Raw genomic sequence first — 72089 nt, 5'->3', positions numbered from 1 at the left:
TTGTGAGCTTCATTTGTTCTAGCCTTCATCACCTTGTTGAGCGGCTATTTAGGATCCTTGACTATGCATGTCTTAATCCTTGTTTTGACCTCTAGCTCCCAAGATCGTGACCGGGCCTCTCTAGGGGAGGAAAAGGGCACCTTTTCTCATTTTTCTTTATCTTCTTTTTATTTTGTTACAAATTTGATTTTCTATTTTGCATCAACCTACTTATTAACCAATTTGAGCCTAATGTTTCCCGCTCTTGTTTAAACCGCATTACAAACCCAATGGCCTATGTTTACCAACCCTTTTAGTTAGTGAAGCATATGCATGTGAGGTTTGAGTTTTGAGAGTGTTGATCATGAGCAAGAAAACTTTGTGAATTGGTTTAAGTACGGTATTTGAAAGTTGAGCTTGAAAAGAATATGCAAAAAGTTCGAGAAGAAAGATGCAATTCAAGAAAATCAAATGAAGTTTCAAGAAAAAGCCGTCCATGGTTAGAAAAAGGCAAGGACACATATATAAAAAAAAAAAAAAAAAAGAAACAAAAAACACAAATATATTTTAGTTTGGTTTCGTTTTCTTCCCTTGTTTAAGCATTGAGGACAATGCTTCGTTCAAGCTTGGGGTGGGGGGGGGGAGCGTTCCTTCATTCTTTTTGTATATATTGTGTGTTAGTGTTGAGTAAGCTTGTGGGAGATGGCATTATTGGTATATTTGTTTGATATTTTGTGACTTCTTGAGTTTGTTTTTGAGAGTAGGCCACTCTTTTGCTTCACTTAGGAAATATCACCAAAATTTTCAAATTTGTACCCCGCCTTAACCCTTAGCCTTATGTTACAACCAAATAAAAGACCCTTAGACTTTAGTGGGGTTAGGTCAAAGAACGGTGGAGGGAGATAGACTTCAAACCTATGGAGAGAGTATGCATAATTATGATTTTTAACTTTTTATTTTATTTTTGTTTCTTCTCAGTAGTTCCTTTCATTTTGGCTTACTTTTGAAGCTTGGAAATAGAGATAAGGCAAGTCAAAGGGCAATTTGAGCCCCCTCGGTGAGATTGCATAATTTATCTTGTCTTCATTTCAAGCGGCATTTGGTGAGACCTTTCCTCTCTTTTATTTTCTTTTTCCTTGGGTGTTTAGCTTAGGATTAGCTTAGGAAGAAGTTGAATGGTTCGAGGATGTTTGCTTTTGGTTCTATGGAACCTGGGATCGTTGATGTTGTTATCGAACGATCGCTTGTATGACGATTGGGATTTAATTGATTTATATGCCTCGTATGTGAACCTTTTTTTTTATTTCTTCCTCTTTCTTTTGTTTTGTTTTTCCCTTTTTGTGTTACAAGCATAATTATGACAATTTGAAATGGTTTTTGATGTGTAATTTGCTCACTCTTTTGGACTGGTTTGCTTCGATGTGTCTTTGAATGCTTATCTTCCTAATTGATGAGGGTTTGCACGGTTTGAGAATGCTTTGGGTTGAGTTAGACACATTGTAAGCTAAGGTAGCCCGGTTTTGAACTTTTGAGGACGTTTGAACCCTTAGCTCACGGGAAGGTGGTAAGATGGTGTTGCTCTCTATGGTGGACAGGATTCCCTTGGGTAGTATTTGCTATATTTCTTACCCCGTGTGAGCGTCATTTGTTCTAGCCTTCATCATTCTTGTGAGCGGCACTTAGGATCCTTAACTATGCATGTCTTTATCTTTGTGTTGGCGTCTAGCCCCCAAGATCGTGACCGTATAACTCTAGAGGAAGAAGAGGGGATTTCTTCTCATTTTTCTTTGTTTTTCTTGTGTTTTGTTACAAATTTGATTTTTCATTTTTACATTCACCCTCTTGCTAACCAATTTGAGCCTTATTTACCTTTTTTTTACTTAGCCATATTACAAACCTATTGGCCTATGTCCTACCAACCCTTGTAGTTAGTGAAGCATTGGCTTGCGAGGTTTGAGGTTGATAATGTTGAAATTGAGCAAGAAAGTTGTGTAATTTGACTCAATTAAGGTTTTGAAAGGCTATTCATGAAAAGAGTACAAAAAAAGGCTTGGCAAGAAAGTTGAAAGGACTTGAAAAAAAAAAAAAAAAAAAAAAAAAAAAAAATGAAAAAGATTGATGTAATGTGGTGGGTTTGTTTTGAAAGGTTGTGAGTTTGAAGAATGAGTTCAATTCTTATAATGTTCTTGAGAGATGGCCACTCTTACGCTTCACTTAGGAATTGCCACCAAGGTTTTCAAATTGTTTCCCAACCGTAAGCCCTAGCCATGACATTACAACCCTACTTAAGACCCTTGGATTCTAGAGGGGCATGGTCAAAGAACGGTGGAGGGAGATAGATTTCAACCCTATAGAGAGTATCCATAGTTGAGATGTCGGGATGACCTTATGACTCCACATAAAATTTTCTTTTTCCGGTTCCCTCGAGGAACCATGAGGAGCTAGCTAGGGGATGAATTGAAGCTAGTGGAGAGAACGCGGACCGTCTTGGTTGGGGCTAGGGCGGAGAATGAAATCATTAGTTCTCTACGCTTAGCTTAGGTTTGTCTTTTTCAACCTTGAGCATCTTGGAACGTGTTTTCCCTCCTTGAATTGAGAAAGATAAGTATTCTTTGGTGCATTTATTTGCAAATGAGTCCAAATTGAGCATCTCATTACCTTGAAGTTTGATTGGTTTTGCGAAAACTTTGTCATGTTATGTTTGTTGTGTTTGTCTTTTCGTTCCGGTTTCCCTTGCTTGAGGACAAGCAAGAGGCAAGTGTGGGGGATTTTGATGAGTGGCATTTATGCCACTCTTTTATCCTTTTTCTCTAAGGATTTTCTCCTCATTTGCGCTTGTTTGGCCCTTTTTCTAAGCATTTTTACTTAGTTTTGCTTCCTCTTTCCTTTTCTCCCTTATCTTCCCTTTTCTTAGTCTTCTCGCTTTGTTTTTATTTTGATCTCCATGCTTTGGTTCTGTAGGTATTATGCGCCGAAAGAATGAGGATATCAAGAAGCCAAGTTATCTGTTGCGCGCGGGGTGCTGTGCGGCTTATGCGCGAGCGCACATGTGAGGCTGTGCGGGCGCGCAGCCCTGTCAGAACCCGCACAGCCAGACTGAAGAAACAGAGCAAAACCAGAGAGTTTGCGCGACCCTATGCGCGACCACTGCGCGGGCGCGCATACCTTTGCGCGGGCGCGCATGACTCATGTGCGGGCGCGCTCGTTTTCCCCGTACCCACAAAGTTGCGGCTGCACACTACGATGAGAGGGCGCACACACATTGTGTGCGGGCGCACAGGACTCATGTGCGGGCGCGCACGACTGGGTTTACGATTTATTTGCGCCTTGTTGTCCAAGTCTCTTTCTTTTGTGTGGAGCCACATATATATAGACGGGACTCTTTGTAAAAAAGGATACTGAGTACTAATTCCAAAGAACACTAGACTAATCTAGAGAGAGAAAAGAGATTGTTATTCAAGCTTCCTTTGTATTCAACTTTGCTCAAGTTTTAATCTTCCATCAATCAAGCAAGCACCAAAGTTTTCATCTTTCTTCAATCCTTTCTTTAGTAATATCTTCTCCTTTCCTTTGGCATTATTTATGTTTTTTTTTGTTACTTATTTTTGTCTATCTTATTAGTTCATCTTGTTGTTATTGATTTCATATATTTCAATCATGCCTTGCTTTGAGTTTTTTGTGTTTATTTCTAGTTTTGATATTATGTTTAATCTCCCTTCTCTAGGCTAAACTCTTAGCTAGGGGAAGGGGGTGGAAGATATGTATTGAATGATGGATGAATGATGATGGTTGGATCGAACTTATGCCATATATTGATGAAAGACATGATTTTTATTAGCTTGGGATTATTGTTGCACTCTATTTGATATTTTCTAGTTCAAATGCATGAAAGTGATTTGAATTAGATTAGGATCACCTCTATTTTAACGATTGCATGAGAATGAGTTATTAAAGTGGAGTTTTTATGGATTGTGCTTGTTTATTCCCTTGATTTGGTTATAACTAATAGGATGCATGAGAATGATCCTTATTAGGGGAGACCTCTTTCATTGATTTGCCTAGACTATTGCATGAGAATGAATTGTTTAGGTAGAACCTTGAGTTATGTGGCATATGTTTCATGACAATCACCGTTATTCTCCTCTTTCTAATCATATTGGACACCCCCGAATCCCTAGCGTAATTTTCTATTGATTTTATTCATCTTTATCTTTGCTTATTCGTAGTTTTAGTGCTTTTTATCCAATATATCAACAAAAACATTTCCCCTCTTGACTCTTGCATTAGTGATAATGATGTTGGACGAGTGAGCTTCCTTAGTGGTTCGACCCTTTACTTGCCACTAACTAGTTTAGTGTAAGTTTAGGCATTATAAATTGTTAATTTGATTAGGGTCAGTAGAACCAACGACCTATTGAACCTCGATCAACATGTTCAAAGAAACAAGAGCGCTGACGTATAGGCATAGCGGAAGCAAAGTTCAGGCGAACTTTTAAAGATCGACAGGCGTGGATCTTCGGTAATTTCCTTTGGAAAATTATCGCATCAAAAGAGGATGACTTCAAGAGAAGATATCTTCGACAGCGTTCCCTAGCTTGCGGAGAGTTGTCAAAAAGCAACTGAGGATTGTTTCAAGAGAAGAAATCTTCGATAGTATTCCCTGGGATGTGGAATATTATCAATGCGAATGAGGATTATTTCAAGAGAAATAATCTTCGATAATGTTCCCTAGGATGTGGAATATTATCATTGCAGAGAGGATAGTTTCAGGCGAAGCAATCTTCTAATTTGGAAGCAGTTACAGGCGTAGCGGTTTTCAAGCGGGATGGCATTCTCTAGCTTGTAGGAGGTCATCAAAACAATCGGTTACTTTCGGAGACGTGTGCTCGACGGTGCAGGATACGCGTTTCTTTACTCTTTTATCTGTTTAACTAACGCTAGTTTTGCAGGTATCGGCGTTACAAGAGTGATTTAGGATCGCAGAACGTTCTGAATCATTCTCCGTCCCTATCGATACTTTGACTTTTGTTTTCGAAACTTGCGTTTCTCCAAACTCAGTCAAAGTGGGGGCTTCTGTAGCCACCCATTTGTGTCTCCCCAAAACCAAACCCAGTGATGAGTACCTTTCACGTCGAATCATAATCGAATGAAACGAAAGTGTGGAAAAGTCTGGTGTTGCGGAAAGTTTTTATTTTCTTTTCTCTTCTCTCTGTTTTTGAAAACTTTATTTTAAGAAAGCATCCAATCCAGTTTGGTTGGTCCATGATATGGGTCCGATAATGGTGTAGTTGGATGGGGCTTGCAAAGACCTTTCTAATGATATATTATAAGCCCAATTCCGATGAATATTGAGGAAGTTATGGCCAATTTACTAAACTGGGCCCGGTTTGAGCTTTATGTGCGGCCCAATGATCTAGGGGAGGGCCTAATATGATTTATCATTCCTAATGCAATTAGGAATGGTTTTAGTCTTCTAGAATCTTCTAGAAGGTTCTTTTCATTCCTAATTCAATTAGCATTGATAAGTTGACTTTGTTGACTTTTCAGAGTTTTAATCAAAATCAAATAGCATTTTCGAAGAAATCATATTATTTTATCCTCCAGTACGGTAAATTTATCAGATTTTCAAAAACGCGTCGAAATCAAGCTTGGCGTCCAACCCCAGGCCTTGGCGCCTGGAACCGGGCTTGGCGCCAGGCGCTAGCCATTGGTGCCTGGCGCCAGCTAGCCAGGGTTGGCGCCAGCTCTGTTTCCTGAGTGTCAGGCTCTGTTTTGTTAAATTATCTTTTTTGGCTGATTTTCTCTATAAATATCGTATCAAAAACTCTATTTTCATTCACCAATTCTCTTCATTCACAAGTTAAGCATCAAGAATCAGTTTTCATTCGCAAGTTAAATCGTTCATGCATTAGCATTCTTTAAATCTCTTAATCATTCATCTCTTTCATTCATCTTTTCCAAAACTTGGTTTTTCTCATACAAAATTCCGCATTCACAAGATCAAGAAACACCTAGCCATAATCGAAGTTGCCTTCGCCCTAGACGTGAAAGGTTTAATTTCTGAGGGTTTGGTCCCAAATCTCTCTTTCAATTATTTAGTTTAATTGTTTGTTTATTATTTTCCTTGAAGTTACTAACGTGTGTATTTTGTTATTAGAAAGAGGTACGAGACATCAAAGTAAGTGCTTTAATGGTTTTAATTGATGTCATGATGTAGAAATTATGCTTATATTGTTGTATGATATTCCTAGTATCATGTCTAGGTTATTTTTAATATTAAATATGATTGCTATGATGTCTTTTATTTTCATCCTAATTTTTATGATTGGTAGTATCATGTTAGGGTTAAAGACTTGATTTTTATTGCTTAGTGACATGCTAGGGTTTGTTATTAATCTTGTTAGTATCATGCCTAGGATCTTGCTATTTTTATTATGCTTTAATATTAATATGAACATGATTATGATTATAATTGTTATAATTTATTTTGATGATGATTATTTTATTGTGATGATTATAATTATTATTCATGATATTGATTATTATTTATGTTGCTTGATATTTATTTGTTGCTTGATCACGCCTTTTATGCATGTTAAAGGGAATTGGTACTTGTAATCACGCTTAATAAGATAATTAATAATCTTGTTAGGGTTAATTGTGATTATAATTCAAGTGATCGCCAATAATAGTTTATTTGTGCATTAAATTCAACCAACATAGATAAATAGGTTTAGGGTTAATCCTATTGATTGTATGTTAGTCAGAAAGCGCACATGAATACGAGCAGAATAAAGTAGAGGCCTATTATTAGGGCAGATTCAATCTCTTTTAGGTTGGATTTGTACCATCATCCCCGAACCCTTATTTGGTTCATGACCTTATGGAGTTGACGATCTCTTGGATCGTTAAGGGGTGTAACCTTCACCGTGAACGGTTTACAAGTTCCTTAAAAACTTGTTGGCGACTCTTTTGCTCTATCTTCTTCCCTTTTGGACGCCACCGTACTTTAGTGTATGATCACAGTGGGGTTCAAGATAGTGGGATTTAAAGGCTTGAAATTATTCCCTACAGGTAGGTTTATTGGTCTCATAAAATTTGTCTTGGCAAGAAGCATTATCATTTTCCCATTTTGTTGCAACACACACCTCCACTCATTTTTTGGAAAAATCAGTATAAACTTCAAGTGCAATAAATGTTCTTTAAGAGTTAAAAGGCTTGTTTACATTTCTTATCTCATTCAAACTAACTCTCTTTCATCAAGATATATACAACAATCCTCAAAAATCCTGCACAAACCTCCTTAAACATCTAATCCCAATAAACTCCTTATATCGGTCACATTGTTAGGTGTAAGCCACTTACTCACCACTTGAATTTTTGTCCCAAAAATGAAACTTTCTCTCATTAGTAAAACTCATACTCCAAAAACTTAGCATATTACAGGTCGTCCCTAAAAGTTGTTAACAGAATCCTCAAATGTCCATTATGATCCTCCTCGTTCCTCAAGTATAGCAAGATATCATTAATAAACCATTAACTTATCGAATTACTGTAGTCATGATATGGAACACTCGATTCACTAAATCCATATGATTGTTAATACATTAATTAACCCAAAAGGCCTGATTTATATTTCCACGTTTATAAATCTATGGGCTCCTCAAAATTTTCTTTCACAAAATTGATTGATACGACTTCTCTACAACTCGGTTTCAAATTATGCCAACGAAAATCAACTGTCTCACGAATCGTATCTTTATTCTCTTTCCACCAAATTTATGCTACTCAAATTCTCATGGCAATTCAAAGCAACAAAAACTCATCTATCACTACCAAATTATACAGAAAAGCATGGTCTCCACTCTCCTTAAAGTATGGCGGCTTGACCAAAGAAAAATACATACACTCCTCTCGCGTAGTTTATCATCACCAAATATTTCATCAACTCTCCAAGTATTCCTAATTTGATCATAAGGTTTCTCAAATAAACACTCATTGGTTGCAAAAATAAAAATTAAAAAAATATTGAAGGAGATGTCAAATAATAAAAATATAGCCCTTATCAATAATCCAAAGCACCAAGTAAATTAGATCATTAAATAAGCATAAACAAATAGTCACATAATTACATGCTTCATATAATGATCATTCATATATGCATATTACATTGCACAAATCATCACAAATTAATCTAAATTGTATTCTTTAATCCTTACACGTAATTCTAGGTGATCACAACACCCAAATTTGCATGATTATATAAAACATATACAATTAAATATAACTTGCATAATCACTACATTCAAAATAAATAGCACCAAGAATTAAATTACAATGCACATAGAAAGAAATCATCTGTCCTATATGCCCTTCTTAAAACTACCCAAACCCCACACATAAAATAAAATAAATAATACTAAGTTTCAAAGAATAAAAAAGTACACAGATTCAACTAATTTCAAAAATAATTAATAACATAGTAATTTATATAAATACATATATTTTATTTAAAATAAAATAATTTTTGAAAATAAAGTTTAACTTTAAATCAAGTAATAAAATCCAAAATCATAAGATTTAAAATGTTAGGCGCCTAAAAACTTTAAAGTGACTTTAGTGGTAATTAAATCGAACCTAAGCTCCCATATACCACTTTATAACACCCCAATAATTCTCTCTTTAAACTTGTGAATAACCTGAACAAAATCCAAGAGAATTACTGGCATGCTACCGCCACGTGTTCAAACGTTAAGGCTATGTCAGAAATTAGCAGCGGAAAAACTAAATCATTTATAAATAAATTTCAAAACCAACAAATAAAACCAAATTAAGTGTTACAAGTTGGAACCATTATGGCCCTTATTCAAAAGCCATCAAAAGTAGTAAGTAAATAAAACTAGAGTTCAAATAAATTCAAATAAGAAGAAGTAGTGTAGAAATAAACCGAGTTAGAATAAATTCAAACTTGCAAAAGAAAATAAACTGCGAACATTAATCAACTCTCCACTCAAAATCCCACAACCCTGATGCGGATGCTGCAGTTATAAGAACCTGTGGTTAATCTGCTCCCCAATATTACAAGTGTAAAAATTGGCTCGTCACAGGGTCATTGAATGGCAAAGACCATGACCAAAGAAAGACACACACAAAAGCACGCAATCAGCAAAGTTGAGTACATACAAGCTGCGAAGAAGAATAAGAAATCCATGACATGCTACTAATAATCAATCATCATGCATCATTAAGTTATAAACTCAACACACGACTCAATTATCAATTTTATTAAGACTTCACTAGTTAATAATAGCTAACTCATTTCAATTTATTCATTGGATTAAGCAATAGACAAGGTTTTCCAACCCATGCTCCATTTGAAACATCAATAAAGAAAACCCCATGCCTCCTTTCGAAAACATCAATAAACATCCAACGACCACGGGCGCGACTCCGTGACCGTAGTTAGTATGAGATCTCACCTAACTCCTAGTTTTGAAAAATATTTGAAATAAGAGACTGGTAGATCAGACGGCCTCGAGAAAAGTACACGGCTAGCTAATACCCCGTGTACCCCAACCCCTGATTGTCATTACTCTAGAAGTGCACCAATCCAGAGTTTTATTGCTCATCCATCTTGCACTTTACATGATTTACAGGTTTAGACTTGGTGATAACTCATATGCAACAATACAATCAATCCAATATCAATTCAATCAAGTAAAACAAGTTTCCAATTTCATTTCTTGATTTATTAGTGACAAGCAACATTTATTATTTATTCCTTTAATTACCTCGGTGTATAAACACCTTGAGTGCATAGGGCACCCCAAAACCTTAACCTCGTCTTATAAGACTTGAATTTTCCCTTTACTCATCCTATTTTAATAATCATGAATGAGTAATAAATAAATCATTCCACATATTCACATACCTTTGCCTCTAAGCGCATCTTGCAAAGATAATGCATAAATAATATTTGCAAAGTAAAAAATAGTGCACATCATACGGAATTCACAATGTATAACCAAACAATCATTCTCAGTCTTCTTTATACATGATACCAAGTTCTCGTTTCGTTCCTAAACATGCTTCTAAAGGCAAGGTTTTGTAACTCATACGTACCTTGATTAAACGAATTGGATGGCCACTTAACCAACTAGAAATCACCTCCTATAAAGACCTCTCCTAAACCAAACAATAAGGTTTCAATCAATACTCAAACAACCAAATTTACAGCTATACTAACTTACTTTTAAACCTTCAAAATCCAATTAAACAACACTTTAAAACCTTCCCTTTAATTAAAATCAAAAGCTTATATATAGTTCTTTAAGTTTCCTTTATAAAAACCTTAAAATACACCCTCATACGTGAAATTACAGCAAGTTTAGACCTTTATAAAAATCTGAAAATTAACTTTATGCATAAAATCTTGGAATTATAGTAATCTTTGAAACTATCTACATTATAGATTAAGTTAGTAAGCTTCAAACCCAAAAATACACCAATTCAATGTAATTAGAGGCTTCAAAAACGTGAAACAATAATTTGAAAATTTATTCTTGAGATTAGACTTTAAAGTTCAAGGCTTTATAATCATAAAATACCCACAATCATTTTTTTATGAGATTTGGAACATAAAAATATGAAATTAATACAATTTAAACATAAAATTTAACTTTAATAAATCTGAAAATTTATATATAATCAAAATAGTTATGCATAAACATAATTTAGACATAGTATTATTAGGTAACTTAATCAACACGTTTCAAACCCTTAAACCATGAAAAATCAAGGTTTAAACCCTAATTTTCTTAACCAATTAAATATGAAATTTTATTTCATAAATTAAATATAATAAAACTTATAAATTCATAATCTGTTATAGTTCATATACATAATCAAACCATAATAATATCAATTTAATAACAAAACTTGATAAAGATTAAAACTTGAATTAGATTAACAAAACAAAAGAAAAACAACAAGAAGAAAGGAGAGAGGAGGGCAAACTGGCGTCGTGGGGGTTGCGATGGACGCCGGAGCAGCAGGGTGGTGCCGGTGGTGGGTTGGTGAGGCCGGCAGCAAGAGCAGCAACGTTCATTTTTTTTATGTTTGTGAAGCCGTGAAGAGGAGAGAATGAGGAGGAAAAAGGGTACGGTGAATGAATTTTTACGTTAGAAGGAGAAGGGTTTGAGGGTTTTGGGGTTTTTTTTATTTATTTTATTTTATTTGGGCTTTAGTTTCCTAATTTTATTAGAAGTACGAATTGTGTGGTTTGGGCTTGAGTAGAATTAAGCATTGGGCTATTAACTTAAAAGAGAGTTATGATTTAAACCAAAAACTTAATAGTTTTAGCTTACTAATAACGAAAATCTTATTACTTTTACATCAAAATAATTCATACCATAAAATTAAAATAAAAATATTTGTATAAATAATAAATAAATATATTATAATTAAGTTGAAAATATGGGGGATCACAATCTACTCTTCTTAAGAGAAGTTTCGCCCTTGAAACTTAACCCAAAAATCATAATTTCTCCAAAACCATTCAGACTTTTGTGTTTTGTATTGCTGTAAATTGCTTGATACTCAACATGTATACTCAACAAACTGAACTTTACACTCAATGAACTCATACTTGGCTAAAGTTTACATACTTTAGTAGCATGCAAACACAATACTATTATGCAATAACGAGAAAAATCATGCAAAATTAAGCAATACATAGCATAAACCTAATGATTTCATGTTAGTTAGAAAGCGCACATGAATATGAGAAAAATAAAGTAGAGGCATATTTTTAGGGCGGGTTCAATCTTTTTTAGGTTGGATTCGTACCTTCATCCCCGAATATCCAGTCATGATTCTAGACCATTATGGAGTTAGCGATCTCTAGGATCGTGAAAGGGTGTAACCCTCCCCATGTGAACGGTTTACAAGTTCCTAAAACCTGTTGGCGACTCTTTTGCTCTTGTTTCCTTCCCTTTGGACGCCACCATGTTTAAGTGTATGATCACAGTGGGGTTCAAGTTTGGGATGCTTGAAATATTCCATACAATTACATATATCATATTATTTTGAAAAACAAAAAACCACAATGATATCAAACAAGATAAGGTATTACGTCAGTTCGGACTGACGAAATGGAGATATTTGGTATCCTCAATTGGGGAGATGATATCCTCTATTGGCTGGATGATATCCTCTACTGGCTAAATGATATCCTTTATTGGTAAATGATATCCTTTAATTTATTGGCTGGATGATATTTTAAATCATAAATATTCAAACCTGCAATATACAAATAAAGAGGCAGAAAAATATACGGGAACAATTATTTTTATTGATAGTTTGTGGATTACAACTCTTGTAGATCTCTTGATTCCTCTCTCCAAAGGGCTAGGGTTTGATATTTGTTTATAGTACGGGGATTTGTCGGCTTATTCCATACTATGTACCTACAATGTTTGGTAGTAGGGAGGAGATGGGGTCTTTGTGACTTATTCCATCTGAGCCTCCTTAAACCTAGAAACAACGATCTCTTTATATAGAGAGTCGTAGAGTAGCGAACAAGATAGCTATCTAAATATTCTCTGAGATCTTGAAGATAAATATCTTTAATTTTTGATATTATCTCTTAATTTACATATATCTGACACCTAATAATTAACAAAATATCGGTGTCAACAAATGCCCCCTCGAGACCTGTTGTGGAGATTTGACATCGGATGCAACTTGGTCTCAAAACTTTCTTGTAGAATTTGAAACCAATAGATGATATCATCTAGCCAATAAAAGATTTCATAGACACAATCATAAATGATATCGTATAGCCAATAGAGGATATTATCCAGTCAATAAAGGATATCATAGACACAATCATAAACGATATTATATAGTCAATAGAGGATATCATCAAGTCATGATATCATATAGTCAATATAAGATACCCGATGAGTGTTATTTATGGCACTCGTTTGATCTCTTTTAGGATGATTTTCATTCCATTTTATAACTCTTTTTCTCTAGTTTTCTTTAGTTTTATCCTTTATTTCGTTAGTTTGTGCTATTCGTAGTTAGTATCTTTGTTTTGTGCATTTCTTTGTTTATTTGTTCTTTTTCCCTTTTATTTGTTTGTTTTTGTTTGTTTCTAGGTTATGATAGAGTTTCCAAAGATTCCCGAGCCTTCCTCTTACATCTCTCATCAAGTTGGATGCCTTGTGTTAGCTTTTGGAGCTTCAAGTTTGAAGGAACTCAAGGAGCAAGTCAAGAGATCGGTTCACGTATGCGGTGGGGGCGTCATCTTTGCCAAAAACCCACCAAAATACTCATTTCAAGACTGCATACCTTGGTGTTCATCACCATCACCTAGACGAGCGCACGAGGTTGAGCATGGACGAAGAAGGGGAAGGCTACCCTGCAGCTAGGTGCGGGCGCGCCCAGGGTAGGTGCGGGCGCGCACCTAGGTGGTGCGGGTGCGGGTGCGGGCGCACCTACCTGGGTCCCTGCCCCGTACCCTTTTTCCCGCGGCCTCTCTTCTCCCTTGTGCGGCCGCACCTTCATGGGTCTCTTTTTGGACGATCTAACTAACTTCTCTCTAGTTAGTTTTACTATATATAGCTTTTTCTTCTATTTTTAGAGAGAGAAGAATTAGAATAGATTTAAAATTAGTTTAGATTGAATTTTTGGGAAGAGAGAGAAACACTTGTTCTTAGATTTTTAGAGAGAAAAACTTTGGGTTTGATGATTGATGATTGAAGATTGCTACATTTGGTTTGATTTCTATCAAGTTTGTAAGAATTCTTTTCACTTTAATTCAATCTTTTGTTTGATTTCAATTGTTTTGTTGATTGATTAAGTTTGTTAATAGTTTGATTAATTTAGTTTGATTTCAATTGATGAATTTGAATTTGTTGATTAGATTAGCTTTGATTTTGATGTTCTTAATTGGATTGTGAGTAGTTTGATTGCTAGGGTAATGGTGAAGCATGTATTAGTAATGGATTTAAGTTAATTTGGGAAAATTGATTGAGTTGATGATGTGATTAAATTGGTTAGTCAATTTTGTGCATGTGTGTGTTTGATTTAGGCTTGATCACCCTAGTTTTTCGCACTAGATTGCATTGCAAGTTTGCGTTGATACGGACAATTGATTTGTGGCTTGCATTTACACGATTGAGGTGTCTTGTGATGTTTCCTAGCTAGAGTTTATCGTAGTTGACGCTAGTTAGAACTCTAGGAGAATAGCTTGATATGCTTTATTGGTTGCAAATTTGATTTTCCCTCACATTGCTTGACTTAATTGATTGACCTCCCAAATCGATTGAATACATTATGAATGCATGTGGATCCCAAACCCTAGAACCTTATACATTCGATTTCATCTAGTTTAATTGTTGAGTTTGCCGTAGTTAGAATCAACAACCCTACCTATAGACTTCGGAATAGCTTGACTATAGACGATAGACTATGACTCACCATTCCTTTGGGTTCGACCCTTGACTTACCATATACTTGTATAGGGTTGGTTAAGTGTTTATAAATTTTGTTTGACCGTTGGGGAGGGTAGATAACGACCTACTATTCCGCATTCGATCAATACCATCCCGCTAATAGATGATATCATCTAACTTATAAATGATATCAGCCAAGAAATAAATGACATCATCTATTCAATTAACCATGTCATATATCCAATTAATCATACCCCATTTGCATTTTTACCTCCACACATGAAAAGATATCACTTGGCTGCAAATTGAACCTTATCTCCGCCATTAAATCAAACCTGATCTCACTTCAGCCGCAGCTACCACGTGGACAGGAGGAGAATAAGAGAAGTTGACGAAAGAGAATGAACGCAACAGAGGATGTCCTAGCAATTGAAGCAACCAGCAATTGAAGTAACAAACTCATTTATTTGAAGCAGCGAAGGACGTCGACGGAGAAGTTCTCCATTAACAAATGAAGGACGTCGACGGCGATCGCATCAACCAACAAACTCTAGCAATTGAAGCAGCGAACTTCAGCAATTGATGCAGCGAACTCCAGCAATTGAAGTAGCTATTGAACCATCGAACTCCCCTGCGACCTCAATTAAGGTTAACGTTGGTGGATTCAAATGAAAATTTGCCGAATCTCGTAAATTGCAAACTCCACACCTGCAATCGCACCACCAAATCGCAGGAGGTAGACAGAGAAGGGAAAAGAAGGATAGAGAAAGAGAAGGGGAAGAGAAGTAGGAAAGTCGCGCACCACCAAAACGCTGCCGCACTAAACTATGGGTGGACTGATGAAACTATTGGTCAGGCTTGATTGGCCCAATAGTTTGTGATCAAACAAACCCTTAGAGCACTATCAACTATGAGCAAAAATTGGTTCCTCATTCTCTCTCTACCCACTTTTTCTCTCTTCCAACTCATGAGCATTTTTGTGATCATATTTTTATCCCACTAATGATAAAAAAAAAAAACTCTCTCTACTACATCTTCTATCTTACTTTTACTAATACCCTCTTATATTTTTCTATACTATATTATTTTTGATTCTTTTTTTTACTTGCCTTGTGGACCCCACATATATATGGTTACTATTCATCTTTAAAAATGCTCATCTTATGAGCAATTTTCATTTTTCTCATTGATGTAAGTCATTTTTGTTTTAACTTCACCCAAAGTTTTACTCATGGGCATTTTTTTGCTCAATGTTGGGAATGCTGCATTGTTGTGGTTTTCTTTTTTTGGTTTCCAAAATCATATGATAGATGTATTCTAATGAATAAAAAATAAGTCAAATTTATTAAAATCATGATAATTTTGGAAACTAACAACTAAAAAGTGAAAACACCTTTTTTTGTTTCTTGTCAAATAAAAAAAATTTTGTGAAGGGGTGTAACCTTCACCATGTGAACGGTTTACAAGTTCCTTAAACTTGTTGGCGACTCTTTTGCTCTCGTTTCCTTCCCTTTGGACGCCACCATGTTTAAGTGTATGATCAAAGTGGGGTTCAAGTTTGGGATGCTTGAAATTATTCCCTACATTTACCAATCCACCAGCAGTCGTGACTCCACCGCAGAGACCCCCACTGCCGTCGGAGACCCTTCCTTCACCGGTCATCACCCTTACCAACATCAGCCCTCGCAAACCCCTTTCCCCCTTCCTCGAAAAATCACCCCCACCCACCACAACCCTCCCCCCCCCCCCCCCTCTCCAAAAAAAACCACCTAGCCCTTCGCCCCCTCCCCAAAATCCACCATAGACTTATCCCTCACCTTCAAACTGACAGAAATCGAGCTTTGAAGCCCTAGATTTATCGATTTTGCGATGAGGCGAATGACATTTGTTGTTTTCGTCGGTTTTGTGGTGGTGGTTTCCTTTGATGTACGCGGGAGGGAGGGGGCTGGTGTCTGTGGGGGTGATTGCGGTGGGGGTGATGGCTGGTGAAGGAAGGTTTTCGGCGGTAGTGGGGTCTCCGGCGGTGGGCTGGTGGCTGGGATAGGGTTTAGGGGTTTTTTAATTTTTCTTTTTTTTTAAAATTAACCAATGAATGACACGTGTACTTGATGGGTCCCACTAACGGATTACATCCAAAATTCCGTTACAATTTTGGGTTTTTTTAAGTGTTATAGTACAAGTTTGATATTTTTGTGGTGTTATAATCCAATTTTTGTGAAATTTGTGGTGTTATTTTCTATTTTTTTTTCTATTTGTGGTGTTATTTTCTAATTTAGAGTTCTAGTTGTCTTTTTGTTAATTTGCTATTGTCCAAAAAAAAAAAATCTAATTTTTCCTTATTTGCAAAAAAATAAAGAAAAAGAAATGTGCATATTTCAAAATTGCACGTGATTAAAGTAAAACAACAAATGGCTAATCTCAAGGTGACAAGTGTCACTAAACCTTACCCGACCTAAAGTGGTCAATTAAAGTGCAACTTGTAAGTGGGTGGTGGATGTGGCTGTAAAGAATGAGAGAGAATGTGAGTTAGTGTTCTTATTGAGGGTTAATTAAGTTGGGTTAATATGTTTATAACATTTTTTTTGAGGAAATATTTTAATAACATTTAGTTAATGTGTTAATTGGATTAAAGTAAAGATCTTTTAGTAAATTTACCCAAAATATAAGAAACGAAGGTATTACTACGTATTTGGTTTGCTCTTCTTCAAGTCAAAATTAATTAGATCAATAGCATTGGTATCAAAGTAACATGATAAGAATTTAGATTTACTATAAACTAAAAAGTATGGACTCTATAAAACAATAATGAATAATTTTGAGCATCTTATTCTATTATGTATTAGTATTATCCAATACTTTGTATAAACTAGTTGTCCCATCGCTCGCAAGCGCGCGATCGACCAATATTGAAAATATCGGATGTCGATATTGTTTTTCGAATTTCTCGGTTAAAGATTTATTTCGTTATTGTATTTTTGGGAAGAGAATGATTTTAGGTTTTGTAAAGTTGAGTTGATTATGGAAAATATTAGAATGATTTTAGTTCAATATGGAATATATCGGGTGTTGATATTATCAGTTTGTTCTTTATATGCAATAATATAATGAACATGTAGTTCTTTACTTCCTTAACTTGTTGACTTTGCGTTTGATCGGTGAAACCAGAGGATTCCAAAAATTAGCTATCGGTTATTGGAATGTATTCGTCCCATTCCATTGTTAGTCAACAATCAACTAATAGAATAGACTTTGCAGTTTAAAACAACTGAAAAACAATAAATTAATGATTGATCCATCTTCTAAAAGGCTTTGAAAATTCCCAATCCTTTTTGTCCTTATTGCATCCTCTAAAATGCTTTGAAATAATAGTTTGTATTTCATCCCTCTATCTCTTTTCTTCCTACTCCTTTCCCCTAATTTTTCTCGTTCTTTTACTCCTGGCTTTACTCTTTTAACCTGGCGAACCACCTCTCTCTTTAAGATTTCTCTCTATGTCTTCTGACTGCCTTTTGTCTCTTTTGGCCTCCTCCCCCCCTCCTCTCTCTCTCTCTCTCTCTTTCTCTCTCATTCAACCCTTCTATTTAATTTCTTGGTCCCTTTCTCTACTTCTCTCTCCCCCTTTATTTGTATATCTTTCTTTCTCTTTCAATGGTGGTACAAACATAAAAAAAGTACTTAATCTTGAATCTAACACAATTCTACCAGAATGTTGAACTTTTATGCAAAATGTGCTACTAATTAGATTATTTGTCCTTGTTCAATCTTCTAAAATGTTTTGAAAATTATAAAAAGCTTTAAAAATTCTCAAAAAATTTTAATCCTTGTTTCATCCTTTTAAAGACTATGAAAAGTATAGGTTGAAATTTAACCCTCTCTCTAGCTCTTTTCCCCCGACTCCTCTCCCCCAATTTTTCTCGCTCTTTTCCTCCCGTCCTCTTCCTCTTTTCCTGGCCTATCCCCTCTCTCTTTTGAATTGCCCTTTATGTCTTTTGGCTGCACTATCTTTTTCTTGGCCCCTCTCTCTCTATCTCTCTTTCAACCCTTCTATTTACTGGTTCCTTTCGCTCCTTTCCTCTTCCCCCTTTATCTTTATATCACTCCCTATCGTTGTACAAACATTAAAAAAAAAGTATTTACTCATGAATCTAACACGATTCTACCGTAATGTTGTATTTTATGTCAAATGTGCTACTAATTAAATAACTTGTCCTTGATCCATCTTCTAAAAGGCTTTGAATATTTTGTAAAGCTTCGAAAATTTCTAATCCTTCTTATCCTTGTGCCACCCTATAAAAGTCTTTGAAAATTATAGGTTACACTTTATCCCTCTCTCTCTTTTCTCCCTACTCCTCTATCACTCCCTATGGTTGTACAAACATAAAAATAAAAATAAAAAAGTATTATCTCATGAATTTAACACGTTTCTACCATAATGTTGAATTTTTTGTCAAATGTGCTACTAATTAAATGACTTGTACTGTAATTGATCCATCTTCTAAAAGGCTTTGAAAATTTTGTAAAGCTTCGAAAATTTCTAATCCTTCTTATCCTTGTGCCACCCTATAGAAGTCTTTGAATATTATAGGTTACACTTTATCCCTCTCTCTCTTTTCTCTCGACTCCTCTTCCCCAATTTTTCTCGCTCTTTTTCACCAAACCTCTCTCTTTTTTCGTGGCCTATCTTCTCTCTCTCGTGAATTTCCCTCTGTGGCTTTCGACTTCCCTCTCGCTCTCTCTCTCGACTATTTTCTCTCTCTCCCTTTCTTTGTTCCAACCTTTCAATTTTCCGGTTCCTTTCTCTAATTCTTTCTCCCCCTTTTATCTTTATATCTCTCTTACTCTTCCTATGGTTGTACAAACATTAAAAAAATACTTACTTGTGAAAATAACATGATTTTATCATAATGTTGAACTTTTATATTAAATATGCTACTAAATAGATGACTTGTCCTTGATCCATCTTCTAAAAGGCTTTGAAGACTTTAAAAAGCTTTGAGGGTTTAGTTTTTTGATACTTTAGGAGAGGGAAAATTATAAAAAGTGATACTTTAGGAGATAAAGATAAGCCGAGAGATATAAAGGGGCAATGTGTATATGTTTTATGATTAGTTTGGTGAATGTAATATTTTTCTCCCGAACTTCATGCGGATTTTAATTATTAATGTGTCGAATGTAATTAGTAGTGTAGGAAGGATATAATTTTGCATCAATCTAGTAGTGAAATAAACTTATGTAGATAGGTTTAGAGTTAATCGATATGGAAAAAATTTCGGGTTATTTAATTTTGTAACTTAGATTGATGAAGTAAATTACGGTCTTTGTTTAAAAAAAATGAATTTTCAATCGGTGAAAAAAGGGTATTTTTTTCGCTTTCTCTTGTCTCAATAAAGGGAGTACATAATTAGTAACTTTGTATAATAATAAGGGCGTTGTTCCTCAATCCTAGAGATCATTATAATTATCATTGCGAAATATGAGTGATCCACGCTTGCTTTCCTTTCCTGTTTGATAGCCTGTAACTTAGCACTAATATCAAGTTCCTCCTCAAAGCTTATTGCTTTGCCCTTAATTGCACCGAGAGTAGCCTGTTCTGTTTCTTTCAATATCTTTGGGTGTGGATATTAATTTTAGGGAAATTATCAATGGTACACCCGAGCTTTTGACTTTTCTCAATGGTACCATTACTATATTTTTTATTATCAACGGTACACCCGAGGTTCCGACTTCTTAACTAGTGTGATTAGGCTGTTAATGAAACGTTAATAACATTCTAATTATACAGATTTAGGTCATTAAATGCATAAAATGTCTAAAATATCCCTTTTTTTTAAAACACCTCATATATCCTCCTGCCTAAACATGGGCATGGGCCGTGCCCGTGCCGCCGCGGGCCGTGCATGGCCGTGCCGGGGAGGGGGTCGTGTCGTGCCGTGTCGTGCCGGCTTCGTGGCGGGCCGTGCCGTGCCGTGCCTGAAATTGGCACACCCCAGCCCACGGCACGGCACGGCCCACGTGCCTTGCGGGCCGTGCCGTGCCGGGCCGCGGGCCAAACCGTGCCACATTTTTTTTTTAATAAATGAAAAAAACGAATTAAACGATATATATTTTTTTAGTACAACTTAATATATGTGATTAATTTGTGTTTATGTTAATGTTAATATATTTTGTTTTCATTTTTTGAACAACTTTATTTTAATTTAGGTTATATAAATTATTTATCTAATTAATAATTATGTTTAAGTTTATTTAAACAAATAAAAATAATTTTATTAATTTAGCAAAAAACAACAATGCATATAATAAAAAAAAAATACGAGTGCGATAATCCGAAAACACAAAAAATTGAAGAATAACTTATTTTATTATATGACGGTAGCCGGTACGAATGTACGATAATTCAATAATACAAAATAAGTAATGATAATTAAAAATCGTACAATAGTGTATGAATATTGAATAACTTCATTTATTATACGGAATACGAAGTTCGATAATACAAAAAGAATACAATAGTGTATAATGTAAATATGTAATCATGTAATTATTATTGGTCGTCTTCGTCTTCGCCTTCGTCTTCATCTTCGTCTTCGTCTTCGTCTTCGTCTCCTAGAGGTTCAAGTTCATCCGCCAATTGAGTTGATTGAGAAGTATGAGAACTAAAAGAAGTTGACGTTCCTTCATCGTCGTCGTTTTGTGCATAAGTACGATCTTGAGAACGAGTTTCGGCATCCAACCAATCCTTGAAGCAAACACACATTTCAAGTGTTTCGGGTTTTAGTCTTGTTCTTCTATCGTCTAAAACTCGTCCCGACGCACTAAAAGCTCTTTCGGAGGCAACGGAGGAGACTTGGATAGCAAAAATATCACGAGCCATTGCCGACAAAATTGGATGTTTCACGGTTTGTGATTTCCACCAATCGAGGATGTCGAGGCCAAACTTCTCTTCATCGTCCATGCCTTTCATGAAGTCGTAACTTAAGTACATTTGCAACTTCGAAACATCGCTTTGTGTTCTCTTACTTGATGATGATTCCGTACCTGAAAACTTGGACATCATGTTAGCAGCTTGTGCAAATAAACCTTTGGCCCGTTTACTTACATTTTTGGATGTTTGAGAAGGGGCAAATCGAGACACGGTTCCATATTTACTTTCATAAACTCTATATAAAGAAAAAAAATCATTAGTCGCCTTATTTTTAAAAGTTTCAACATCATCTTCAAAATTCATGTTACTATAATAAATATCAATTAATAAAAAGGTGTCATCATATTTTTGCCTAGGATCTAAAATAGAAGCAAAAATATAAATCATAGGAATATCTGTGTAATATTTACGCCATTTTTCCTCCATGGATGGAAGATATCCACGATAAACATGTTGAGATCGGTGTTCCGCAAAAAGTTGTGCAAGTAAACATGCATTGCTAAGAAAAGAATGAGAACAAGGATTATATACAGAAGAAAAACAATGTGTCATACCATATAGTAATTGTAAAAACTGCATATATTTTTCACAATTAACCCAATCATCTTCTAGTAAAGCACATTGTGGAAATTTCATATTATAAAAAAGTGTTAAATGAACCTTGTACTAGATTGCCCGACTCAACATTTCATAGGTGGAGTTCCACCTAGTTGGACAATCCGGTGCTATTTTTATGGTTTTTATCCATTGTTGCCTGCAAAAACCTTTCCATTCTTGATATCTCATGTTAGAGCTATTAATAGACATAATAGCATTCCTTATTTTTGTGATAAAATGGACCAATTGCTTGTGTTCCATCCTTCACACACAAGTTAAGAACATGACAAATGCATCTAACATGAAGTGCATCTCCATCTAATATAACATCAGTCAATTGGGATTTGACCAAATTCGCACTATATGTCATAGAAGTTGCATTATCGAAAGTCATAGACATGATTTTATCCCTAAGACTATATGCATCAATGGCTTCCATTAAATGATGTGAAATGTTAAGACCGGTATGAGGGTATTCAAGCATTTTGAAATGAATGATGCGTTTTTGTAACAACCACTCATTATCTAACCAATGACAAGTAACACATAAATAGTGGAGTCCGTAACCACCATCCCATGCATCGGCGGTTAAAGAAACTCTACTAGGAAGATTAGCTAATTCATTTACTAATTTCAATTTGTACTCTAGATAACTCTTCATGGCAGCAGATCGAACGGTTTTTCGGGAGATTTTTTTGTGTTTTGGTTGTAGTGCTCGGTTAATATAGTTGTTGAAGGCATCATTTTCGGCGAAAAGAAAAGGTTGTTCCGCATGTAAAATCATTCTCCCAAGTTCATCCCTATCTCTCTCGTAATTGTAAATGAAGCCTTGTGGATGGAATTGAGAAATTTTGGGTTGGGTTGGATCACTAGATGGTCCACCACATTTTTTGTATGTCTACTAAGGTGTCCTGTCCCTCCCTTGGTATCGGCCGAGAAAATTTTACCACAAGTCCGACACTTGGCTTTTTGTCCATTTTTACTTAATTGATAACGTGACCAAACTTCACTCTTTCTTTTGGTTTGAGCAAATTCCTCTTCGGTACACCACTCTAATATGTTAGGATTTTGGGTGTTGGGCATTTGGGTGGATGGTTCACTCGACCCGGAGGCTTGTGTTTGGCTACCTTGGGAAGGAGGAGGAAAAGGAAATTCATGTTGTTGAAATTGGCTTTGTTGAAATTGGGTCCAAGGAGCCATATCATCCATTTGTTCTTGCCCTCCCGTGTTTTGGGGATGAAAGAAAGGGGTGGAAGTGTTTGGAAAGGGAATGTTAGGGGAGGGAAAGGGCATGTTAGGGGGGGGGGCATAGGCATTGAAGTGTTTGGATTTGGTGATTCCCTACGTTTTGACTTGGCTTTTCTAGAGGAGGAGGAAGCGTTCGGGTTTGATGCCATGATTAATTAATAATAATAACAATAAAAGTAACAATAACAATAATAATAATAATACAAATAACAATAACAATAACAAAGTAACAATAACAATAATAATAACAATTCACAACAATAATAATAACAATAACAATAAGAATTAGTAAGTAGTTTTTATATAAATTAAATTTTTAAAAATAATTATAATAATAGTAGATTACTTGGATCAATGATATCCCAGGTAGGAGAGGTTAGGAGCGACGTTGTCCAGAGCCCAAGTCCCGCCTTAGACAGATTTCAACAATCCAAATAACCCACAATTAAAATAGAAAGTAGTTTTTATATAATTAAGTAGTTCCAACTTCCAAGAATACAATAATAATAATAATAATAATAATAATAATAATAATAACAAGATTAACAACTAACAATAACAAATTAAAATAAAGTTGAGTTAGATCTTACAATGACGCTTCAATGCTTTCCCAAATTTATAATTTCCCGAACTTATAATTTCCCGAATTTATAATTTCCCGAATGTAAATATAACAATTTTTTTTTTTTTTGGTAGTAGACTAATAAAAGTAATAATAGTAAAAATGTAAAATTTAAGAAAGTAGGAATTTTTTTTTTTCACAAAAGAGAGCAAGATTGTAGGATTTGTAGGAATTTGAGAATTGAGAATTTGGGAGTAAGAAAATTAGAGAATAAGAGAGAAGAGATGAGTTGATGAATTGTGAAAATTTTGGAGGAAAATATGAGGTATTTATAGGGAATTTGGGTGGGAAATGGGGTGGAAAACTAGCCGTTTATCGCTGTTTGAAAACGGACAAAAACGGCTAGTTTTCCAACGGTAATTTGGCACGGGTCGTGCCTTGCGGGCTCGTGTCGTGCCGTGCCGTGCCCGGCCGTGCCACGTGCCGTGCCGGCGGGTCGTGCCTGCGTGCTGGCCCACGTGCCGGCCACCGTGCCGCCCGGCGTGCCACGTGCCGTGCCCGTGCCAAATTCCAGAAATTTGTTCACGGCACGGCCCACGGCCCACAGGTGGGCCGCCGTGCCGTGCCGGAGTCGTGCCCGTGCCCATGTTTACTCCTTCCATAATTAATCCCTTCCTTTGGTATTTATGTTGATTGGACTTCCCATCTTCTGCATTCACCTCTGTTTCAATCATCTCTCTTGCGTTGAATTAAAGAAGAAGATAGTTAGGGTGTTTTGGCAAGAAATCTTTCAATTACAAGCAAAGAAAAGGGGGATAAGTGTGGATCATCAGGTATGTATCACTTCCACAATTAAATAAAAGCAAAAAGGTTGTATGTTTTTCCTGTTTCGAGCGTATATGTTGAGTAATTGTTTTACATATTTGCGAAATTATGTGAATTTCATGATTATGCAAATTATATTCAACTATTTTGATTATCTTGCAATATTTAGTGTAATTATGTGCATGAATTATGCGATTTGGTTGAATTTTAGGTAGGATCGTGCGATTTTTGTTTAATTTTGGTATAATTATGAAAATTGGTTGAATTGTGGTATGGATTATGCAATTTGGTTGAATTTTGGTATAAGTGATTAGTATTTTGTTGGAATTACAATGCTTGACTGCTGCCGGAGGTATTGTGGATGTGTTAGGTGTTTTAGTTAACTGCATGTTGCTACTTTTGTTTGAATTTTGGTGCATGTTGAAAGATTTTAGGTTTTTTTTTTGTGATTTTGCAGAATGAGTGATGATAAAAAAGTGTTGAGATTTCAGTATAAGGGTCATGATGTTGACATTTAAGTAGATGTTGATATGTGTAACATAATGGATTTGTGTATTGAATTTGAAGATCGATTACGTAGTTTGGATCCTCCAGTAGATATTGTGAACCCAACCTTTAATTATGCCTATAAAAAGAAACATTGGCCTATTAGAGATGATGATGGCTTAATTAGGTTGTTTAGAACTTTCCCTAACGACCCCATAATATGCATCTTGGTTGGCACTGCTAAGGAACCAGATTTTATCAATGACTTAGTAATTGAGTTCAGGAACAAACAAGTTGTTGCAGGTGGTCACCCAACTCCTCCTCCTCATCTTCCTCCCCCACCACCACCTCCATCATCACCTGGCAATCAACATCAACTACCACCTTCAATACTAGAATCTGTAGTTTATAAACTAACATCTAGGAGGAATAGCAATCCTAAATCCACTTCACTTGATGACCTACCAACAGAGGAAGATGATCCTTACATTAGCACTGATTATACTTGGCCAGAACTACAAGCAGAATTTGAGGATCAGAGTGCTAAGCAAACTAGTAAGGAGTACACTAAAGGTAGGAAAGCCTTTGAAAAGTCTTTAGAGAAGATATATAGCTCTAAAGGGAAAAGGGGGAAGTCTAGTAAGGGGCAATCAAGTAAGGGGAAGGCACCATGTAACGCAGGGGCCGGAGAGAAATTACCCCCTTCTCCTATCTCACCAAACACAACATTTAAATCCTTACCCTTTAGGAGAAGCCCTAGAATCTCCCTCATTGAAACAATTCAGCAAAACGATTCTGCTTCCCAACCTACTGAGATTGACCCTAATGCTAAAAAACCAACTTCATCCTCTGTATTTAATAGAAGACTTCCTAGAAGCACTGCCTTCAGGAAGGGTATTAAGAAGCAACCTGTTAATACATTGAGTGAGGTTCAGCCTACTAATGTCAGTGTTAGGAGGAAGGTGTGTTTTAATTCTGGTGGGGAGGATGATGATGATTATGATGATGATGATGAGAGTGGTGATGACTATGTTGCATCAGGGGTAAATGAGGGTTCAGATTCTGATGGTGAGGTAATACCTACAGGTCCAGTTCCTGCAGATGAATTGGAGGGAGTAAAGAAAGTTCCTAAGGTGAAGGATAACTGGAAACCTTCTCAATGGTATGGTTTCATAGATGATGATAATGATGATGATTATTTCCAGCATTTGTATAAAAATGGAGAGTTGTATGAAGAAAGGGATTTCGGCAAAATAGAGTTAAGGCCTTGGATGATATTCACTGACAAGATACATTTTAAGGACACTATTAAGGATTATGCTGTTCAGGAGGGGTTTGCTATTAATTTTGAGGCTGCGGACAACAAAAGATACACTATTATTTACTACTCTGAGGCTTGTGGTTGGCGGTTGCATGCTAGCAAGTTGCCTGATGGTAGAACCTGGGCTATTAAGAAGATATGGCCCAATGTTCATACTTGCAGGGGGTTAGAGACATATAACCCTATATGTAATGTGAAATGGGCAGCTAATAAAGTGATGGAGGACATTAGAGCTAATCCTAACATTCCAGGAAAGGCTTTAAATGAATTGTTGTTTCTGAGATTTGGTGTTTATATGAAGCAGACTACTCTATACAGGTTGAAGAATTATGTCATTAATATGTTGTTTGGGGGACATGATGAGTCCTATGCTAAGTTGCCAATGTATGTTGTAGTTGTGAAATATACTAACCCAGAGTCAAAAGCATTTGTTGCCTGGACTCAGACAGAATGCATAGATAGGAGGCTGTTATTCAGTAGCATATTCATCTCATTCACTGGGCAATGGAAGGGCTTTCTTAGGGGTTGCAGACCTTTGATTGGTGTTGATGGAACACATTTGAAAGGAAACTATGGAGGTATCCTTCTGACAACTGTTGGATTAGATGGAAATAATGAGATATTTCCAATAGCTTATGCCATAGTGGGCCAAGAAGATAAAGAGACCTGGTCATTTTTCTTCTGGCATTTGCTAAACATTGTCAAAGAGTCTTCAAGGAAGGATTGGACAATAATTTCAGATAGGCAGAAGGTAAAAATTTAGCCTAACCTTTAATTTCATTTTATTCATTGTTATTACACAAGTGTTTTGATCACTTTTTTTTTTTTTTTTTTTTTTTTTGTCTTAGGGAGTGGACTTGGCTTTGACTCAAGTGTGGCCTGAAGCAGACATGAGATACTGCTGTAGGCATTTGAGTAGGAATTACAAAAAGGCTTTCCCTGGTCCACTTATGTAAATATTGTTCTGGAGGGCTTGCAATGCCACTTCATTTTTCACCTTTAGGAAGGCCATGGAAAGGCTTCAAAAGGAAGGAGGGGATGATGTGATGAAATGGTTTGCAGACTTGGGTCAGCAATCAAAGTGGAGCAAGCACAAGTTTGATCCCAATGTGTGCAATGACTCAAATACTTCAAATTTTGTTGAAAGCTTCAACTCAACACTTAGGATAGACAGGTGCAGACCTGTGTTAACTCTACTTGAAGGTATGTCAAAATACTTCCCTATTCTTGTAGTTACCAATTATTTTGATCTTAACTAAACCAATTTCTTATTTTCCAATGTAGGGATCAGAAGAGTATGCATGGTTAGGCTTGCAACAAGACATGAAAATGCCATGAGTTGGAAAAATGATGACATATGCCTGAAGATTGCAAAATTAGTGAAGGCAATTGGCAAAGCTAGCTCAACTTGCAAGGCTTATAAGTCAAAGCCCGGGGAATATGAAATACATGACGGAAAGTCTCAATTCCCCCTAAGTCTTAACCAGAGAATATGTTCATGTGGGGCTTGGCAACTATTAGGAATCCCATGTCGGCATGCAATTAGAGCACTAGTGGATGAAAGTTAGATCCACATGAGTACGTAAGTTCGTGGTACTCAGTTAAAACATACAAGCAAGCTTACAGTGTTGGAATAAACCCTGTTCCTGATCAAGACCAGTGGCCAGAAAGTGAAGATGGGAGAATTATAGAGCCACCAAAGATGAAGAGGGGGATTGGAAGACCTAGTAGGAACAGAAGAAGAGAAGAAGGTGAAGAACAACCAGGAAAAAGATCAAAGACCGTGAAATGTTCTAACTGTGGGTGCTTTGGACACAACTCAAGAACATGTAAAGGGGGGCTCACTGGGAAGGAGTTAAAGGCAAGTGAGCCTGTTGTGATACAGAATCCAAGGGTAAGAGATCAATCCAATGCATCAAAGTCAGCTAAGGAAGTTACTCAGACAATTCTAACAGCCTCACAATTGCAGAGTCAGCCAGTTAGCTTAGCTTATCTCAGTCAGAATCTCAAGTTTGAATAGCTCTGAAATGTTTGAACTTCTAGCAAGTTTTTTTGTTATTTAAAATACTATTACCACCTTCAACATTTCTGTTAATTTTTTTTTTTTTTTTTTTTTTTTTTTGCTAAAACTATGTTTAGTTTACTGTCAGAATTTTATGTAAGCCTAGTACTTGGATTAATATTGGTATGGAAATGACAATGTTTGGGTTTCAAAGAAATTTTCATTCAATTTTGCCTTATTACAGGTGGAAATATGTTCAAATTAAATGAAATTTATATCATTAATTTTTGTTCTAACAGGCAAAGAAGCTCATGATGATGATGAACCTGCTACTGTCATGTCTTTTTATTTGGTTTCAGGTTTCTCCGCAATGCTTTCTGTTTTCAGCTACACAGAATTTGCTGTAGAAATTCCTGTTGCGGGTGGTTCATTTGCTTATCTAAGAACAGGATTGGGAGATTTTCTTGCATTCATAGCAGCAGCCAGCAGGTAACACTCTGTTAGAAGGCATTGTTGGGAGTGAAGCAACAAGTAGGTAACAATACTTTAACCAAATAAGTAACAATACTTTAACCAAATTTATTCTATTTCAGTACTTTAACCGAAACTCCATTACATATCATAAAATGCCAACACAGATTACTTCACTTTAATGCAACAACTATCAAAATCAAATACATAACAACAATAATTCCTAATCCACATGCCCCTTCCAATCTTGCTGCCAGAAGAAGAAAAGCCAAACCAGAAGAACCCCCCATATAATCAAAACCAAAAAATTAAATAAAAAATAAGGGAGGTGTTGAGAATGAAGATGTACTGTGGCGGATGCTTATATAAAAGATGGAGAATTACCTGTTTTGGTGGGAAATAGTGCTTAGATTTTGAATTTGTGAAGGAAAAGTTGGTGGGAAATATTAAAAAAAAAAGGGGGTATCTAAGACATTTTATGCATTTAATGACCTAAATCTATATAAGTAGAATGTTATTAACGTTTCATTAGCAGCCTAATCACACTAGTTAAGAAGTCGAAACCTCGGGTGTACCGTTGATAATAAAAAATATAGTAATGGTACCATTGAAAAAAGTCAAAAGCTCGGGTGTACCATTGATAATTTCCCTTAATTTTATATTAAAACGCGTGGTGATAATTTTGATGGATAGAATCATGCTTTTACTAATTATAACTGTGTTTTATATTACAAATGTTGCAAAATCTAAAAATGCAAATTTATTTTCTAAAATAATACTTATAACCAATTAGTAATACAAGAATACAAAAGCATAAAGTATCATACACTCATTTTTTTTTTAATACTCTTAATAAACTAATTTTTTGGTACCAAAATGTCTTACAAAAGTGCAGGAGATAGTACCAAAAAAAAGTACATATTTTCTCCAACTCAATATATATATATCGCTTAATATATCGCTTTGTCACAATGCACAAATTACAAAATTCAAAATCAATTTCATCCTTGAACTCCCTAATTATTACAGAGTGCATGCAAAAAACATAGAAAATTCCCCACCCCCCCTAATTTAAAAATATTACTCCCTCCTCCCCCCATTGATAGTCACTTTTGTCATTTTTTGTGACCCAAAATGTTAGTCACATTTGCTTTTTTCAAGTACCATTAATATTATTTTTTTTAACCAAAATTCTCTCCCGTTTGCCAAAATATTAATACAAATTTAACTTTTCCATGTAAATTTTACTTTCCCATGTACTTTAATTACTTTCTCTCTCTATTTTTTGCCATACTCAATGTAAATATACTTTTTCAATGTACTTTTGCTACTTTTTATTTATGTTTATTAATTCCCATGATTTTCTAACAAAAGTGACTATCAATGGGGGACGGAGGGAGTAAAACAGACAATCAAGAAACACTGAACAAAGTACAAAATTCGAAATCAATTTCAACCTCTAAAAAATATTACATTTGAGAGAAACGAACAATATATTCAAATTTAGTTACACAATTCCATGCCAATTTTCCATGAGATATGGATATTTATGCTTTTCAATGTTTGGATTAGATTACTATGGAACCCAAGACTGTCAAATTTTTCAAAAATACCATAACTTAGTTAACATTGGCCTTGGTTCAAATCATAATCATCTTGGAATATTGACGGATTGACGCTGAGCTTCCCAACATATTCCTATCTTTTGTCTTTAGATCCCCAAGGCTTCTCCCTTGCTAATTTAGGTATGTTATTTGATAAAGACTTTGAATTCAATATTAAACCAATTTGCAACATGCTTTCATGAAAAGATTAAGAGTACTAAAATGTTAGTGTAAGTTATAGAACAATAAGAATATATTTATTTACCTCCATTCACTTGTGTTTTAAAAAGTCTCTTATGTTTCTTGCACCCTATCGAGCACTTTTCTTCCGACACATGTCCCCTCAACACGGTGATCATCCTCATACATGACATTGACTTGTGTAAGTTATATAGAAGTATAAGCAATAATATGAAACAAATATTACTCAAGTAATAGCCAATAGAAGACGGAAACATACACTGTAGTTTCAGAAATGGCCATCCACGTTAGTAATGTTCACTTTGAAGTGATTACTAAACAGTTGAATCTAGGGTCTTTATTGACCCTAATTTATTCCTATTCCATTAGTCGTCGACAAAGTAATAAAAAGGAGACCAAAAAATTGCTCACAAGACACTAATTAGATTCTTACACACTAAATTAACTAATGTCATAGTAAAGCATCTGAGAAATGTCATGTTGGAAAGATTGTCAAATCATGTGTGATGCTATTGGTACTGGTGTCAAGTTCGATTATGTATAGGATACAAAAGAACTATTTTCTCCTATATTTATGATCACATGTGGGTGTCTTTGAATATCTACATTAAATACCTGTTAACTCACTCATCAGTTTTGTTGATCACTATTTATATCCTACAAATTGAATTGGTTGACGAACCAACTGAGATTTACAACTTCCTTCATCTGATGAGTAGCGCAAATGAGGCAAAATTGATAGTAGCGACTTAGATAAAGAGTTTGACAACATTGACAAGGATGTATTCATGGACATAATATACTAACTATTAAGTATCTGCTGTTAAATTATATAATCATATGAAATTGTAGTTCCAATACAAATTTTCATTTTGACAAAGAAAAAATTCCCTTAAAATTAAAGAATATATATACAATCAACTAATCAGAATCCCTTGATACATAGAGAAAAAAGAAAGAATAATAATTTTAAAGCATAAAGACAACAAAGGTCCAAGCGAACACAAACCTTTTCTGCTCGGCTACATTAACTTTAGCTTCAACTATCTGACCAAGAGCCAAGTGATGATGACCATGATGGGCTACCCTGCTTCGGCCTTGCTTTGCTTGACAAAAATTCATGGAATTGCTGCCATCACCAAACCCATAAAGATCATAAGTACAATGTGACTTAATGAAGCGATATTGGTATCCATATGTAAAAGCAATTGCACACTGGCACAACGGTTACAATGCAATTATAAATCTTCCTCACAAAAGAATCGGAAAAAAATGTAAAATTTAATAACCCCAAATTCATAAACAGTTATAAAGTCAAAAACCAAAAAAAGAGGAGATACCTATTAGGTCAAAACCAAGAAGGCTGAAGAGCAGAATTTCTGTCATCTGAAACCACCATTCTATCTTCCTGAGTTTTTGGTTGTTTGTCACCAGTAACAGTAACTGCAACAAGTGAAGTCTTGCACTCTATCGAGCACTTTTTTTCCGACACCTTTCCCCTCAACAGAGCAACCATCCTCATACATGAGATTGACCTGTGTAAGTAATACTTTGAAACTAATAGTACTCGTATAATAGCCAATAGAAGATAGAAACATACACTGTAGTGAAAGAAATGGACATTCACGTTAGTAATGTTCACTTTGAAGTGAATACTAAGCAGCCGAGTCTTTTGACCTTTGGTCCCACTGCCGCGTCTTGCCATAGGGACACGTTTCTTCTTTGGCGGATCTGGTGCAGCCTTAATTGGTACTACATCCGGAGGAATTTCAACTGGAAGAGACAATACTAATTTACTACTTTAAAATTTATCTTGCTTGTACATAGAGATCAAAATACATGGCCAGCGTGAAAAAAAAAAAAAATGGTTTTTTCATCAATGCTCAACAAATTAATATGATGTTGGTCAACAGAGAAAGATATATATATGTACATACGGAGATTTATATTAATAAGCCAAATCCATAGCTTATACAACCATCACCCCACATCCATGTACATACCTGAAATATGATGTTGGTCAACAGAGATACATCTTCCAGCTAGCATAACTATCTACATCTATAAACATGGAAAATCTGATGTAGAGCAAAAGAAATGATTAGGGAAACTCACCTCAGATATTTGATCCTAGAATTCGAAAACCTTGGCGTAATAAAACAACTTTAAACAATTTATTTTTGAAGCAAGCTATTCCATTTTTTTATTCATTTTTTAATATTTAGTAGCAATTAGCATTTTTAGTAAGCATTTCAGTAATTATAGTTGCTTTAATTTTGTCTTTGTTTATATTTAATGAAGGCTAAAAATAAACAGCTAGGGGGTTTGATCCCGTGCTGATTGATTTGGACAAGACTCCATAATCTTGACTTAAACCACTGCACCATCTTAGCTCTTATGTTAATTGCACATCATCCTAATTCCAAATTACAACTGAATTTTAAAAGGAACATTAACCAGACCTAGGCACTTCCTAAGCTATACTAAGTTGGACTTCACAACATATTGGTTTCATATAGAACTTGTATCCAAGCATTTTGTCACAATCCTTGACAAAATTATTGGAATTAAAAGTTGTGGTATTTAACACATGAGAATTGGACACACACACACTCTTAGCTTAAGGTGCTGAATACGTTGAGATTTGGAGCTAACTCCAAGTTTGTAATAAGATATTATGCTTCTTTCATTTGTCATTGTAATGGTCTAAACGATAGCACTCATTGACTCATCAAACATCTTAGAGAAGTAACGCTAATGTGCAATAGTCAATGTGGGTCTCTTGTATGTTGTATGTTCCCAAGTGGAAGTGTGGAGCTCCACAAAAAATGCCTATGCACCCAACAACAATAAGAAAAAGGAGCAAACATTGCTACTTAATAGATTCTAAAGGTTTAAGATCATTAGAATACTCTTATTCAAAGCATTTTGGAGGAACAAATACAACATAAACAGAATAAGAATCTAACACAATCCATATAAAAACAAAAGTAGCTAGCTATGTCATAGAAACATGTCCAAAAACAATAGCATCGCTCGAACGATCCAATGCAAGGCCATAATTCCGAACTATCAATCCTATTCACTATATAATACTCCTTATTTATCAGAGCATATCTATCCAATCAAATCTACTATAATTCAGCACACTACACTAACTCGCAGTCTTGCACCACATTACACAATATTGAAACAAAAATTACTGACTTCTTTGTCAATCAACTGCAGTCAGCACAAGATAAACTACACCAACGCATACAAACTCAGAGGAACATATTACAGATAGCACAGATTCGCCAATGCCGATGATAATACATCGAAATTCTCCGAACCAAAGACTAAAAATACATAATTGGAAAAATTTACAGAACAGAAAATACCTCAAATTCTCAAACAGCCCAACAACATACATGCTGTATTTCTTAGCAAATGCCTCAGCTTCAGCAACTGAATTAAATCTACCTTTGGATGTAGAAGATCTGTCATCACGGACATTCCCCAGTTCCAAAAGAAGGGTGCAATCCCTAATCTAGCACTGACAGTACTCCCAGAACTTCATGAGCACTTATATAGATAAACCAAACTAATATTATAAAGAATCAATTTAATGTACTTGTTCGGTGAATGCTTAATAAATTCAATAATTAATAATTAATAAAGATAAAAAAAAGTTATCAACAAAAAAGAACCAACCTTGTAGCTATTCACTCCTCTTTGACTTTAAACTGCACATCCTTCCTAATGGTTCCCACGTTAATTGGACCAAGAAACATCTTTAAGAACCGACCTATATAAAGACCAAACTAATTAGTCACCACAATTAGCAACGAATGCTGATCCCAAGTCAAAAAAACAAATGACACGCACTGTCAACTTTGCCAGCAAGAAAAGATGAAGCATCTCCATCAACAAGAATGCATTTTGCTCTATTCAACTCATCCTCAAGCTGCACTAAGAAAATGAAAATTAAATCACGATTACAGCAACAACCAACAAAAACAACCAAATCAGCTCAGCTATAAAGTAATTGATGAAGACCTTTTCAGCTAGCATGGCATCTATGCGACCATCCATCGTGAGAGAACTGATGGAGGAACGAAGTTTCACAATGGATGCATCGAGTGAAAGAGCACGTTGTTGAAGGATTTTCTCTTCTCTCGATGACAGGGAAATCAAAGAAGTAGCTGCTTCCTGCAATTGTTTTATTTGCTCTACCACTCTCTCAAATTTAGACCCCAGGTGATTTGTTTGATCCCCCATCTGAGTAATCGGTAGCAAAAATTCAGTAACTCAAAATTAGGAATATTCAAATTAGAATCAAAACTGGATGAGAAAGAAGAAACACCAAGAATGAGTTAGTGTTATTAGAATTGTACAGCAGGCTGGGCCTGAGCTGAATATGATTAAGGATCATCTGACCAACCAGCTATATATGATATATGGAACATTAGAATATCTGAACTATTGGAGTCTAATATAATATTTTACAATAGAAGGGTGACTAAATCTGAAACTTCCTACTTCAAACAGACCCAAGAAAGCAGTGAACTCGTTGAAAGCGGAGTATGTATACAGATATGCTCCTCCAACAACAGCAGGGAAACGGGAAGCTAGCTCAGCATAACAGAGTGCATTGAGTATACATGACACCCCAGCAAGTATAAAGCAGAGTGTCACAGATGCGTATCCAAAATAAATTCATGTAAGCTTTTGGTTCTAAAAGAAACATCATGCTGTTTTCAAACAAGTCTCATAATCGAAACATCAGGCCGTATATATATATATGAGACCTAGGTGAGAACATTTGTCAGTGTAGTTTGAAGTATTGTTAATTTGTTATGCCAATCCTTTTGTGCCTTATTCATAAGCACAAATTTATTTGACTAATTCGAAATCCCAAAACTATGTATCAATATGCTCAAAGAGAGGTCATATAAGCCAGGGTTGAACCTTCTTTCAAGAGAGAAGAAAGACCATGAATGCAACAAGGTTAAGTCAGTAAACAGGGATAAGATACTTCCGGAACATAGGACTGTCAAGAAAACTGCTAGGAGATAAAGCAGAGAAATAATCAAGCATCAATCGCAGCAATGCCAATTTTTCAACCTACGTGCAATAATACTGAGATTACTGATTGTTCAGCAAGCTGCCATTAATATTATGATGAGGAGCACTAATTTAGTAAAATCAGGGGAAGAGAAGGAAAAGGAATAAAAGGCATTCATTTTTTTTTCCAATTTAGGTAAGAAATTAAAAGAAGATTACAACTCCCTTCCCCCTAACTATTACCTTTTTTCTTCTAACCAAAAACATTATAACTTTTTCCAACATTATAAGAAGAGAACAATTTTTAGCTCATAGCAAATATGCATCCCTCTTGTTAATCCCTTCTCCAAAATCGACATTAAGCAATAAGCATCCCACTATAAGGCTTTAGTTTGACCTTTTCTCCTGATTTTATAACAAGACTTCATAGGATGAAACCTTTGATGAATGCTAATAATTAAGTAACCAAGTAAAACAAAATAGGGTAACAAAATGGAAGAAAGTAACCTTTGTTGTAGGCAATAACCTCTTCTCCGAGAAGTAAAAAGCTTGTCGACAATACTGTTGGACCAGCACCTCCAGTACCGGCTGTGTAGTAAGAGAATCTGAGAATAACATTCAACAAGCAATAGTCCCAGTGAACTCACATAAGACCGTCTTAATAAAGTCAATAAAAGAGCTGCATAAAACTTGAAATAAAGATTTAGGCCCTGTTTGATTCACCTTAATTTTGCTGAACTGAAATTATTTTTACTGAACTGAACTTAATTTTACTGAAATTAAATTATTTTTACTGAAATTAAATTATTTTTACTAAACTGAAATTATTTTTACTGATTTTCTATTATAATTCTTTTTTAAGAAAACTGAATTTTACTGAATTGAACTTATTTTTACTGAACTGAAATTATTTTTATTGAACTGAAATTAATTTTACTGAACTGAACTTATTTTTACTGAACTAAAATTATTTTTACTTAATATTATTTTTTTAAGGTGAAAAGAACAGGGCCTTACGCATCACAAACTTTGAAGGTTGATCACAGGTTAACAAATCAGGTTCACCCCTGCCTTCATCTCTTGCAGCACGATAAGAGTTCATCAAAAACTCACTTTTCTCTCAGCAATACTGCAAGAATTTGTGGCAGGGGTATTCCTAGTCTTTTTCGATATAATTTCTAGTTATCAAAACCTCATTCCTGTTCTCTACTGCCTTAAAACCGGGCTGGAAAGCGCAAACAAGAGCAGATGTACAAGTGAATTTATGAGAAAAGAAAAGATAAGAAAAACATTTTTCAATTTTTCCAATTGAACCAACATTCAAAATATATTGCGGAAACTAAACATAATCTCAATAAAAAAATTATTAATCTCTATTCATCATATCATAGCACAAATAAGAACATAATATTTTTTGAAAATAAGCAAGACCCATAAAACAAAAGCAAAAGGTTGGCAAACCCAAACGAATAAAAGCTCATTGTTCATGAAAACAGGAAAAATAAGTAAGTAAATATACAAAGCTAAGCAAACCCTTGGTTATACAAAGTTACGCAATTCCAGAGGCCATCATCTCCACTTTCGGCTCTTGCAATAACTGACCAATCTGTATTAGCAAAATTCATGTTAATTGCAAGCAATACAAATATGACAACTGAAACAGCAATGCGAAGGCTAAAACCTTATTAGGATGATGCCTCAGAGCAGCTTTACAATAACTTTCTTCATATTTATTGCTGTAAGAGATGGCTTTCTATCTGCCAAAAGCCCAACAGGATTAAAGCCAAAACTGATGTTATTAAGTACCAAATTCCAGTTCACCAGAATAAAAAAAATGACACTGAAAAAATCACAACACTTACAAGATGAGGTAAACCTTTAAAGGTATTTCTCTTTTAACCTGTTCCTCCAACTGATAAAACCGTTGTCGAGCTTGGGCCCAATGGCAAATATTCTACTGGTTGAGTAGACATAGAAGAGACACAAGTCTCTCAAGATCTTTCACTTCCTATTGATAGTCTCTAAAGCACCTCACATTGATGCATGTAGTAATCGAACACTAATTCGCTAAATAAGAACACTAATACACGTCTCACCCTACAACAACCCGTAATTCCAAATCAATGCATCTCACATTTGAAAGGGCATGAATAATCGAACACTAAATCGCTAAATTCACACATTTAGCCGCCGATTTTTTATTCTTCTCCACAAATTTCTTGATTGCTTGAGCATTCATACACGCCTCACCCTACAACAACCCGTAATTCCAAATCAAAACCCATAAACAGGTATTTGCAAAGCTTGCATGCAGATTAAACAACTAATTAGAATGTTTTTTGAAACGAATAGAGAGAAAATCAGGAGTAAATAAACATAAATCCAAACAAAAAATCACACAAAAAGGTGAAAGATGGAATTTAGACATTGAGAATGGAGACCATGGATCCGGTCCTGGGAAGTTGTTCGACTATCTTCTCGAGTCATTGTCTGAGTCACCCATCAGTCAACTCGTCCGAGGTTGAATTGTTCTTGTTTCGCTAAATTCGCATCCTCTTTACCCAAATTCGAACCTTTTTCCGCCATTATTGTATCATTTTCATCATTCGTTACTTCTTCCTTTACTTCTTCTTCAACCTTTTCATATTCCTTAACCTTCAGAGAAAATCAAAACACACAAAACCGAATACAAAGAGTAGAGTGTACGCATGCAAGGCAAAAATAACCCAATTCTAGACCTAATTAATCTCACATTATTACCCTAATTAACGCACATATTCAAGAAATTATTGAAAAACAAATTACCTCGCAAGCTGCATCAATAATGAAGAGGAAAACATAAAAGTTCCTTCAATGGAGGAGAATGAGATAAAGGAAAGATGGAGTGAGAAGGTTCAGTTCAAAGGAAAAAGGAAGGTAATGGCAAGCAGAAAAGGGGGGGAGGGGGGGAATACAATAAAAAAAAAATATAATAATAATAAAAGCAAGGGCAAAAACGGCAAGTCACTATTCCTTTGGAGAAATACTGTTCACATTTGCTTAACATTTGCAACTTCCGAGTTTTAAAGGTGAAAGATAGATCAGTTGGTTAAAGACTTCCCCAACTTTGGGAGATATTGGAATAGATTGTCATCATATGCTTTGTGGCTCATTAAGCACAGAAAAAAAATAAATGTATAACAACAAATTTTAGTAAATGTTGCACAAAATATTAATCAGAGGTAGTTATAAATTATAGCGTTACAGACTAATGTTAACATCTAGGACTTGTGATTACTTGAATTGAACAAGTGACTGATGCCCTTGGTAAATTCTGTAATGTGCTTTCAAGTGTCGTTTGGTCTCCATTTAAATGTTGAGACGCCGCACGGAATATGACCAATTCTTCCAAAACTAATGCATGCCTCAACAAAAACTGGATCAAATATATCTCTCGTTCTACCCCAAAGAGTCTCTTAACAACAATTTTTTTAAGATTGAATCTGCAACACCAAGGAATAATTGATAGCGTTGTTTTGCAAAACTGGCGTTCCAAGTTCAGTAACTCTCTTGTAATATAAAAAGCATTGTCTTGAATTTCAAAAGATGGTGATTCAATCAATCCCTGGAAAAGAGACAGCAATCAAAGCAATATTGTTACACCATTGCATACATTCATTACATTCATGTAAATAAATACCAAGTACAAAAACACTGACCTGTGGAAAAACCAGTGTTTCTAAGACTGGCGAACGATTCAGAAACGACAACAACAGTTTATCCCAACACGTCAAATAATACTGACTCAACTCTAGATGATTCAAGCTACGAAACGCAGGCAATTGATCCTTTAACTCCACAACGCTCAGACCCTTCAACCATAACAAGCAGCCAATTAAATTTACATTTTATAAGATACAATTGTATTTTAAATGTAGAAGGGAAAGAAAAATTAGAATTTGAAACAAACCTCAACAAGCGAGCCAGACAAAGATAATTTCTGAACATTAGACATGGGTCTAATGAGGTTAATTATTTGCTGAACTGATTCTTCCTTTGATTCATCCAACAAATTATTTCCAAGGTTAATACTTGCTTCCGCAAGAGAGCCCATCTTTGGGATAGAATAAGGGCCTGTTCTGTTCCGTTGAAATTCAGTTCAGTTCAGTTCAGTTCAGTTCAGTCAGTTCAGCTCAGTTCAGTTCTGCTCAGTTCAGTTCAGTTCAGTTCAGTTCAGCTCAGTTCAGCTTAGCTCCTAATTTCCTTCTCTTATAAAATATTCATTTCAGTTCAGTTCAGTTCAGTTCAGTTCAGCTGAGTTCAGTTCAGTTCAGTTCAGTTCAGTTGAGTTCAGTTCAGTTCAGTTCAGTTCAGTTCAGTTCAGTTCAGTTCAGCTGAGTTCAGTCAATCGGAACAGGCCCTAAGATAATGCTAGATTATCAAAGTAATTTAAATACTCTAGGTTAGGAGTATGAATAAGCACAATGTCACTGTTATCATATAAATATGTATCAGTATGGTATATATGTAAATCCAATCTCCGAAGAGAAGGCGAAGAGATATTTGCAATATGGATATGGTCATAAATGGCTACCACGGTGAGATCTTCAAGTACAGGGCAGCTAGCAACTAGCCTAGGCACAAAGTCATCCTCGGAAATGAAAGAAACACAGAGGTGGAGTAACTTTAAGTTAGGAAGACGAAATGATGGCATAATGTAAGCTTGATCAAGACCGAGGTTGACATCGATCTTCAACACCTCTAATGTTTCACACATGAATATTGCTGCTGGTAACTGAGTTTTTTCCCTGTGTAAATATAAAGGTCAAGCTCCCTGAGGCCGATACAGTTTAACGGATAAGTAATCCACGCATTAATTTGTGTGGATTTCAAGTCCGGATAACAGATATAATTTCTTCTCATATATCTTCTCCGACACAAACATGCTAACTTAGAGTCCTTGCTCAGATGAAGTTTAAACCTGGTGAGATATTGAGACCGATGTGCTTGGATAACAGTAGTGACAAATTCAGAATAAATAGGGTAACGATCAATAGTGGGAATAGAGAAACAAAGAGGAGTAGAAAAATCATCAAAGACGAGGCTGGTAATCCAAGGGAAAATACGCAACATCCTCTTACATGAGAAGCAAGCAACAACAGCATCTTTGGCAGGCAGCAAAGAGAGTATATGAATCAATAATTCATCAGGTAAACAACTGATTCGATCAACAAGTAAACCATCACTCGGATTATGCACAATATTAGTATATTGTTTCAACCACATATCCAAACTAGTAGTTGTCTTACTAGTAAATGGTCATTTCACGATCAAATCCATTCAAAACCCCCTCTTAGAATCTGATGGATTAATGAATTATAAATTAATCAACGAGTTCCCTGTTTCAACCAAATCAGAGAAAATTCTGAGATAATAATTTACTAGTAAATAATTTAGCAAAATTATTTAAGCAGATAATAAGTATTAAAATTAATTCCTATTGTTAAACGATAATATGATAAATGAAAATATACTATGTTCAGCACATTTGTAGCAACTTGTAAATTTATATCAATTGGAAAACATAGCTTTAGGTGATCATTGATTTAGAAGATAGGGATTTCAAGAGCAACCAATTACATTAGGATAATTAATTTTTCAAAACTTGTAAATTTATATTAATAAAATTGACTCTTCCGACAATTACATGAACGATAGCATGAATCAAGACTCTGGATTAAAAACTTGAGATTTGATGTACAAAAAAAAAAAAAAAAAAATTAACGCACCTGAGTTAACGCTCTAAACCGCTTCAATGGGTGAAACGGGAACAAAATAGTAGAGAGGGGAGAGAGAAAAGGGGGATTTCGATCGGTTTTGCTTGAGGTTTTCAGGTGTGTCGTGTGTGTCTCCGAAGAGATGTTTTAACTGAGGTTTTGACAGTGTGTTTTTGGAAATTTTCATTTTTGGAAAATTTGTAAAAAAAAATTAACGCAAACTTTGTTCAATATGTTCAAAATAAGCTAATTTTTTGTTTTTTTTTTTTTTGAGAAGAGCTAACTTTTTTTTATTACACTAAGAATTCTTTAAATAGGTTATGACCTATAACCTACTAAAGAAGTCACTTTACTAGTATAGTATGATTAGTATCCGTGCAAATGTGCAATTGCACAGTTTTAAAAAGGCGGAGTATCATAATCTCACAAAATCAACTAAAGTTAGCTTAATGCATAATAGTGAAATATTTTACATTGATTTAGTATTCATTATAATTAATTGTACTCATTTTATCACAATATTGTGTTGTAAATATAATTCAATGTTGAATAAAAATGTTTAGAAATTGATTAAAAAAAAATGTTTATGACATTTACAAATTTGTGAATGTTTTTTTTTTTTTTTTTTTTTTTTTTTTTTTTGCCTTCTTAAAATATACTTCGTATAAAGTAACTTATAAAATAAGATTATAAATATTATAAAAATTTTATTTAAAGAATATATTATACCATATTTAACTAGCCTTACTCGTATCCTCTATTTCCAATCAACCATATAGCATACCCGTTTCGTGTCCGTACTCAATCCCGTACCCCGTTCAAATGCAATCTATTATTTTATTTTCCATTGGTACTTCTAATGATTATAGTACCTATATCGAACACACAATACACACCTGTGTCCTTAGAGCAAGTTTAAGACTTGGGGTGACATCATCAATTTGAATCTTAAAACATATGCTTAAGACTTTTCCCATTTTTCTTCAAAAATCTCAAGCAAGTCTCAAGTTGAGTCTTGAAATTCCAAGACTCAACTTAAGACTTGAGATTGGGACCCACTTCACCCACCTCACTTTTATTTTTATTATCTTTTTTTTTTTTAAAACATTTTTCTACATATAATATGTCAAATATTTTAAGTCTTAAGGCTAAAGTGATAAATTTGTGTAAGTCTTAGTGAGTCTTAACAAGAATTTGATGACATCATTTTCAATGGGGACCATCAAAAATGATGTCACATTCAAATCTTAAGACTTAGGGCTAAACTTGCTCTTAAGGGTACTAAGTACATTGATATATAGTTTTATTATATTTTAAAATTATTTTTTTTAGACTTTACTTAAAATTTAATAAATTTGATGATTTTTTGAATGATTTTTTTGTCTTATTAAAATATACAGTACGTCGTATAAAGTAAAAAAATTCAAATAATACTGTATATATTATAAAAATTTTATTTAAAGAATATATTATACCATACTTAATTAGCCTTACTCATATCCTCTATTTTCCAATCAATGGTATTACATACCTGTTGCGTGTTCATACTCAATCCCGTACCCGTTCTAATGCAATCTAGTATTTCATTACTGTAGACACCTAAAAATGTCTTCCCGAAACCAAACCCGATGATGAACAATCTTTCACCGCCATTATTGGCCGAGTTCAGTATTTAATCCCGAGAGTGCTCAAAAAATCATATTCAGTTTTTTTAAAAATGGTCAAACAATCAGTCTTGATGTTTAGTCAAAGCATAATTTATTTTTATTTTGGTCCAAACATTTTTATTATTTTTATTTATTTATTATTTTAGCCCAGTTAATATATAATAAATCAGAAATGGCCCAAAATTATGAATCGGCACTTAAAAAGGCTGAATTTTATTAGGGCAAAATTGTATTTAGACGAAAAATTGGACATAGAGTCTGACGCGTCACTGCAAACTGTGCCGCGTCACTGGACTCAATGCCGCGCCAAGGCATAGTTACTCGTGACATGGTGCCAATGCTGTGACACGGGACACTCCCGTGTCATTTCCGGGTAAACCCTTCACGCGCTTTACCTCCCGTAAGTCAGATATATCCCGCGTCACTTCAAAACATGCCGCGTCACACAACATTTTTCCATGTCGCGACAGTGTTTTTAGGGTTTTTATCCTTTTTAAGGTTCCGTGTGTTCCCTCTACTCATTTTTCCTATAAATACCCCCTCATTTCTGAAGTACGGGGTAGCAATTAACCCTCTTTTTCTCTCTTCTATGCTCTAGCCTAAACACTAGCTTACCCTTCTTCTTTCAAAATTCCTTCCTTAAGCACTCTAAGGAGTCCGTACTTTACTAAAGGTTCTGTCCTTAAACCAAGGCGTGAGAGGTAGAACTGTTTTAGGGATTGGCCCCAAATTAACTCTATTTAATTTAATTTAATTTTATTGTTGTTTTATTAATTTTCCTTGAAGTTACTAACTCGTTTATTGTTTTATAGTTGTAAGCAAACAAAATCAAAGTAAGAATTATGTTCCTTTTATTTCTATTATTTTTCTAACAATTCTATATTGTTGGATTTATGGTTAAATTGCTTCCAATATTAATGTTTATTCCATTATTATTATAATCACCATGTTGCATGTTAAAGGGAATATGTAATTGAATATCACGCTTAATAAGATAATTTGGATAACCGGTTTAGGTTCCTTTTTAATCTTGTTGTTTAATCAAGTGATCACGATATTTTAGAATTATATGTTGCATTAATATTCAACCAATTTAACTTAATAATAGATTGGAGCAAATTTAATCTTTGTTTGTATGCCTTTGAGATCGCATGAATCACTTTACACCATAAGAATCGAGTAGAGGCCAATACGAGCGAATGTGACTCCATGACTCACTTCGTACCATCATCCCTGATCCTCCTTTCGTGGTTCCGAACCATATGGAGTTAGTAATCTCATGGATTATGAATGGGGTGTAATCTTCACGAGTCAATCATTGTTGCCTTCGTTGTCCCTTAATCGTGGTTGCCTTAAATGATCCGTGTACGGTTTACAAGTTCCGTAAAAACTTGTTGGCGACTCCCTACTTTATTTGTCCCTAATCGTATACGTCAATTCCCACTTCCTATGAGTGCCAAGCATATTCACTCATGCTTTAACGTAGGCGCACTTCAAACGATGCCTACAATTTAATTTGGCGACTCCACTGGGGAGGATTCTTGGTTATTTATCGATTTGAGTGATCGGTACTTAATTAAGATGAGTGGATGAGACTTGAAAGATTCTTGAAAAATATTCCTGTGATTATTTTGGCATTTTTGCATATGCATAGACGTTTTAATGTCGCATTTAGGTCTGTCCCGTAGGAAAAATTGAATAACTTGAATGCAAACGAAGGAAAATAGGGCACCAGTCAGATTTTCTGACTGCCGCGCCACGGCAGATGTTGCCATGTCACGGCGCCGTACATCGTCTGCAGACACCCAAATGTGTCTCCCCAAACCCAGTGATGAATGTCTTTCATGTCATTTGATTATCGAACAAAGCGAAAGTGTGAAAAATCTAGTGATGAGGATGTTTTTATTAAAATATCTCTTCTTTCTGTTTTTGAAAATATTTCTTTTCTTACCTTATTTATGAAAAACGTGCATTCTAGTTTATTTTGGTCCATGATATGGGTCCAATAATGGTGTAGTTGGATGGGGCTTGAAAATACCTTTCCAAAGATATATTATAAGCCCAATTCCGATGAATAATGAGGAAGTTATGGCCAAAATACTAAAATGGGCTTGAACCGGATTATACCTACGACCCAATGATCATGTGGAGGGTCCAAAGGTTTAATCCTAATCCTAAACTAATTAGGATTAATTTGAACATTCTATAAGTTTCTAAAAGATTTTAATTATCCTTTTTGAAAAGATAAGATTAAAGAATTTGAGTTAAATAAAACTTTCCTTTTATAAAAACTTTTCTTTTTTTAATCATAATTCTATTCAAATTTAAAGTTATCAAAGACAGTCAGATACAATTTTTGTGCCTCATAATCTTTATCCAAATCTTATATGGTTGGATATATCTTGAAATTATCTTTCCAATGATATATTATAATATTAAATCCGAGCTATAACGAAAAAGATATGAAACTCTATCCAAAACTGACACCCTTCCACTATTTCGGCCATATCTTTTTATCTACAAAAGATTTTAATATATTCTAATTGGGTTAGAAAGTAGACTTAAAGAGCTTTTCAACGACATATTATATTCCTTATTTGGACTTCTGGATCAAAAGATATGATAAAAACAAAATCCGCAAAAACTGTTGTCCATCGAGTTTTTTTTCGATTCGAATTCGGATTCTTTTCTTATTCTTCGACTCTCTTTTTTCTCTATAAATAGAGGTCATATATCCCCTTTTTCACTCAACAACTCTCATAAAGAAATTATTGATTCTCTCTTTCTTTCTAAGCCTATCTTTTTACAAACACAATTCCTCATACATTAGCACTAGACACACGAGCATAGTTCGAAGAAGTTGCCTTCGCCCTAGACGTGAAAGATTTTAATTTCTGAGGGTTTGGTCCCAAATCTCTCGTTCAATTATTTAATTTAATTTTTTTGATTATTATTTTCCTTGAAGTTACTAACGCGTGTATTTTGTTATTAGAAAGAGATACGAGGCATCCAAGTAAGTGCTTTAATTGATTTTATTGTTATTATGATATAGAAATCATGTCTAGGTTATTATTTTGATTCCTAGTATCATGTTAGGAAGTTTTTCTTAATTTGATGTTTTGAATGACAACAATGATTCCTAGTATTATGTTTAGAGAAAAGGTTATAATATTAAATATGCTTATTATGATTTCTATGACGCTTCCTATTCTCTTCCTAATATTCATGATAGTATCATGTTAGGGCTAAAGCTTTGATTTTTATTGTTTAGTGACATGCTAGGTGTAGACACCCATTTGTGTCTCCCCAAAACCAAACCCGGTGATGAGTGCCTTTCACGTCGAATCGTAATCGAATGAAACGAAGTGTGGAAAGGTCTAGTGTTGCGGAAAGTTTTATTTCTTTTCTCTTCTCCCTGTTTTTGAAAACTTTATTTTAAGAAAACAGCCAATCCAGTTTGGTTGGTCCATGATATGGGTCCAATAGTGGTGTAGTTGGATGGGGTTTGCAAAGACCTTTCCAACGATATATTATAAGCCCAATTCCGATGAATATTGAGGAAGTTATGGCCAATTTACTAAACTGGGTCCGGTTTGAGCTTTATGTACGGCCCAATGATATAGGGGAGGGCCTAATATAATTTATCATTCCTAATGCAATTAGGAATGGTTTTAGTCTTCTAGAACATTCTAGAAGGTTCTTTTCATTCCTAATTCAATTAGGACTCTTCAGAGTTTTAATCAAGATCAAATAGCATTTTCGATGGAATTATATTATTTTATCTTCCAGTACGGGAAATTTATCAGATTTTCGAAAACGCGTTTAAAATCAGTTTGGCGTCCAACCCCAGACCTTGGCGCCTGGAACCAGGATTGGCGCCAGGCGCTAGCCACTGGTCCTGGCGCCAACTAGCCAGGGCTGGCGCCAATGCTGTTTTGAGAGCGTCATACTCTGTTTTGTTAAATTATCTTTCTTGGATGATTTTCTCTATAAATATCGTATTAAAAACTCCGTTTTCAGGGATCTACAATTCATTCACCAACTCTCATCAATTCTCATCAACTCTCTTCATACACCAATTATCAATATTCATCTACAATCAAAGCATTCATCTCTTTCATTCATTCTTTAGAATAAATATTCTTTCTTGCCTTTTCTCAAATACAAAATTCCGCATTCACAAGATCTAGAAACACTTAGCCATATTCGAAGTTGCCTTCGCCCTAGACGTGAAAGGTTTTAATTTCTGAGGGTTTGGTCCCAAATCTCTCTTTCAATTATTTAATTTAATTGTTTGTTTATTATTTTCCTTGAAGTTACTAACGTGTGTATTTTGTTATTAGAAAGAGGTACGAGGCATCCTAGTAAGTACTTTAATGGTTTAATTGATATTATGATATAGAAATCATGCTTAGATTGTTATTTTGATTCCTAGTATCATGTTAGGATGTTTTCCTTAATTTGATGTTTAGGGTGACAACAATAAATTCCTAGTATCATGTCTAGGGTAACTTTAATATCAAGTATGATGCCTTTTATTCTCTTCCTAATATTTATGATTGTTAGTATCATGTTAGGGTTAAAGCTTTGATTTTTATTGTTTAGTGACATGCTAGGGTTTGTTATTAATCTTGTTAGTATCATGCCTAGGATCTTGCTATTTTTATTATGCTTTAATATTAACATGAACATGATTGTGATTATAATTGTTATAATTTATTATTATTTTTATGATGATTATTTTAATTATAATTATTGTTGGTTATTTATTATGTTGCTTGATGCATTATTTTTATTTATTGCTTGATCACCTTTTATGCATGTTTAAAGGGAATTAGTATTTGCAATCACGATTAATAAGACAATTAATAATCTTGTTAGGGTTAATATGATTATAATTCAAGTGATCGCCAATAATAGTTTATTCGTGCATTATATTCAACCAACATAGATTAAACAGGTTTAGGGTTAATTCCTATTGATTGTATGTTAATCAGAAAGCGCACATGAATACGATCAGAATAAAGTAGAGGCCTATTATTAGGGCAGGTTCAATCTCTTTTAGGTTGGATTTGTACCATCATCCCCGAACCCTTATTTGGTTCATGACCTTATGGAGTTGACGATCTCTTGGATCGTTAAGGGGTGCAACCTTCATCCTATGAACGGTTTACAAGTTCCTTAAAAAACTTGTTGGCGACTCTTTTGCTCTATCTTCTTCTCTTTTGGACGCCACCGTACTTTAGTGTATGATCACAGTGGGGTTCAAGCTAGTGGGATTAAAGGCTTGAATTATTCCCTACAGTTTTTGGCAACTCCACTGGGGAGGATTTCTATTTTAATTCCTGAATTTGTTTCGGCAATGATTTAGAATGAGTGGATGAGACTCGAAAAGTTCTAAGTATTTCATGTGCGTAATTTTGATTAACATTGTGTCATGCATAAAAAGGTTCTCACTGGAAAGACCATCCGTAATGAGTCAAAAAACATAGGATTTTACACGTTGGAAATTTGAGAAATGTCTTTCACAACTAGGACTGAAATAACACCGCGCGAAACTGGATGATTTTATTGAGCACAGAAAGCTGCTGAGGCATGTGGGAAGTAGCGTCAGGGGCCAGAGCTTGGCGCCAAACTTTTAGCCGTAGCGCCAGACGCCAGGCGTTACAGTTAAAAGTTGGCGCCAGTCTCTGTTTGCTGGCGCCAATTTCTCCCAATACCGAGCCAGAAATATGCGTTCTAATTTCGACCGGTTTTTCGTATTGTTTGCTCGATCCTACTTCCTGATTGAATTTTTTTCTCATTTTTCTGAAACCCATATGTGTTCTACATATGGACATAAACCTCTGGGAATTCATGCTCTATCTACCCGATTGAACGCTCCTGGCAACAAAGGGTACATCTGAGAGGTTGAATTCACCAAACCATGGAAGTGAGTTTTTTTTTTCTAAAAACTCGCGGTGTCCTATCCACACGCGTTAACCCTTCATGGTTAGGCTTCTACGCGGTGCATCTAGACAATTAACCATGGACCCTATTTGACTAAACCATGTCCCGAACTTTAGAGAACTAGAGCCATGGTTAGGTTGCGAACTCATTGCATCATATTGTGCCTACTTGACTAATTATGCATTATTTGTTGTGCATATATATTCTATGCTCCTCTTAACCGTTTGTTGATTTGTGTTGAGATTATAATTAATGACTTAAATAACTTTGCCTATTTAATTAATTAATTAATTAATTTGAGTCAATAAAGTTTTTTCTTCTTTTAATCGGAATTGACCTAGTACGACTTTAGGCATACCCCAGTTGACTAATAATACTGAAAACAGTCCCAGACCGAGGCTCCAATATTGGTGCCAAAATCTGAGCTGTAGCGCCACTGTATGGTGTGTAGCGCCAGACATTTACTAAAAAGTCTGGCGCCAATCACCATATTGTGACGCCAGTTCTGTCGCTTGGCCAACAGTTCGGATTATTTGTCGAGTCATCACCTAATGTCTATTTAGTCAGTTTTTTGTTTAACTCGATTAACTTTGCTTAATTAAATTAATGTTCGAGTTTAGGCACTAAGTCCCATAGTCTTACATAAGAGTCCAAGCATATCACTTACACTCAATACACACACCAATACACGTGTCTTGACCATGATTAAGAGAGTCTTGTGTGCGCGCGTTATTTTTCGTCATTTTTTTAGGGGGGTAAGTCGGATATTAATCCTCCAATAAATAATAATACTTAAGTTCCCTAAACACATGTACATTATTGCTCCCTAAATATGCTCACCTAAAAATATGCATACTTCAAATTGATTCGAGTCAAGTAATTTAAACGCAAATCGACTTAATTTACAACGCGTGGTCAAGAAAGGAAGGACGATTAATCAAAGATAACCTCTTCGTACAAGTCCAACTTTTCGACAAACCTATAGCCCGCAAGAGGAAAGCAAGAGTCATAATGGAAACTCAGGAAGAAGTTAACGATCTCAAGAACCAACTGGCTACTGTAACTGAGACACTGAAGCTTCTCGCACTTAAGATCGAGGATCCCGTGAAGCAACAACAAATGGACCTCATGCAAGAGAGCCTAAGCAAGTTGTCCAGCGACTACAAGTTTCAAGAACTCACATCCCAAGGGGTCTCGGTGGATAAAGATCTTCTTCCACAGAAGTTCAGTGCCAACGACATCCCAAAATTTAGGGCAATCGACAACCCCTACTTCCATCTAAGAGCATTTGAAACAATAATGAGTATCAAGGGTATCGATAAGAAAGTCTTCCCTTCTCTGTTCTCGCTATCTCTCGAGACCGTTTGTCAACAATGGTTCTTTTCTCTTGAAAAAGAAAAGACCTCTACCTGGGAATCCATAGCAAACGCTTTCGTTGATAGATACAAGTGTAACATTCAAGTCGAAACTGACCATAGAGAACTTGAAATCCTCAAACAAAAGGAGAATGAAGGCTTCACATCTTTCTTTAACAAGTGGAGAGAAACCTCAGCTAAAATGATTGAGGTACCAAGTGAAAAAGAGTCTGTGAGACTGTTCATTAAAAACCTTCAAGAAAAATATTCAAAACATCTTAAATATCAGAATAACCTTCACACCTTTAAGGCTGTTTATGATATTGGGATTAATATTGAAGATGACTTGGCTAAATCTAAAGCTGCCAACAATAACTCCAACAGTGGCTGGAAAGGAAAGAAGAACGACAATCCTTCTTCTTCCAAAACCGCCCATTCAAATAATGTTAGCACCTTTAATCTAGGAGAAGTCCTCGCTATGAACAACCAAGGACAAAAGAAACCATTTAGGAGGAATTTCACTCCTATTGGCATGAGTTATGACACCGCGTTTGATCGATTAAATGCAAAAGGTCTTATAACTCCCATTGGACCATTTGGAGATCCACCAGTTGAGAATAGGTTGCCTAACTGGAACCCCAATGCACATTGAAAATATCATCAAGGTAGGGGCCATTCTACTGAAAGCTGTTGGAAGCTTAAGGAAGCTATCCAAGACCTAATTGACAGTAACAAGTTGTCGTTGCCCCCTGCCAGTAAGAAGCCGAGTATTGACAACGCACCTCTAGCTCATACTTTAGCTATTTCCGATGAAGAAAGCGAAGTTGACCCCTCATCTCTCATTAAGCCTGTCAAAGCAACCAATGTCGAAGAGGAAGAAGAAGAGATCTTTTTCGATGTCAAAGATAAACTTCCAGAACCAGCAAATGAGGTAGACATACGAGTGCTCACACTGTTTATGAGGGAGACATCGCAACTGTTACGTGAAACTCTCAAAATTATGAACGAACTTCACAAGAAATATGATGAAGAACCTAAGAGAGAGTTCACACCAGTAAAAACGACTTATGAGGCAAAATACTTTCCCTTACAAGTCACCGAAAGACCCAAGAAGAGCAATAAAGTTTATACTCCAATTGGGATCCCGTATGCACAAATGTTTGAAATGCTCTCCGAGAGTGGCAAGGTCAAACCTCTCGAACCGAGACCATTTGAATCATTAAAAAGGACAGATAAATATTACTGTCAGTACCATCAGTTAGGAGGGCACACCCTAGAAAACTGCTTCAAGTTCAAGGATTTGGTGCAGAAAATGATTGATAAAAAGGAATTAGTCCAAGTTCAACAAGAAGAGGACATAACTGTTAATGGGGTATGGGACAGCGATGAAGAAGATGTCTATATAAGAGACATAGTAGGACCTTCACCTTCTGTATCATACACCACGGACGACATTTGGGCTGAAGAAGATTCATCAATAGTCGTCCTCACAAGATCCGGGAGAATGCAACCTCCCGTTTCAACACAACCTATGCCTACTGTACAACAAGTTCCCGTACCTATCATCGAAGACAATGACATCGTTAAACAATTCAAGAAGACAAAAGTTGAGATGAATGTATGGAAGCTTTTAGCAACATCTCGAGAACATAGGTTGGTTGTGATGAATGCTTTGGATAAAATCGGGATAGATTCTGACACCACTCCTGAGGGACTAGCTAACTTCCTCACGAGTGACCTCCCTAGTCCGATTAATCTAATTACCTTCTCTGACAAAGATTTACCCCCGGAAGGTGACAAGCACTACAAAGCGTTAAACCTCACGGTAGTCTGCAAAAGGATGAATGTTCCCATGACTCTTGTAGACAATGCATCGGCTATTAATGTCTGTCCACTTAGGACTGCGAGGATGCTCGGCATAAAAGATGAGGATTTAACTCCGTCCACACAAGGAATAAGAGCTTACGATAATACTCGTCGTCAAGCTCTTGGCAAAATAACCCTAAATGTGACAGCAGGAGCAATAGAACATGCTACTACTTTTCAAGTGGTAGACATCAAAGCCTCATTCAATCTGTTGTTAGGACGCCCTTGGCTCCATGATCTAAAGTCCGTCCCTTCATCTCTCCACCAACAAGTGAAAGCCATAGTTGGAGGAATTCCAATCACTATTGACGCTTCGCCGATGAGGATCAAATCAATAGAGAATCCAATCATCAACGTGGAGCACGACGAAGATGATGAAGACCTATGGGGCTTTAACGAAGAAGTCTCCTTAATCCAAGAGGATGAAAGGACATCTCTTTGCCACGACCCCCATTCCAACATGATTATCAACACCATGCTGAAGAAACAAGGACACTTCCCTGGGATGACCTTAGGAAAGAAGAAGGGGATAGCAAAATCGATAGAGTCACCTGGCCTCCCTAAACTAGTTACTTTCGGACTTGGTTTCGAACTGACTCGGAAAGATCTCAAGCGAGCCCAGGACAAATTGAAAGCACGTAGGGACGCTCGCATTCAAAAGAAAGCAATTCCAATGGATCAGTACCCTCTTACGCTTAATGGTCAGTTTATAAAAGAAGGAGAGGACTATCCATGCCATGAATTTCCCGAAACATTTGTTGTAAATGGCATACGACAACCAGGATTCGAGATTTTCTTGGATTGCTACTTCACTGATGAAATCCCAACTCCCGTCCATAAGGAGAAAGCACCCCCATGCTTTGACTTTAACGTCATGGGATTACTGTTCGGGCGAGAAAAGAATGAGCCAGTTTATGAAGAAGATAACTCCTCACTCATTCAAACGGTCCTACAAAGCGAAAACTTCGACCCCTCAAAGCTAATTACTCCAGCTGAAGGATCACTGCAAGGGTGGCGCAAGACTATCAAGGTGACTACTCCGAGTGGAAGGAAGATATCAATCACGACAGGGCAAGGGCCAATGTTTGAAGAATCGTCAGAGTCGGAGTCAGAGTCCGAGTCAGAGTCTGTCCCTTTAGAATCTTCTAAGTCTTTAGCTATAATGCCTCCCCATCTTATTTCTTCTCCTAGGATAGTTAGTGATCCGGTCCCTGAGGACATATCACTCTTTGATGTAATGATCTCAGAGTATAATAATATCGCTCATTCTTCTTACTTCTCGTGTTCTTCCCTAACCCAAGATGACGAACATTGCTTAGCTAACGAGGAAAAAGATAAAGAAATTATTAAAGCAATGGAAACACTTGAAAAGAAAACACCAGTAATTGAAGAGACTGAAACAGTTGACATCTCAAACGATTCAACTCATAAAAAAGAAGTTAAAATCGGACTAACATTGAATAAACAAGAAAGAACCGATTTAATTAACTTACTTAAAGAATTTATCGATGTATTTGCTTGGTCATATGAAGATATGCCAGGCATTAACAGAAAAATAGCTCAACACACTATACCATTAATTCCAGGAATGAAACCTGTAAAACAAAAGTTGCGTCGAATGAAACCCGACGTAGCACTTAAAATAAAAGAAGAGGTTTAAAAACAAATAATTGCAGGTTTCATCAAGGTATCCAAATACCCCGAATGGGTCGCCAACATCGTCCCAATTCCAAAGAAAGACGGAAGGGTAAGGATGTGTGTCGACTATCGAGATCTAAATAAGGCAAGTCCAAAGGACGACTTCCCTTTGCCACACATCGATATTCTGGTAGACAACACGGCAAATCACGCGCTTCTCTCATTCATGGACGGATACGCAGGGTACAATCAGATTCTCATGGCGGAAGAAGACATGGAGAAAACGACCTTTATCACACCGTGGGGCACTTATTGTTACACGGTAATGCCATTTGGGTTGAAAAACGCAGGTGCTACTTACCAACGTGCAGCAACTGCCTTACTCCATGACATGATGCACAAAGAAGTTGAAGTATATGTCGACGACATAATTGTAAAATCAAAGGACCGTCCAGGCCATCAAGTAGCCTTAAGGAAATTTTTCGAAAGGTTAAGAAAATACAATATGAGGTTGAATCCATCAAAATGTGCTTTTGGAGTCACCTCGGGCAAGCTCTTGGGGTACGTCATAAGCTCTAGAGGAATAGAGATAGATCCAACCAAGATTAAAGCAATCATGTCAATGCCATCGCCCAAGACCGAGAAACAGATTCGAGGATTCATTGGCCGGTTGCAATACATAAGTAGGTTCATATCAAAACTGACAACGATATGTGAACCAATCTTCAAAAAGCTCAAGAAGAATGTACCAGTAATATGGGATGACGAATGTCAAAAAGCCTTTGACCGGATCAAATCCTATCTCGCAAATCCTCCCGTATTAGCGCCAACACTTCCCGGAATACCTCTTAGGTTATATATGACGGTTACCAAAGAGACAATGGGAGCTATGCTAGCACAAGAGGTAGAAAATAAAGAGAATGCAATCTATTACTTAAGTAAGAAGATGCTTGAATACGAAACACGCTACACACCACTCGAGAAATTGTGCCTCGCTTTGGTGTGGGCCACAACTAAGTTGAGACATTACATGTTGGTGCATACCGTTTTCGTGGCATCTCGATTGGATCCACTCAAATACTTGTTCGAGAAATCAACACTCAATGGACGTATTTCAAGATGGATAGTCAACTTAGCCCAGTTCGATCTGCGGTTTATGCCACAAAAAGCTATTAAAGGATCTGTGGTGTCAGACTTTCTGGCAGATTTTCCAATAGAAGACTTGACACCTATACAGGACAATGAATTTCCAGATGAAGATTTGATGGTCACCGAAGATGATACTTGGACCTTATATTTCGACGGAGCCTCAAACCAAAAGGGATGTGGTGTCGGAGTGCTACTAGTAACACCTAAAGAAGAACACGTCCCAATCTCAATAAAGCTTGATTTCGACGTTACCAACAATGCTGCTGAATATGAAGCATGCGTGGTAGGCCTTGAAACAGTTCTGACATTGGGAGTAAAGAAGTTAAGTATATTCGGAGACTCTTCTCTGATTATTAATCAAATATCTAAAAGGTGGAAAGTAAGGAGCGAAAGCCTAGCCCCTTACCAAACTTATCTGGTAACTCTTACCGACCAGTTAGAGAAGGTAGAATACACATATCTACCTAGAGAAGAAAACCAATTTGCTGATGCCTTGGCAAGATTAGCCTCAATGGTTAGGATTCCCACGGATATCGAGCAAATGCCTCTAACTATCGAAAAAAGGCACAAACCAGCATACATACAGGCTATAGAAGATGACGACCCAGTCCAAGACGAAGATGAAGAACAAGAAGAAGAACCATGGTACACAGACATTCTCAACTGTGTCACCAATGGAGAATACCCTCCTCATGCTGACAAAAGAGCAAAACGAGCCTTGAGACTTTTGGCTTCTCAATATGTACTCATAGACAACGAGCTACATAAAAGGGTACCTAAAGGTCGAGCTCTCCTATGTGTAGGAAAGGTGGATGCACGAAGAATAATGAGAATGATCCACGAAGGAATCTGTGGAACTCATGTAAATGGCAAAATGTTAGTCCAGAAAATAATGCGAGAAGGGTATTATTGGACTACCATGAATAGGGGCTGTCATCAATACGTGAAAAGATGTCCTAAGTGTCAAATTTATGCCAATTTACAACACGTTCCTCCATCTTTGCTCTACACCTACACATCACCATGGCCATTCTCTACATGGGGAATTGACATAATCGGCAAGATCACTCCCCCAGGGACAGGAGGCCATGAATTTATTCTAGTAGCAATTGATTATTTTACAAAGTGGGTTGAAGCGCAATCATATTCTAAACTCACTGCAAAAATGTAGCACTCTTTATCGAGAGAAATATCATTTGTCGATATGGAGTCCCACATGAAATGGTAAGTGACAATGGAACTCACTTTCAAGCCGAATGTGAAGAATTGCTACATAAATATGGTATCCAACATCATCATTCGTCCCCTTATAGACCTCAAGCAAACGGAGCAGTCGAGGCAGCTAATAAGAATTTAAAGACTATCATCGAGAAAATGACAGAAAATTATAAGGATTGGCCTGACAAGCTTCACTTTGCATTGTGGGGTTATCGCACGTCAATCCGTACGTCAACAGGAAATACACCATTTTCTTTGGTATATGGAATGGATGTCGTATAACCTGTCGAACTAGAAATACCATCTCTACGTATTGCGCTAGAGAGTAAACTCGATGAAGTCGAATGGACTAGGGCACGATATGAAGAATTGATCCTACTCGACGAAAAACGACTAGAAGCTCTACATCACACTCAGTGCTATCAAGCTCGCATGGCTAGACATTTTAATAAGAAGGTCAAGGCAAGAAATATCAAAGTAGGAGATTTGGTATTAAAAGCGCTAAGGAAAAATGCTTTAGATCCAAGGGGAAAGTTTAGACCTAATTGGTCTGGCCCCTACATTGTCAAAACAATCCTGTCAGGTGGTGCAGCAAAATTAATTGACATGGATGGCAATGAATTCTCAAACATGACCAATCTTGACCAACTTAAAAAATACTACCCATAATTACTTGAGTAGGACACTCAAGAGAGCTACGTTCGGCCTGATTCTTTAGGAAAGGATACGTAGGCAACCCATTACGGGTGCGGCCAATTTATTTTTCGACATCTCCGCGTTCCAGAATCAACAAAAATTCAACAAAAGTCGGAAAATTATTGGCGTCGGAACAGAGTCTGGCGCCAGCCAAAAGCCATTAGCGCCAGACGATGGAATTGGCGCCTGGCGCCAGACATCAGTAGCTGGCGCCAATCTGCAATTACTGATGCCAATTCAGTCATAAAATCTGGGCAAATTTCGGTGTTTTTCAGAAAATTTTCGACTTCCGTACTCGAAGAATTTCTGAAAAATTAAGTTTTTGGGTTTTTCATTGCTTTAATAAAATAAATTTAAAGTGACAATTTAATTGAGAGCTGAAATTTCATTAATAAAACAAAATTACATTGTTAATGGAATTTAAATGAGGCTGAAATAAATTAACTTTAAATAAAAAATTAACAATCTAATAAATCTAAAGCTAAACAATGTTCTAATCTTTCTTCTCCTTCTTTGCTCTTTTCCAATTCTTTTCTGTTTCCTCCTCTTCATCCATTACTTTAGCTAGTAGGCATCCTTTAGAGGACCTACATTCACTTTTAGAATAGATTGTTTCTCCTTCAGCTAGCACCCCATGCTTCTTTTCCACCCAAACCCTTTTGTCTGTAGCTTTCCTTTTCCCCTTGACTTTAGTAGTATTCTTCTTCTTAGGCATTGTAGGTGTTTTGAACTCAATTCTTGCACCTAAGCGTTCTTTGGCCGGTGTCACCCTGTCACCTAGACGATTCTTCACATCGGTTCTACCCTGATCAATTGAAGACTTCTTCAACAACCACTTCTTTACATCATTAGGTAAAGAAGGGGGAACCTTTTGGGTAATCACTTCCCATAAAGGTCTAGCGCTCCAGTAAGTGTCAAATTTATCTACTTCTTGAGATACGGGATACTCATAGGGAGGACGAAGATCCCCGGAAGGAATATTTTGAAGTAAGCCATATTGTCTCTTTACCCTGTAGGGATAATAATATGTCACGCGAGACAAGCTTGGGAGACGGCAGAAAGGTTGCTTGTTAACACCAACCATCCTTTTTATTTTCCACCATGGGATGACCCACTTGATAGCAAAATCACGTGATTCAAAGACTTTTCTCCACCCATGGCGCCCAATTTTAGGAATGCGTTTCTTCCTTCTCACAAAGCAAGTGGGCGTATAATTTTCAATGTCGTCCGGAGGGCTAATTAATCCTAGCCTCTCCATTAGCCACATCTGTAAAAAATTGCAATGCAAATAAATTAATATTACAATACAAAAATATATTTTTTGATTTCTGTAATTAAAAATATTATTTTTCTACCTGTAATAAGATTGGAGAGCCGCGAAGAGGTGCTTTTGGGTCCCTTTTCAATTCATCTAGACTAATCATAGTCTCTCCAACTGTCAATGGCATTGGATTTCTCCCTGATTCAATTTGTTCTAGCACAGTGGTTATAATTGATTGTCCCTCATTAATTTTACCACTACTAAGACAATATTGATTAAGCATGCAGAATAAGAACGCCCTTCTTCTATATATGTGAAAAGATTCAGAAAGCGGTTTATCAAAATAGTAGCGTGCGAATTCTTTCAAGTTCACCACATTGCCATCTACTATCTTTGATAAATCCCTTTCCTTCAAGTTAAAGAAGCGCTCAAAATCCTTATAGTAATATGCATCTACTCTAGGGATTACTACCAGGTCTATTGCAGGGAAGCCTAAAATAGCACCAAATTCCTCTGGCAAAGGGCTAATTTCATCATACCCTATTCTAAAACAATGTGTATCAATGTTCCAAAATTCTAAAGCGGTATGTATGAAGTCTATGTCTAAATCTACCCCTTTGATGCCATAAATTCCCCCCAAGTGAAATAAATCCAATTCTTTTCTTTCTCTAGCATTAAGGGATCGACACCATTCATGAGAATATTGGGTGAAGGTTTTAGTGGCTAAAGACATGATTATTATTTTTTTCTAAAGAGAAGAATAATTTTTTCGCTGGAATTATGTGAAGAATCGGCTGAGCAGGGGGCTATTTATGCACAAATTACGAGGAATTTCAATCTGACTGAAATACGGAGTCAGCGTTAATTGGCGTCACACACCGGACATTGGCGTCACCCATCAGCTCTTGGCGCCACACGCTAGGTGTAGCGCCTTGCGCCACGCGCCACAGGCTGGCGCCAGCTGGCGCCAGCTGGCGCCAAGTCAGCAGGACGGCCGCGCGTGCTCAGTTTGCGTTTTGATATTAAACTGGAGTTGGTTAATGACTTTATGGCCCCGTTTTATTTTTTTCTAAATATTTTTCTATCCTTTTCTTAATTAATTAATTAAATATAGCAATTATTTTTAGTTAATTTTATTTCTTTTTTGAGTTTTATACTAATTTTCAAAAATCAGCTTATTTCTCCGTTTTATTTTTCCTTTTTATTTTCTTTTTGGGGGAGAGAGTCGGATAATACCCTCCGTCAATAATAAAAATGACGGAATTTTTGCGCAAAATTGTTATCACATTTGCACACACTAACATACACAGACATAATAAATAAATTTACAATAACATAACATAAAATACAAAGTGTCTAAATAATAAGTCAAAGGCAAAGTGCTATAAAAAGTCAAAATAAAATACATATACAGAAATAAACTACGGCGCCGGAGGACGTAGGCCCATCATGCCATAAAACTGCGCCGTCCGAGGAGTCACCTCTCCATCAGCTCCAGTCTCAGCACCAGCTCCAGTCTCCGTAGGAGGAGGGAAACTCAAGACAGGACCGCTCCAGCCAAGGTCAACCTGAGGCTGAGACCACGGAGGCTGCTGCGATGACGAGCCAACCTCGTACATCCCACCACCTCTGAAAGCCGAGGTAGCCTCTCCTACCGGTGCAGCAGGAGCACCCTCAGAAGAAGACCCTGAGCCCTCAGCAACGTCGGCTCGAGCAGCCTCGGAACGGCCACCTCTACCTCCTGACGAAGTGCGACGACGTCTCGAGCTAGACCTCGCCGGCTCTCTCCGTCCCTCAGGCCTTGTACGGGTGTGAGAAGCAATCGGCTGACCCTGCAAAAACCATTAAATCAGAAACAAGGTAGAACTGAAGGCATAATGCAGAAATAATAAGTGAAGAAGAGTTACCTCTCGGACAACGTCGTCTCGACGACAGGTAGCCGCGTTCCTCATCCGAACGAGCTGGCTCCGGAAGGCATCGATGCATTGTGCCATAGCCGAAACCACCTCGCGTGAGAACTGTCAAGAAAAGAAGTCAGTGAAAATACATGATAACTGAATACAAGATTCTGTATTAAAAACTAGGCTTACCCTAGTCTGGTGACGAGGAATCGACCGCTCCACGAAGCGCTCGCCCTCAGGAGCCGGAGAAATCATCTCCTCGTTCGGCCCGTACGTCCCCTGGTAACAGATGGACATACGGGGTGGCACGAACTCAATGGGACCATCCTGATAAGACGGAAAGAAATCAGCAAAGTATTACTTGGGGGATACTTAGCGAAAAATAAAAAGCTAAAGATCTTACCCTCACATCCTCGGCCGGTACAGGGGCTGGAGCTAACAAAGAAAGTAGCTCCTCAGCATAACTCCGCCCAAGGATCACATGGGACCGCCAGAGGGAACCAGACTCCTCAGCCATGCTCGATAACTCTCTCTCGTCGAACATATGACGCGGCGGAGGGGCAGGGACGACGGAAACATCGGAGGAGTGCTGGATAGCAACTCTCACCCCTAAGTATACAACCGCTCCATAGGTCCCCAGAAAGTAGCGGCGCTCAGCAGAGTAGTGTGCGGCTAATCCAGGGACTGTCCAACCACCCCATGGTCGGTATACTACCTCAGGTCCCTATAAAAAAACACCAATCGGGTAAGAACATGTCCAAAACATCGCAGAAGAGCAAGATAAACACTAAAAGTCGTACCGAGATGATCCGACTCCGGACACGTGCAGTAGACAGGTCCACATGGTGGCCGCCCCAAGAGGCGCTCACCGGATACCCCCTCGGCGATGGTCTCGTCGGCGCAATGGAAGGAAAGTACTCGTAGAACCAGATCTACAAGAAGTTAAAAGCGTGAGTAAATGCTAACTAACATGTAGGGCAAAACTTTATAGGGAATAATGTTTACCTCTACGACCTTCCAGAAAGCAGACAAAGCGACGTTCGTCCTAAAGGACCGGTGGAGACACGAGTCCCTCAGCGCGCGAACGAAGTTAGTGTAGGCCAAGCTGGCCCAGTCATAAGTCCCGATCCGCCAGAGATCGCGAACAGCAGGGAGGTAGTAAAGCAACGCCCTACTACCCCTGTCAGGGGAGAATGTCCCTGACAACAACATCAGCACAAAGATGCGCACCAGCTGCTCTCGGGTGGTCGCATCGTCATCAAGAGCCGTTGCCAGCGTCGAGCGGCGAATTCCTCTAGCACTGAACTGAGTCGTCTTGACCTCAGCTCGGGCCCGAACAGCAATCGGCCCTAACAGCTCCTCGACCTCTGGAGAAAAGACGTCGATACCGCCGTCGAACGGCAGCGGCACAGAAGTAAACTCCAGTATTGTGATGAGACTGAAGTCTGTAGGAGTGACCATCATCTCACCCCAGGGAAAATGAAAGGTGTTGGTGGTGTCCCAGAAGAACTCCACCAGAGCGCGTACTACGTGGTTACCCCCGCTAGAGGCGACCATGGCCTCGGAGGTCTCAAACAGGGAAACTAGTCTGCAGGACTCCCATAGGAGTCTCGTCTCTCGGTCTCTGGCGATATGCATCCTATACAAATCGCCTAGACCATCACAGCCAGAGCCGTGATGCCGTGTCCTCCTAGGCTCGGTTCCCCGTCTCACCCTCTCGGAAATGTGGTGGATAGGGGCAAAGAACAACGTCTGCTCATCCCACTCCGGGAACCGACCAAGCGAAGTGGACGGTGTGGTGTCGTCCTCCACGGGCTCATGCTTCCGTCTAGTGTTTCGGGATCGTGAACCTGAGCCTCATTGTCTAGCCATGCTACATTGTGCAGAATCATCATAAATTAAGGTTCTATAGTATCTAAGGTTCGCCTAGCCGCATGATACTATGTTTGGAAAAAAAAAACAGAGTACGTAGTACTAAAACAGAGCACAAATTCAAATTGAGCATGACAGCATTTTTTCAAGCAATCAAACAATTTCTTGCAACACTGTAGTGATTATTGTGACAAATTGAACAAGAATTGCTAGCAAAAACATCAAGAACAAGCCACATTGTTCTTCACAACCTTAAGAGGTCCAACAATGGCGGATTGCTCATTTCTTCACCAAATTGAGTCAAACAAGTCTCAAATTACTCCCAAAGCAATATACAAACATAAACAAGCAATTTCATGACATAAAACTTGATAAACAAAGCAAATTGAGCATTATAAGTTTCGAATTTTCATGAAATTCGTGAATATACATGCCAAGAATTCATAAAAACCGGTGTGAGTTTGAGGAAAACTTACATAGATCGGGAATATAGATGAAAAGAGCTTTGATTTGCAACAAATTTGAGCGAATTCGGTTGAAAAACGAGTGAGCAACGATCAATTGAAGTTTTCGGTTCTTCGAGCAGCGTTCGCGACAAACCAGAGCAAGAAAATGAACGAAAACGGGATTTTAAAGAAGATTCCGTGCTGGCGCCAGTCCCTAGGCATTGGCGTCACGTTCTGTGCTTGGCGCCAGACGCCAATGCCAGCGCTTGGCGCTAATGCCATATGGCTGGCGCTGATTGTTTTTCAGCGACGCCAAAGCAGCCAGCCACCTGTTGGGGTTGTGCTAGCCTTCTGCAATATATTCCTTGGTACGCCAATTAGCCCCTCTAAGCAATTTGACATAATTAGGTAATCGACTTGATTACGTAAAGTGATCGACCTGATAAAAAGATCGTCTCACTAAGCTTAAAGCGCCTAAGCATTGGCTCATTAGCAAAAAGCACCGACATATAGGTTCAAGAGCGAAAGGCACCGACATATAGGTTCAAGCGCAAAGGGCACCGAAATACAGGTTCAAAGAAAAAGAGCGCCGACGTACAGGCATAGCAAGGGCAAATTTGAGGCGAACTTTTAAAGATCGACGGGCATGGATCTTCGGTATTTTCCTTTGGGAAATTATCGCATCAAATGAGGATGACTTCAAGAGAAGATGTCTTCGGCATCATTCCCTAGCTTGCGGAAAGTTGTCACAAACAACTGAAGGTAATTTCGGGCGAAGTTGTCTTCGATCATAGTTCCTGAGGCATGGAAGATGATCATAATGCGGATGAGAATTATTTCAAGAGAAATAATTTTCGATGATATACCCTTGGACGTGGAATATTATCACAGCGGGGAGGATAGTTTCGGGCGAAGCAATCTTCTAATTTGGAAGCAGTTACAAGGCGTAGCGGTTTTCAAGCGGGATGTCATTCTCTAGCTTGCAGGAGGTCATCAAAACAACAACAACAATCAGTTACTTTCAGAGACGTGTGCTCGACGGTGCAAGATACGCGTTTCTTAACTCTTTTATCTGTTTAACTAACGCTAGTTTTCAGGTATCGGCGTTACAAGAGTGATTTAGGATCGCAGAATGTTCTGAATCATTCTCCGTCCCTATTGATACTTTGGCTTTCGTTTTCGAAACTTGCGTTTCTCCAAACTCAGTCAAAGTGGGGGCTTCTGTAGACACCCATTTGTGTCTCCCCAAAACCAAACCCGGTGATGAGTGCCTTTCACGTCGAATCGTAATCGAATGAAACGAAGTGTGGAAAGGTCTAGTGTTGCGGAAAGTTTTATTTCTTTTCTCTTCTCCCTGTTTTTGAAAACTTTATTTTAAGAAAACAGCCAATCCAGTTTGGTTGGTCCATGATATGGGTCCAATAGTGGTGTAGTTGGATGGGGTTTGCAAAGACCTTTCCAACGATATATTATAAGCCCAATTCCGATGAATATTGAGGAAGTTATGGCCAATTTACTAAACTGGGTCCGGTTTGAGCTTTATGTACGGCCCAATGATATAGGGGAGGGCCTAATATAATTTATCATTCCTAATGCAATTAGGAATGGTTTTAGTCTTCTAGAACATTCTAGAAGGTTCTTTTCATTCCTAATTCAATTAGGACTCTTCAGAGTTTTAATCAAGATCAAATAGCATTTTCGATGGAATTATATTATTTTATCTTCCAGTACGGGAAATTTATCAGATTTTCGAAAACGCGTTTAAAATCAGTTTGGCGTCCAACCCCAGGCCTTGGCGCCTGGAACCAGGATTGGCGCCTGGCGCTAGCCATTGGTCCTGGCGCCAACTAGCCAGGGCTGGCGCCAATGCTGTTTTGAGAGCGTCATACTCTGTTTTGTTAAATTATCTTTCTTGGATGATTTTCTCTATAAATATCGTATTAAAAACTCCGTTTTCAGGTATCTACAATTCATTCACCAACTCTCATCACTTCTCATCAACTCTCTTCATACACCAATTATCAATATTCATCTACAATCAAAGCATTCATCTCTTTCATTCATTCTTTAGAATAAATATTCTTTCTTGCCTTTTCTCAAATACAAAATTCCGCATTCACAAGATCTAGAAACACTTAGCCATATTCGAATTTGCCTTCGCCCTAGATGTGAAAGGTTTTAATTTCTGAGGGTTTGGTCCCAAATCTCTCTTTCAATTATTTAATTTAATTGTTTGTTTATTATTTTCCTTGAAGTTACTAACGTGTGTATTTTGTTATTAGAAAGAGGTACGAGGCATCCAAGTAAGTACTTTAATGGTTTAATTGATATTATGATATAGAAATCATGCTTAGATTGTTATTTTGATTCCTAGTATCATGTTAGGATGTTTTCCTTAATTTGATGTTTAGGGTGACAACAATAAATTCCTAGTATCATGTCTAGGGTAACTTTAATATCAAGTATGATGCCTTTTATTCTCTTCCTAATATTTATGATTGTTAGTATCATGTTAGGGTAAAAGCTTTGATTTTTATTGTTTAGTGACATGCTAGGGTTTGTTATTAATCTTGTTAGTATCATGCCTAGGATCTTGCTATTTTTATTATGCTTTAATATTAACATGAACATGATTGTGATTATAATTGTTATAATTTATTATTATTTTTATGATGATTATTTTAATTATAATTATTGTTGGTTATTTATTATGTTGCTTGATGCATTATTTTTATTTATTGCTTGATCACCTTTTATGCATGTTTAAAGGGAATTGGTATTTGCAATCACGCTTAATAAGACAATTAATAATCTTGTTAGGGTTAATATGATTATAATTCAAGTGATCGCCAATAATAGTTTATTTGTGCATTATATTCAACCAACATAGATTAAACAGGTCTAGGGTTAATTCCTATTGATTGTATGTTAATCAGAAAGCGCACATGAATACGATCAGAATAAAGTAGAGGCCTATTATTAGGGCAGGTTCAATCTCTTTTAGGTTGGATTTGTACCATCATCCCCGAACCCTTATTTGGTTCACAACCTTATGGAGTTGACAATCTCTTGGATCGTTAAGGGGTGTAACCTTCATCCTATGAACGGTTTACAAGTTCCTTAAAAAACTTTTTGGCGACTCTTTTGCTCTATCTTCTTCCCTTTTGGACGCCACCGTACTTTAGTGTATGATCACAGTGGGGTTCAAGCTAGTGGGATTAAAGGCTTGAATTATTCCCTACACTAGGGTTTGTTATTAATCTTGTTAGTATCATGCCTAGGATCTTTCTATTAATATTATGCTTTAACATGATTATTTTAATCATGATATTTGTTTATTGTTATTGCTTGATCACACCTTTTATGCATGTTTAAAGGGAATTGGTACTTGCAATCACGCTTAATAAGATAATTAATAATCTTGTTTAGGGTTAATTTGATTATAATTCAAGTGATCGCCAATAATAGTTTTATTTGTGCATTAATATTCAACCAACATAAATTAAACAGGTTTAGGGTAAACCTAATGATTGCATGTTAGTCAGAAAGCGCACAAGAATACGATCAGAATAAAGTAAAGGCCTATTATTAGGGCAGGTTCAATCTCTTTTAGGTTGGATTTGTACCTTTATCCCCGAACTACTAGTCATGGTTCCAGACCTATTGGAGTTGACGATCTCCTAGATCGTTAAGGGGTGTAACCTTCACCCTGTGAACGGTTTACAAGTTCCTAAAACTTGTTGGCGACTCTTTTGCTCTAGCTTCCTTCCCTTTGGACGCCACCATGGTTAAGTGTATGATCACAGCGGTGTTCAAGCTAGGGATAATGCTTGAAATATTCCCTACACCGTCACACGGTGTGCAGCACCGTGACACGGTACATTCTGCCATGTCACGACAGTCCTTAAATCTGTCTAGTGGCTTATTTACTCTTCTCACAGTCAACTTCCTTCGGATTTTCTGAAAAAACGTGTGTGTTCTACATACGTCTTAGCCCCGGGGGATTTAAGCTCTATCAACCCAAAAACGCTCATGACAATAAGGGTTCATCCGAGTTATTAAATCCACCCAAACAATGGAGTCGAGTTCGATTTCGTCATGAACTCGCGGAGCCGCCCGTTGGCATACACCCTCAAGGGAGGCTGCCTTGCTAACGCATCCAAACTCTTAACCATGGTACCCTTTTGACACCCAAAGCTTGACCAATAGTTGAAGATAGATCTTGACCTTAGGTTGAGAACTCTTTTTACATCATCGTGACTAAATGCTATGTGGTTTATTTGGTGCTAACCCACATGTGTTTGCTCATTTTGTTTAACCTATGACTGAGGGTTTTTATTTCTACATAGTAATTAGTACGGACTTAAAATTGATTAAAATATGGAAATTACACAAAATAACATCTAGAATTTTGCACCGTGTCACGGCAGCTCTGCCGCGCCACAGTGTGCAATGCCGTGACGCGGTGCGTTGTGCCGTCTAACGGTGCACTCTACTGTGTCACGACAGTCATCACCGTGACACGGTGCCCAGGATGTTGGTCCAGTCAGTTTTTTTTTGTCTTTGTGTGTGCTTATGTGCTGCGTATGTCCGGTTTGATGTCATGTCTAGATGTACGGTCATAACACACGTCCATAACCTCACTTAATCACTCACATGTCGTGTCAAGTTAACCCACTTTTCCTTGAGTCGTGTACCATTTTATAACCGTGCTTTAGGATGGTCTTGTGTCGTTTTTTTGTTTCGTTTTTTTTTCGATGTAAGTCGGATGGTATCCTCCCATAAATTAATTTTTTTAGCCTTTTCTTTTCCGGATGGGTCAAGGTTAAATCTAGTCATTAAAGGTGTCTTTGTTTCGATGTCACATCACTTGGTCAAGAAGCAGGGGTAGATTGTTACGGTTTGAGTCACTACCTCAACAACCTTTTATACCAAAGAGGCGTTCAAGGAAACCACCACAATCATCTCCACAAATTCCATCTCCAGTCTACTTTCAACCAATGGCTTCTAAGGAGGATATTGAGAACATTAACAGGTCCATCGAGAGGTTGTCTACCATGATGTAAGCGCTCACTACCAGAGTCACAACGGTAGAACAAGACAATCAAAACAATGTTATTGTGGCTACAATGGACAAGATCAAAGAACAGATGAGTAAGATCTCTGAAGAGTTCACCTACGTGGAGCAACTTGTCACCTCTTTGTCCATAAGGGACAAGCTTCCCGAAAAGTTTTCCACTGCTGACATTCCCAAATTCAAGCCTACTGATAATCCGATGTTCCACTTGAAGGCTTTTTCTGCGACCATGGCTCTCAAGGGATTAGATGTGACACTCTTACCTACTGTGTTCCCTCTTTCCTTGGAGCATGCCTTCAACAATGGTTCTACTCTCTGGAATTCAAACATGTTGCGACTTGGGAGGATGTTACTGAAAGCTTCATGAACCGTTACAAGTGTAACATCCAAGCCAAGACTTCTAAACGTGAACTCTCCATTCTCTAACAGAAGGAGAATGAAGGCTTCACTACTTATCTAAGTAGATGGAGAGAAACAGCTGCACTCTTGGTGGATCCTCCCAAGGAGAAGGAGATGGTTCGCCTATTTATTGCAAATCTAACTCATAAATACAAGCAGCACTTGAAGTTTCTGCCTTTGAACACCTTCAAAGCTGTGTACGATATTGGGATCAATATCGAAGATGAATTGATGAAGACTGCTAGTAGCAATAACAACAACAACAACACTTGGAAAAACAAGAAGAATGACACTTCTTCTTCTTCGTCTTCCAAGCCTAATAATGCTACCAATAACATCAACGTCAACGATGTGTTAGCTCTTAATGCTCCCACCCAGAGACTCCAAAGGAAAAGGAGGGTTTACACGCCTTTGGGAATGAGCTACGATGCTGCTTTCGATCGCTTGCATAGTCAAGTACTGATTATGCTAATTGGACCCTTTTCAGAACCTCGACTAGAGAAAAGAACTGCTAACTATGACCCCAATGTTCATTGCAAGTTTCATCAAGGCAAAGGTCATACTACCGAGAAGTGTTGGAGGTTGAAGGATGCGATTCAAGACCTGATTGATGCTAATAAACTTCCTGTCCCTCAAGGGGGCAAGAAGCCCAATATTCAAACAGGTCCCCTTTCTGATGCTTTGGCTATCATGGAAGACAAAGTCTCCTTTGATTCGTCACTACTCATTCAATCTGTGAATGAACCTCTACCAGAAATTGTCTTTGTTTCAGGATGTGAAGAAGTGAATGGAATTTGGGATAGTGACGATGAAGACGTCTATCTCAAAGATATAGCCTGTTCATCTCTTGGAACTAGTGAAGATGTTTGGGGAGACCTTGAGGTCAAGGTTCTCACCAGAAATGGACGACTGCAACAACCTAGTCCACCTCCATCGCAATCATAACCAATAGTTGATCCCATCGACCCTGTGAACAACGATGTGATCAAACAATTACAAAAGACTAAGGTGGAAATGAATTTATGGAAGCTTTTGGCCACCTCCCACAAGCATTGAAAGGCTGTGATGAATGCTTTGGTGAAAATAGGTGTTGATAGTGATATAACTCCTGAAGGACTGGTCAACTTTCTCACTAATGAATTGCCAAGTACCAGTAACCTTATTTCCTTCTCTGATAGGGATCTACCCCTGGAAGGTCAACATAACAAGGCCTTACACCTCATTGTGGTGTGTAGGCAGATGAATGTTCCCATGATCCTAGTTGATAATGGCTCAGCAATCAATGTATGCCCACTGCGCACTTCAAATAAGTTGGGCATAAAAAAATGAAGAATTGATTCCCTCATCTCAAGGGATTCGTGCTTACGATAATACTCGTCGTCAAGACGTGGGTACTATCATGCTAAATATCACTACTGGAGCCATTGAACGTCGCACCAAGTTTCAGGTGGTGGACATTAAGGCTTCTTTCAATCTGCTGTTAAGTCGTCCTTAGCTTCATGAGCTAAAGGTGATTCCATCATCACTGCACCAAAAGGTGAAAGCTATAGTTGGAGGAATTCCAATTACCATTGATGCCTTCCCCATGCACATTCAAGTTATTGATACTCCCATTGTCCATGTCAAACATGACAAGGAAGATGAAGATCTCTGGGGGTTTTCACTAGATGATGTTCTCATGATCGAAGAAGAGGAGAAGTGTCACCTTGACTTTAATCCTTATTCGAACACCAATGTTAACGCCATTATGAAGAAGCAAGGGCATTTCCCTGGAATGACCCTTGGACTCAAAAAGAAAATAGCTGAATTTTGGGGCCATCCTGGTGCACCCAAAAAAGATACCTTTGGCTTGGGATTCAAGCCAACAAAAGAGGATATGAAACCGGCACTCCTGAAGATGAAGGCTCGCAACAATGCTCGAACCATGAAAACAGAAATGGCCATGAATCTATATCCCTTCACTATCAACGACCAATACATCAAAGAAGGGGAAAACTTCCCATGCTATGAGTTCCCTGAGCCTTTCGTCCACAACGGGAAACGTGAGCCAGGTTTTGAGATGTTCCTTGATTGTGACTTCGTCGACGAAGGCGATGAATTCTTCACAGCTGAGAAACCAGCTAGTCCAAGCTCTGATGATATTAATATTAATCTTCTTTTTGGACTAGAAAAATGAACCCAAGCCTGTCCGTAATGACGATTCTGAGCTCATTCAAGCTGTCATATCAAGAAAAGATTTTAACCCCTCTGAGTTAATCGTCCTTGCTGATGGTGTTTTAAAGGGATGGCGCAAGACGGTGAAGATCACTACGCCAAGTGGAGAGAAGTTGGAAGTGACCACTGGCGAAGGTCCTATGTTTGATGAATCTGAATCGTCTGGGTCCGAGTCCGAGTCTAAGTCTATAGACAAATCTTTAGGATCTGAGGCCGACCCCCTTTCTGCTATTATGTCTAATGTAGTTCCCCCTAATGTTGAGTCTATTGTCGAGTCTCCTGTCTCTATCCCAAATAATTCCGGCGAGGTCGCAGCTGACCTTGCCCTCCTTGATGTAATGACCAATGAATTAAATTAAATGAGTACCTTTGCTTACGACGTGTGTCATTCCCCTAACCATGATCAATATTGCTTTGCTAATGATAAAAATGACAAAGAAATAATAAAACCAATGGAAGAACATGAAAATAAAACAACAATTATTGAAGATACAGAAACAGTTAATATTTCCAATGATACGGCTGTCAAAGAAGTTAAAATTGGATTAACACTAAGTCAAGACGAACGCAAAGAGCTAATTAGCTTGCTTAGTGAATTTGTTGATGTATTTGCTTGGTCATACCAAGATATGCCAGGGATTGACAGGGATATAGCTTAACATACGATACCACTCATTCCAGGTATGAAGCCCGTCAAACAAAAGTTACACCGTATGAAACCAGACGTGGCTCTCAAAATCAAGGAATAAATCAAAAAGCAATTGGCTGCAGGTTTCATCAAAGTATCCAAGTATCCGGAATGGATAGATAATGTTGTTCTAGTTCCGAAGAAAGATGTAAGGGTCGGAATGTGTGTTGACTACAAGGATCTCAACAAAGCAAGCCCAAAAGATGGGTTCCCTCTACCTCACATTGACATTCTAGTCGACAACACAACAAACCATGCACTCCTATCATTCATGGATGGCTACGCTGGATATAATCAAGTATTGATGGCTGAGGAAGACATGGAGAAAACCACATTCATCACACAATGGGGTACATACTACTATACGGCAATGCTATTCGGGTTGAAAAACACGGGTGCCACCTACCAAAGAGCAGCCACAACATTGTTACATGATATGATGCATAAAGAGATGGAGGTGTATGTTGATTATATGATCATCAAATCAAAAGATCGGCCAGGCCACATCATTGCACTTTGAAAATTATTTGAAAAACTCCGTAAATATAATATGAGGTTGAATCCAGCAAAATGTGTATTTAGGAGTTACATTAGGCAAGCTACTTGGCTATGTGATCAGTTCTCAAGGGATTAAAATTGATCCCACAAAAGTCAAAGCAATCATGGCCATGCCACCACCCAAGACTGAGAAGGAAATACAAGGTTTTATCAGAAGATTGCAATACATAAGTAGGTTCATATCCAAGCTAACTGCGATATGTGAACCTATATTTAAGAAGCTCAAGAAGAACGTTCCAGTTACACGGGATGATGACTTCCAAAAAGCTTTCGACAAGATCAAGGAATACTTGGCAAACCCACCCGTGCTAGCACCAGCAATGCCTCACTTTCCTCTTCGACTCTACCTTACGATCACAAGAGAAACGATGGGGGAAATGCTAGCATAGGAGATCAAAAGTAAGGAGAATGCAATCTACTACTTGAGTAAAAAGCTTCAAGGTTATGATACCAGGTACACTCCACTTGAAAAGTTGTGTCTTGCACTCGTGTGGGCCACGCAGAAGTTAAGACATTACATGCTCACTCATATAGTGCATGTTGTATCCAAGATGGATCCTCTCAAGTATTTTTTCGAAAAATCAACACTGAATGTCTGATTACCGAGGTGGATATTCAACCTTGATCAGTTTGACTTAAAATTCGTACCA

The 72089-nt window shown here is 37.1% G+C and overlaps 3 protein-coding genes across 17 annotated transcripts; all 3 read right to left on the bottom strand.

The window, feature by feature from the left end:
- Positions 1-31547: 31547 nt before the first annotated feature.
- Positions 31548-38662, bottom strand: LOC145641868 (uncharacterized). 15 transcript variants are annotated; one of them, XR_014115572.1, is made up of 10 exons: positions 38156-38527; positions 37592-37980; positions 37411-37482; positions 36237-37335; positions 34722-34943; positions 34551-34629; positions 34064-34470; positions 32687-32761; positions 32024-32456; positions 31548-31812 (listed from the first exon to the last, which is right to left on the bottom strand). XR_014115572.1 is itself a non-coding variant. In XM_081692877.1 (8 exons), exons 5-8 carry the CDS (start codon positions 36345-36347, stop codon positions 34388-34390), a joined length of 495 nt encoding a protein of 164 aa, XP_081549003.1. In that variant the 5' UTR covers positions 36348-37335; positions 37411-37482; positions 37592-37980; positions 38156-38366; positions 38535-38662; the 3' UTR covers positions 34006-34387. The 15 variants fall into 15 exon arrangements, 8 of the variants coding, with proteins under 8 accessions (XP_081549003.1, XP_081549000.1, XP_081549001.1 ...); XR_014115575.1 differs by lacking the exon at positions 32687-32761 and adding an exon at positions 32621-32686; XR_014115571.1 differs by having other exon boundaries at positions 32024-32761.
- Positions 38663-38795: 133 nt separating this feature from the next.
- Positions 38796-40126, bottom strand: LOC145556133 (uncharacterized). Its single transcript, XM_081617790.1, has 3 exons — positions 39679-40126; positions 39428-39580; positions 38796-39333 (listed from the first exon to the last, which is right to left on the bottom strand). Exons 1-3 carry the CDS (start codon positions 39820-39822, stop codon positions 38983-38985), a joined length of 648 nt encoding a protein of 215 aa, XP_081473916.1. The 5' UTR covers positions 39823-40126; the 3' UTR covers positions 38796-38982.
- Positions 40127-40128: 2 nt separating this feature from the next.
- Positions 40129-40485, bottom strand: LOC145643057 (F-box/FBD/LRR-repeat protein At5g22660-like). The gene has a single exon (XM_081694218.1). It carries the CDS (start codon positions 40483-40485, stop codon positions 40129-40131), a length of 357 nt encoding a protein of 118 aa, XP_081550344.1.
- Between the last annotated feature and the right edge of the window lie 31604 nt (positions 40486-72089).

This window comes from Chenopodium album, chromosome 8 (assembly GCF_948465745.1).
Source record: "Chenopodium album chromosome 8, dcCheAlbu1.1, whole genome shotgun sequence".
Taxonomy (NCBI): domain Eukaryota; kingdom Viridiplantae; phylum Streptophyta; class Magnoliopsida; order Caryophyllales; family Amaranthaceae; genus Chenopodium; species Chenopodium album.
The sequence above is the reverse complement of the archived record's forward strand: the minus strand, read 5'-3'. Positions and strand labels throughout refer to the sequence as shown.

Excerpts from the sequence above, each read along its gene's own strand:
- LOC145556133 (XM_081617790.1), bottom strand. The coding sequence starts at position 39,822 with ATGGGCTCTCTTGCGGAAGCAAGTATTAACCTTGGAAATAATTTGTTG. Across the intron at positions 39,581-39,678 it reads TGTCTGGCTCGCTTGTTGAG|GGTCTGAGCGTTGTGGAGTT; the intron begins GTTTGTTTCAAA and ends TTATGGTTGAAG. Across the intron at positions 39,334-39,427 it reads AAACACTGGTTTTTCCACAG|GGATTGATTGAATCACCATC; the intron begins GTCAGTGTTTTT and ends TCTCTTTTCCAG.
- LOC145643057 (XM_081694218.1), bottom strand. The coding sequence starts at position 40,485 with ATGTGTGAAACATTAGAGGTGTTGAAGATCGATGTCAACCTCGGTCTT.
- LOC145641868 (XM_081692877.1), bottom strand. The coding sequence starts at position 36,347 with ATGTTATTCTCAGATTCTCTTACTACACAGCCGGTACTGGAGGTGCTG. Across the intron at positions 34,944-36,236 it reads GGTTATTGCCTACAACAAAG|ATGGGGGATCAAACAAATCA; the intron begins GTTACTTTCTTC and ends CCGATTACTCAG. Across the intron at positions 34,471-34,550 it reads TCTTGCTGGCAAAGTTGACA|GTCGGTTCTTAAAGATGTTT; the intron begins GTGCGTGTCATT and ends GTCTTTATATAG.